The sequence below is a fragment of the Boleophthalmus pectinirostris genome, unplaced genomic scaffold, assembly GCF_026225935.1.
Source record: "Boleophthalmus pectinirostris isolate CB_2022bp ecotype Guang Dong unplaced genomic scaffold, ASM2622593v1 HiC_scaffold_20, whole genome shotgun sequence".
NCBI classification, from domain to species: domain Eukaryota; kingdom Metazoa; phylum Chordata; class Actinopteri; order Gobiiformes; family Gobiidae; genus Boleophthalmus; species Boleophthalmus pectinirostris.
Window position 1 is genome coordinate 18,744,175 of NW_026571153.1, and position 69,861 is coordinate 18,814,035.

At 40.3% G+C, this 69,861-nt stretch overlaps 7 protein-coding genes across 7 annotated transcripts; 6 read left to right on the plus strand and 1 right to left on the minus strand.

Moving 5' to 3' along the window:
• Window positions 1–829: 829 nt before the first annotated feature.
• Window positions 830–12,197, plus strand: LOC110160279 (serrate RNA effector molecule homolog). The gene is made up of 21 exons (XM_055156415.1): window positions 830–954; window positions 1,624–1,744; window positions 2,226–2,336; window positions 3,817–3,945; window positions 4,860–4,920; window positions 5,424–5,721; window positions 6,138–6,355; window positions 6,637–6,720; window positions 7,220–7,361; window positions 7,482–7,612; window positions 7,931–7,992; window positions 8,067–8,145; window positions 8,846–9,010; window positions 9,242–9,397; window positions 9,846–9,999; window positions 10,266–10,378; window positions 10,550–10,630; window positions 10,944–11,088; window positions 11,353–11,457; window positions 11,729–11,825; window positions 11,962–12,197. The coding sequence occupies exons 2-21, from the start codon at window positions 1,626–1,628 to the stop codon at window positions 12,035–12,037; spliced, it is 2,526 nt and encodes an 841-aa protein (XP_055012390.1). The 5' UTR covers window positions 830–954; window positions 1,624–1,625; the 3' UTR covers window positions 12,038–12,197.
• A 645-nt stretch (window positions 12,198–12,842) lies between these two features.
• On the plus strand, window positions 12,843–23,557 carry si:ch73-71d17.2 (RPA-related protein RADX). Its single transcript, XM_020924913.2, has 18 exons — window positions 12,843–12,944; window positions 14,063–14,162; window positions 14,583–14,787; window positions 15,244–15,341; window positions 15,822–15,965; window positions 16,256–16,410; window positions 16,817–16,976; window positions 17,516–17,624; window positions 17,871–17,962; window positions 18,064–18,192; window positions 18,594–18,692; window positions 18,979–19,152; window positions 19,430–19,554; window positions 19,674–19,855; window positions 19,967–20,014; window positions 20,401–20,444; window positions 21,499–21,747; window positions 22,229–23,557. The coding sequence occupies exons 1-18, from the start codon at window positions 12,849–12,851 to the stop codon at window positions 22,480–22,482; spliced, it is 2,463 nt and encodes an 820-aa protein (XP_020780572.2). The 5' UTR covers window positions 12,843–12,848; the 3' UTR covers window positions 22,483–23,557.
• A 1,931-nt stretch (window positions 23,558–25,488) lies between these two features.
• Window positions 25,489–31,340, minus strand: LOC110160257 (C-type lectin domain family 10 member A-like). The gene is made up of 8 exons (XM_020924893.2): window positions 31,113–31,340; window positions 30,554–30,661; window positions 30,128–30,217; window positions 29,490–29,555; window positions 28,084–28,176; window positions 27,521–27,675; window positions 26,998–27,104; window positions 25,489–25,728 (listed from the first exon to the last, which is right to left on the minus strand). The coding sequence occupies exons 1-8, from the start codon at window positions 31,174–31,176 to the stop codon at window positions 25,572–25,574; spliced, it is 840 nt and encodes a 279-aa protein (XP_020780552.2). The 5' UTR covers window positions 31,177–31,340; the 3' UTR covers window positions 25,489–25,571.
• A 1,852-nt stretch (window positions 31,341–33,192) lies between these two features.
• Window positions 33,193–46,025, plus strand: LOC110160277 (mucin-2-like). The gene is given in 6 exon segments (XM_020924911.2): window positions 33,193–33,359; window positions 34,507–35,100; window positions 36,215–36,376; window positions 36,896–37,115; window positions 39,081–40,969; window positions 40,971–46,025. Coding segments are annotated over 5 exon segments (2,847 nt in total). The 5' UTR covers window positions 33,193–33,359; window positions 34,507–34,955; the 3' UTR covers window positions 41,402–46,025.
• LOC110160276 (steroid 17-alpha-hydroxylase/17,20 lyase) lies at window positions 45,911–53,720 on the plus strand. Its single transcript, XM_055156179.1, is given in 11 exon segments — window positions 45,911–45,914; window positions 47,543–47,678; window positions 48,142–48,262; window positions 48,440–48,578; window positions 49,154–49,383; window positions 50,405–50,491; window positions 50,715–50,782; window positions 50,784–50,910; window positions 51,032–51,201; window positions 52,810–52,913; window positions 53,440–53,720. Coding segments are annotated over 11 exon segments (1,458 nt in total). The 3' UTR covers window positions 53,712–53,720.
• Window positions 53,721–55,780: 2,060 nt separating this feature from the next.
• Window positions 55,781–57,773, plus strand: LOC129409768 (E3 SUMO-protein ligase EGR2-like). The gene is made up of 2 exons (XM_055156444.1): window positions 55,781–55,983; window positions 56,152–57,773. Exons 1-2 carry the CDS (start codon window positions 55,863–55,865, stop codon window positions 57,096–57,098), a joined length of 1,068 nt encoding a protein of 355 aa, XP_055012419.1. The 5' UTR covers window positions 55,781–55,862; the 3' UTR covers window positions 57,099–57,773.
• Window positions 57,774–60,727: 2,954 nt separating this feature from the next.
• LOC129409687 (protein ZNF365-like) lies at window positions 60,728–65,534 on the plus strand. The gene is made up of 10 exons (XM_055156180.1): window positions 60,728–60,847; window positions 61,051–61,245; window positions 61,547–61,783; window positions 62,093–62,172; window positions 62,316–62,388; window positions 62,494–62,585; window positions 63,223–63,277; window positions 63,369–63,418; window positions 63,595–63,669; window positions 65,127–65,534. Exons 1-10 carry the CDS (start codon window positions 60,728–60,730, stop codon window positions 65,260–65,262), a joined length of 1,113 nt encoding a protein of 370 aa, XP_055012155.1. The 3' UTR covers window positions 65,263–65,534.
• The last annotated feature ends 4,327 nt before the right edge of the window (window positions 65,535–69,861 follow it).

The following is a 69,861-nucleotide window of genomic DNA, read 5'->3' on the forward strand; positions in this document are numbered from 1 at the left end:
TTGTCCTGTTTTTGATAAAGCATGTTACCCCCTGTCCCAAGACAAATTTCTCCCATGGGAGACAATAAAGGATTATCTTATCTTAAAACAAAACAAAACAAAACAAACAGAAAATTCTGAACCAACCATCGTTGGCCGCTGGAGGCGCTGTCTGATCTGTTCCAGCGGAAGTGTCCACTGCAGAGTTGCCAAGTCTGCTTCTTTATATCAACTTTGTGTTTTATTATTATTATTATTATTATTATTATTATTATTATTATTATTATTATTATTATTATTTATTATTATAATAATAATATATATATAAATATCTATTTTTCTTTTATAAAGAAGCATTTTATGGAGCTAAATTATTCCCTGATTGTGGGAAACATGGACTGGCGTGGGTAGTGTTGTGTTTTACTTTTTGTTTTTCCTCGAGTGAAGCAGAAAAGAGGGAGCCACTGTCTGTGTGAATGTTCATGTATTATTATTATTATTATTATTATTATTAATAATAATAATAATAATAATAATAATAATAATAATAATAATAATAATAATAATAATAATTATTTATTTTATTTTATTTTATTTTTTGGAAAGTCACTTGTAAATTTTGGAGGCTGCGCTTTTTGCGCTTACTCCTGAACGGCACTTTTCACGGCATAAACCTGGAGATTTGGGTATTTTTCAGTTCAGTAAAGGCAAAAATTTTGACTTTACCAGATAATTTATTATTTTATATATTTCAGTTTTTATATTACATATGCTATAAAAAATATGCACATCTCATTAGCACATTCAGAGGAGACAAACATCAGGGACTTGGGTTTGCTTTTGGGGGGGCTTTTTTTTTTCAGTATCTGGCAACCGTGGTTCCTGTGCGTGCGCTCCGCGGGTCATCTGCTCCTGTTTTAGCCTCTTCTCACCGCTCTTCTCTCTGTTTCCCTCCGTAAACCCCCAAAACCTCAGGTAAAACTCACAGATGTGTTCCTTTTACACCCAGTCTTTCATCCCAGATTGTAATAAACATAAATTCAAACGATTAAATTAGTACAGTGCATGTGAAGTGTTAGCGCCGTTAGCTGTTGTGCTAACCCACCACTTCTAGCTGCAAATCAACTCCCCAAATGTGCATCTTTTACTTTTTAAACGTTCAGATGAATTTATTTTACTGAAATTCACACATTTAAAACTAACACTGGTTTAATCTGTGTTTGTTTAGGGACCGCTACTGTGTCGATATCAGTGCATTTAAATGCTAAATGCTAAAGATGCTATTGTTTTGTAGCTGTTCATTCATTCATTAAAGTTAATTATTTTGTGAAGATGAGATTCGTTTTTTTTAACCGAGGCAAGGTCCACTTGCTATTAACATAGTTGAAGATCTTATTTCAAAGATATTTACCCCAAATTCAAGAGAAGACACAAATTTACCGCAGATATCTGAACCGTCGACCAGTCGATATAATCGACTATTAATGTCATAATTACTAGTTTTCTGATTATTAATCATTAGAAAGACTGCGCAGACTCTAACACACACGTCAAATTTCAACCATAGCCGTCCTCTCTTTGATTATCCCTGTCCTTTATTATCCTTTTTAGTTCATTGTGTGTAAATGTGTGTTCTCTGAGCAGAGATGGGCGACAGTGACGATGAGTTGGACCGTAGGCGTCGGGATAAATTCAGGAGGGAGAGAAGTGACATGGAAAGGTCCAGAGAGCGAGAGGAGAGGAGGCGAGACGACTGGCCCGAGAGGTATTACTAGTCTATTACCAATGCTGTAAATAAGGGTCAAACTGCACAGATGAAGAGGTAGCTGTGAAATCCCAGCTCCTACCTCTGTGTACTGTTTTTGGACACGTCATGTTACCCACCTGGTTTGTGTATGAAGTTTTTTTTGAGGGAGTGATTGGTGGTGACATTTTGACATTTCACAAAATAAGCTGTGAAAACAAAACTGCATTTTTGTTGCTTAGTTAAAGTAAACATAGCATAGTTGGTTATCGACATATATTGCCATATCAAGGTATCCCATCACGAGGGACCCTGTGATTTCCAATCCTGATAAAAGTATAAGTGACAGTTATTGTAGTTATTAAATATGAAGAATTCCTCAAATGTGCTGGAATGAAATGATTCACATCTCCAGATTTTCAATACTTTACTTCTCATTTGTGTTCATTCTTTTGCACTGTGGTGTGTTTACAGACTACTGTGTTTTCTGTGGTGTGTTCAGGGACTGGGATCGTGGCCGTGAGCGCAGGAGAGAGTATGACAGAGGACGGAGGGAGCGCTTCTCTCCACCCAGACACATGAGCCCACAGCACAAACGTATGAGGAGGGACTGGTCAGTATAATCCACTGTGTACAGTCAAATAAATGATTAGGCTACTAAAGTTATGTCATTCAAATGTTGGTGTAGCTTCAGAGTTTCGAAGTGATGTCATCTGTAGGTTTTTCTATGTCCTGTAATGGGGTGGGCGATATCTCGATATTTTAAATATATCGAGATAGTTTTAAAACTCGATATGAATTCTGACATATCGTATATATCGATATAATGCTTATATTTAATTTTGATTTCGCTGCTTCGCTTGTTTATCTTCTCTCTCATCGCCCGCGCGCCCCTGCCTCCCTGATTTTGTTCGTTCGTGTCTCGTTCACTCGTCACTATCGCCGTGAACGCCGAAAGTTGGTGCCAGTGAAAAGCTTCAAGCACCACGAACCTTTTCCACCATTTACAGACAAAACCATCAGCAGCACATCCTCATATTCCACCGAGTCGCGTCCTTTAGCCCGAAAGAAGCTAAACGAGCTGAGCTGCGTGAGAAGTGTGCTGTTTATGCAAATGAGCCATGCGCTTAAGTTTCGTTTCTGTAAAATGTAAACACACGCGCGCAAAACTGCATTAAACACATTATTATCTCAAACGGTCTTATGTGGCTCTATAGTCGTTATGCTTTATATCTTGTAAAGTTTAGCAATGTAAAGTTTATTTATGCAGAAGATTTTAATTAATAATCTGCTGCAGTGTCACTTGTACAATAGTGTTTGGAATTGTTGGGTTTGATCTGCAGTGGATTGTGGGAAACCTCACAGCTCCTTACTGCTGGATAAGAACATGGATTTATTAAAATAAGGAACATCCTAAGCTTCCTCTGCTAAAGGAGCTCACAGTTATGATTATAGTTTGGATAACAGAGTTAATGCAAAGATGAGCTTGTGTTGAGTTGTTTTATTTATGAATGAAAAGAAAGAAATATGTATTATTTCTTTTATTTTACAGTTAAATTATTATTTATGTAATTAGGGTTTTTTGTAATCTTAAATGTTCCTATATGAACTGCCGACCTCTTATACTTCAATTTTTTTTAAAAAAGACCTTGTGGAATTTGGCATATTTGTTTTTGCAGTTTTCAGTTTTAGGGGGTTATTTTTTCTTGAACGTATATCGAGATATATATCGTATATCGAGATATAGCAAAATATATCAAGATATATTTTTTGATCCATATCGCCCAGCCCTATCCTGTAATTTTCTACTTATTTTTCAACTTTACTCAGCAAATTGCTTTTTGATTGGTATAAAGCTATTATTTATGTGTACAATATCTATTATCCCACCAGAGTAAGACCAGAGGAAATCATAAAAAAAATGTCATATGCAGAGTAGAGAAGAGGCAAGTGACTGGAAGGTTAGGATCAGTCTCCAGGAAGTGAATATAAATTAATAATATAATGTCCCCAAAAAACTTGGAAACCTAGTATGTGTGTACTTATTTGTACGGGTAAAGCCACCCCGCTGACTGTATCTTTTGTGTTCTCAGGGATGACCACCGGGGGGAGCCATACAGATATGACATGCCATATGGAGGGCCTCCATTTCCTGGAGGCCCCCACTGGCCCCCTGAGTTGCCCCACCTGCCCCCTCCACATGGACACCCCCTGCAGGGAAGGTACGACAGCACCAGGGGGTAAATGGCACTGGGTGGTTCATGTTGAATTATTGATACTTTGCAGTGACATCACGATGGGGAGAGACTGCTTGTATCTCTGTGACAGAATATTCAGCAGGTACCATAGTGACACAATGCAAACATAGCCTGAGATATTTAGATGGTGTGAAAGCTCAAGAAAAATACAAAATCTGTTTAAATGACACATTTTCATGGGCCTGCATCCCCTAGTCCCCCAGAACTCACCTCCTGTTTATGTGTTTATGTGTGAGGTATGACTAACTGAAGAAATGTTAGCTAAAGGCCGCCACACACAACAGGGTTTTTTGGTCGACGATTTTTAAACGTGCGACAAAAAGTGCACCCCATAGATACAAGGAGAATCTTACGAGATTTTAAATTTCTGATCGCAAAGACTGCTGCAGGATATGGCTGCACACCGGAGGCTACAAAGTTGTGAGTGCACTTGCATCTGCTGTTCTTGTCTAGAGTAAAACAACTGATTTTGACTCTTGAGTGTTCAAAAGAACAGAGCACTGTACTTCGAGTTTAGATACAAGTCAAAACTGTGTTATTATTGTTTGTCACACTGTCACCCAATACAGGAGGAGCGCAGCAGCTTCAAAATCACATACAAGGACACAAAGTCAGGTCAAGCCTCCCCAAACTCTGGGAGAACCAAATCGCAGCCACAATCTGGCAAATTCTCCTGTAGTGTGTGGCGGCTTTAATGCTAGCTAGCTTGTGATTGTAATGTTGTTGTAGAGGGACTTGTTTAACAAAAATACAACAGGTGAGCTGATTTTGTGCTGATTCATCTGCAAAGTATCAATATACATACATACATATTTTTGGTTTAAAAGTGGGTAATGGTGTTGAAGGTCTATAATTACAGTGATATTAATTTGTGACAGGTTGGGTTTGATGGATCCAGACTTGCCCCCTCCAGGTCCTCCCACCATGAGGAGCTTCAAGGTACTGAACCAGATCTCAAAGCAAGGATTCTGGCTTGACTTGAAATGTGATAATTCAAAATGTGTTTTTTGTTGTTTATTCATTTTATTTGGTGGTTTCAAATTGTAGAATGTGAAGAAAAGTCTGTGGCTCCATGGCTTCATTTCAGAACGCAATTTTGACCTGGTTGTTTTAGTCTTTTCGTTGTTTTGTCCATTAAATGCTCTATGGTGTCCCCCCCCAAAAATGGATTAGTCAATTAATAATTTTATTTAGATTATAATGATTTGTCTGGGACAACAGCAGAAAGGAGAAGTTAGCAAATGAGTTAGCTGAAGATTTGATATTTTATGGTATTTACATGTTAAAAAAACCTCATGAACTCATGATTCAAAAGTTTAGTCTATATATTTCTTTGTTGTTTGTTTTTACAAAAATTCCTGTGCACTTAAGTGTAGTTTTGTGGGTGCACTTTGGACCAAGAGTTTTTTTCTTTGACTAAAGGCCTATTTGCTCTATTCTAGGACTTTCTGCTGAACCTGGAGGACAATGTGGATGAGACAGAGGCAGTGAAGCGTTACAATCAGTACAAACTGGACTTCAGGCGGCAGCAGCTGCAGGACTTTTTCCTCTCGCACAAACAGCATGAGTGGTTCAGGTCCAAATACCACCCAGATGACATCACAGCCAGGAGGGCAGAGACTCAAGCCGCGCTCAAGACTCGATTGGACGTTTTCCTCTTCCTTCTCGACAACCATTGGCTAGACGACATCAAGCTGGACATGGACCACGCCTCTAAGATCATCAAACTCATGGACGCAGGTAAGACAAAAACTTAACTTGGACTATAGCAGGACTTAACAATGACCAGAACAAGACCAAACTAGGGCTAAATCAGAACTGGCTTTTCGAATATCGGTCTGCAAATATATTTGATGAAAGCTAATCTGTGGGGTAACAACATTAAGAACAAGTGACAATTCAGTTTTTGATTCCTTTAATCTTTAGGCTGAACTCTGCTCCAAACTACATGATTGTACTGACATGGTACTGACTGTAGAGCTCTCCATTATATACCTAATTTGATCATATCAATAAAAATGACTATATCTCGCTTACCTACCTCTGTCCCCTTCTTTTTTGCACATTTTCTCAGCTGGCACTTGTTTTACAGTAACTTCCTGAACAGCATTGTGGGTAATGTAATCCTTGTTGTTTTTTTTGTTTTTTTTTTCCAGCTGTAATAAAGATGGAGGGGGGCACAGACCTGGACCTGCAGGTTTTGGAAACTCCTGTTGCCGCTGGAGATGCTGAGGGCGGGACCAGTGCAGCGATAGAGGGCGGGGCTACAACAGAACCAGGAAGTGAGAGCAAAGACTCAGAGCAGGCAGGAACCTCAAACGAAAAACCCAAAGCAGCAGACACCAGCCCCGAGACAAAGGACCAAGACAAAAAGGTGACAGAGGAGTGTACTAGACTAATATGCTTATACAAGAAATAACTACTACAACTTAAAAATATAGTAATATTTATACTTTCATTCATGTAGCATAAAATAAATAATGAATAACGTCATATGAGAATACTGTAACGATGCTAGTGAATCTGCGTTATGTAACTTTTCTGGCTCAATTTCCGCCACCTGTTCGTCTCCATGGAGATAGTATTGTGAAATGGGGAGGGGTTTGTATTTTTATTGTAATTTACTTGAATTCGTTATATTGTTTTTGCCTAAAGGAGGAAAATGAAGAGACTAAACAAAATGGAGAGGAGGAAAAGATGGAGGAAGAGAAGAAAGAAGAGGAGGACAAGAAGAAACGGGTGAGTTTTAATGTTCCATTATTATTGTCTGTTTTAGAGGAAAAGATACTCAACAAAGTAGTTCTTACTGGTACTGGTACTGAAAACATAAACACTGAAACTTGCTCAGGCCTATATATCCTTAACAATAATATTGCCCAATATTTTTCTGTAATTTTTCGCTATTTCTAACTAAGAGGTAGTTTATGTTTATACAGTCATTATATAATGAATAACAAATTAGATTATATCAGAGAAAATACATTGTCATTTATTTTTCACAGAAGTTAATTTTTGAACTTGAACATAACTCTACATTTGTGGGACCTTGCAATCAGTTTTAAATGGTGACTATGGTGATATAATACAACACAATATTAGATTAACTGTTTCTGCTGTAAAAAAAGACATCTTATCATTTACTGATTTCAGTTTTTTGTTTTTTTTTACTTTTCACACACATTTAGGCCCTGATCTAAGAACCTTTCACCTATCTACTCGTTTTGAATTTTTTTTTTAGGGCAGGAAAAGAAAACACAGCGTCTCAGCTGATTCTGGAGAGGGCAGCGCCTCTGAGTCAGACTCTGACCAATCAGAGAAGGAGCAGTCGGACAAGGACCAATCAGAACACGAGGAAGACGAGGAGGAGGAACCTGACAGCGGTGAGATCCCGGATTTAGTCCTGGCACTAACTGATTAAAATAATAGTTTAAAATATTAAATATTCATTTCGTGTGTCCCCAAGTAAATTTCATTTTGTAATTGTGGTTTTTTTTTAACAGAGCGACGAAAAAAGCGTAAAGAGAGAAGTAAGAAAGAGGAGGGGCCAGCGAAGCCACGCCCTCTTCACCTGACAACATCACTCTTTATTCGGACCATCCCACCTGAGGTTTCCAAGGAGGAGCTCACCAACGTACGCATCCAAGATTTTTAGTCTTCTATATACTATCTACATGTTTTTTTTGTCATTTCTAATATTTTGAAAGAAATACTGTATTTATGAATAAATAGTAATTTTCTGAGGGCTCAAGCCTTGAATACAGCACAATACAGGATTACATGATGCCTGAGTCAATCAAATACAAGTACAATTCAGAGTTTTGTATAATAGGTCTCCTTTTAAAATTCCTGAATAATCCAACTTATTGTACCTAAAAGTTAAAGAAAAAATGACAGAAAATGATTTAATTATGACAATTAAAATTATTTATTGTTTGTCTTGTCTTTACAGTTGTGTCGCAGGTATCCAGGATTCTTACGGGTGGCGCTGTCTGACCCTCAACCCGAGAGGAGGTCACTTTTCAAAAATGTTTAAAATGTTTGGTACTTTATTGTCAGCTGTAAGTAACTTTGATTATATGTTTCAGGTTTTTCCGCCGTTGCTGGGTGACATTCGATCGCAGTGTGAACATTAAAGAAACTTGCTGGAATCTGCAGAACATTCGGGTAAACAAAGGGGAGGTGGATTGTTTAAGGCTAAAAGATTAATGGCGGAATTCATAGGAGTTTGAGCTGAACAGTATTGGGATTGCATCTAATTGGGATCGCATTGTTTATTATTTTCTTTAAAAATTGCATTAGTGATGTATGTAATACGTCTTTAATAAGCGTTAAACTAAAAGAGGAATCAAGCATTTCAAGTTTTGTGCTAGTGTTCAATTGGTTTCAATAGTTTCATAGTGTTTTTCTTGAGTAATCATGACACTTTGGATGTCTTTATTGCACTGAAAAACCCTCAAAAATGTGTCCTTACTGTGAGTGGACTTGCGTCTCCATAAACATTATTCTTACTTCTTGTTTCCATGGAAATGTGGATCATTTGCCTAGAGCATTGCAGTTGTGTTTCTTTTTGGAGAATGTTCCCAAGTATGATTTCTATTTCCATGGAATGAGCACCAGGTGACGTGGCACTTCCAGAAAGCTGCAGTGTTTACTTGACTTGTACTAAATATTATTTTGAGTGGAAGCAAAAACAACACTGAAAATTTAGGAGAAAGATACATTTTTGGGCAAAGGATTTTCAAAAATGTAATAGTGCCAGCAGTAGACCTGGCTCAGAGCAGATTAAAACTGTGTACATGAGGACAGAGGAAGTCAGATAATTAAGACAACGTTTAAATATCTTTTATTTATTTCCCCTTTTCAGCTGAAGGATGTGGAGCTGGCCCCGGTGGTGAACAGAGACCTGTGCAGACGAGTGCGCAGCGTGAACGGACTCACTTACCACAAACCCATCATCAGAAACGACATCCGCCTTTCTGCCAAACTCATACATGCCCTCGACCAGAAAGGGGCGCTCTGGAGCTCTGAGGTACGAGTTGGCCCTGGGTTCGTCCTGGTTTAATTCTGGGCTTAGTCCTCGTCTTAGTCCTGGTTTGGTCCTAATTTAGTCTTAATTTAGTCCTAATTCAATCCTGATTTAGTCCTGATTTTTATGATTTAGTTCTTAATACTTAAAGTTGATGTAATTCTAGGTTGGTCTCACATTAGTCCAGGTTTAGTCCTGGTTTAGTCCTGTTCTGAGCCCCAGTCCCTGTTTCAGATGGAGTCCAACCCGGTTTTGAAAAACATCACGGACTACCTGATTGAGGAGGTGAGCGCGGAGGAGGAGGAGCTAACGGGGGTCGCTGCTAATGAAGCTAATGAAGCTAAAGACCCCTCAGAGGTTTCCCTGGAAACAGACGAGACACTGCTACAGGTGGGACCACAAACACAACATGCTTTCATTAGATTCAGTTTAGTTCTGGTTTGGTTTATTACTGAGCCATTTTAATCCAACCACATCACAGAATTTGCAGATTAAAGATGCTGTACTTAATTTTTACTGTCTAAAAGAGTGGAAACAGTATTTTAAAGGGTTTACAGTGGTTATTCCTTAAGTTATTTTTTACTAGCCAAATGATTATCTTAATCAGTCTCCGCGATGAGTTTATAAGTGCTTTTCATAACTTTCATGCTAACTCACATCAGTGGCAGTTTATACAGTATTTCAGTACTAGTGTAACACAAATTTTGCTCAAAGACACGTGGAAAAAAGTGAGGTACCAGACCTAAACAGGTATTATTATACAAAAAGAGGGCATCTTACACAGTAAATGACAGTGCATGAGCTCAAAAACCATAACCCTATTTTGTTGTTTCCTCAGGTGTTGGACAGGTTGCTCTTGTACCTGCGTCTTGTTCACTCTGTCGATTATTATAACTTCTGCGAGTATCCTGCAGAGGACGAGATGCCCCATCGCTGTGGCCTCATGCATGTGCGGGGCCCCCTGCCTGTGGGGAAGATCACTGCAGCTGAAGGTGAGACACAGCAATTAACCAATGTGTTTAACATGGATTATTTTAGAAACTTAAGAATTTAAAGACCTGGTTTTAGTCTAGGGTTTATGCAAATTATAAAGGTCTTCCAGGCAAACTGACATCTCCATGGAGAAAGTGTTTTGAATGTTCTCCAAAAACTTGTTTAAGCTCTTTTGTAGTTCATGTTAAGTACTAGTTTTGCTTTGGCCTCCTGATTGGTCAGTGAGTTATGATGTAATACTCCTCTCTACCCTGTGACTGGCCAGTGTCGGAGCACCTGAAGATGTGTGATCAGCGCATGGCTCCTCTTTTGTCTCTGTCTGAAACTGTGAGTGAAGAGGAGGCTGCGAGACTGGGGAAGAAGGACCCCGAACAGGAGGTACAATAAGCCATTATCTACTGCATAATATGTACCTATGGTACTGTATGATAAAAGGCAAGACTATTTAGGTCCATGTCATACGATGTCACTGTAGTTGTTTGGAACATGCAATATTGTTATTTGACCCAACTGACAACAGTAAACTTAACACGTGCTTTTCTGTTTCAGGTGGAGAAGTTCCTGACTGCTAACACTCAGGAGCTCAGCAAAGACAAGTGGCTCTGTCCCCTCAGCGGCAAGAAGTTCAAGGTCTGGACCAGGACTTGAACCGTAACCTGTCTAATGCCATGCTCATTTGATTTTAAGCACTTCAGCTTTGGCGCCACTTAAACCACAAAGCTGCTATATGATTCTCATGAATTTATGAATATCATGAGAATTCATCTCATTGCCCAAGGATAGAAAAACTGGAGACTAAATAAACAATATAAAAACTGGGATAGAACAAACGGGACAAACTCAAACTGTATCACTGTATCAAGAGTCCTATTCGAGGAGTAGGAACTGAACCTGGACTTGTTGAACCAGGACTTCTGTAACTTTGACCATTGTCTCTCTTCAGGCTCCAGAGTTTGTTCGTAAACACATCCTCAACAAACACGGAGAAAAAGTTTCCGCTGTCAGACAGGAAGTACAATTCTTCAACAATTTCCTTTTAGACCCCAAGAGACCCGCACTCCCTGAGAACAAGCCCCTCCCCCCACCAGGTGACAGCAGCTCATGTTATTGACAGTAGCAGATATGATATTGGTTAAAGGAGATATTTTATGCTAAACTGACTTTTATGAATTTTACTCACATTTGTAGTTACAGTGATTTATGGATTTTTGAGTAAAACGTCTTTACTGTACAAGAACTACTACTACAAAATAAAAATATGGAACAGCTAATTTACTGTTACCAAAGAGCCAGAGTGTCAACAATTACCAACTGATCTATCTTAAATATTTTATTTCTGTTTTTCTCTCTAGCTCCTCCTACAGCGATGCAGCCGTTCCCTGGTCAGTCGCCTCAGCAGCAGCAAAGCATTCTGGGATACCCTCCTGGAGTGAGACCGCCTATGCCCGGGTTCCCTGGTAATGACCCCTTCTCATTTACTTTACACATTAAAGGCTAACTTTTTTATAAATATTGTTGGTCACATTTTCATATAATCCACTGAAAACTCAACTCTGATTATGCTCCTTAAAGGTTATTGTGAACATGGTAAAAATGTATTTCAATATTATCATTTATCGTGATAATTTCAGAATCAATATATCATACTTCAGTATTTGACTACTTAACTATGGTTAAAAATGTCAGCTAAAATTCTCATTGAAGTTTTATATTTACTGTTTCTTGAAGGGGCAGGCCCATATCCAGCACAGTTTGGAGCAGGGAGAGGAAACTACGACTCTTTCAGGGGAAACCCAAGTTTTCAGAATAAACCCAGAGGCACCAGGTGAATCTTGTGCTCCTTCTGATCCTCTTCTCTGCATCCTCTGCTTCATCTGACCCTCTCCTCTCTATCCTCCTCATCTGGCCCTCTCATCCTTTTCTCTCACTCTCACTCACTTCATATATATTTGTTTTTTCAGAGGGATGAGAGGAGACCCACGCAGCATCATTGAATATAGAGACTTGGACGCTCCGGATGACCTAGATTTTTTTTAAGCCTGACTTTTCTAACCTCCTTTTTTAAATTCTTTTTATTGTAATATTCCCTCCATTTGTTTTGTTTTTGAGTGAATGATCAATTGGAAGAGTGATTTTTTGACCAACGTTCAAATCTACATGTGTCTCATAACAATAAACATCTTGTGGAGGACTCCAACTGTCTCTGTTCTGATATTTGTTTTAAGATTGCTGTGGTAATGGATGTTTCACTTGGTTTGTGTTATTATCCCTGTAATTACTGGGCCTATCCAGATTAAACAAACTAACACTAAGTAAATGCAATGTCTTCATCAGCAGCACAAATGGAAGTATTTTTTATTATTATTATTTTTTAAATAGCCACAAGAATCAGTTTCAATAGTTTTTAGTCTTGTCTGGTGTGTTGTTGTTAAGATGCTGTTACTCTTGAGCATACAATTTGCCTTGAATCTAAAATTTTTCCCCACAAATAATTAAAAAGAAAATTGTTTCAACCACAAACTAATAATCCATTATTTCTGCATACACATGATCTTAGTCATTACAAATATGCAAAATAAAAATGCAATAATTTCAACGGTGTGGGTATGGACAAAAGTTTATTTCAGATTAGACACTTTACCTGTACCCAAAAACCGTATGGGAGGGCATCTGATACAGTTATTTCACTTTCATTACTTCGCTCAGAAGAACACATTATGCTTTTATCTGGTACATTTTGTAAGAAACGATTTTTTCCCCTCATAATTTGAATGAACGCAAAATGTTAAGTCCATTTTTAAAGCCCGCTACTTCCCAGAGTGCATCGCGGTGTTTACAAGCAGCTGTCATGGCGGCGGGCTGCGTCTTCCACAGAACCCTGGTCCGATCCCAGTCCAGACCCGAGTCCAGACCCGAGTCCAGACCCGATTCAGGTCAAAACCAGGTCCGAAACCTTTCATTAAATCCCGATCATCTAATTTGCATGTGCAGAAGTCGAGCTAAGTTACGTTTTGTGCTCCGTACACAAAACTTCATTAAATTCTTTACGGTTTTAACGTAGGTTTCTTTTATTCTTTATCATACAACACATTGTTCTTATGCTGTCAATATTATATTACAGTTTACAATTATATTTTGATCTGTTATAGCACTTTTGCTTTTGTGTTGCATGTGCTTTATTTGTTCAATATTTCACCTGTAAATATGACGCAGTTGTGCAGAATTGTGTCTTCAATTTGATCATACAAATCGTATATTACTTAAAATTAACAAGCTTTATGTGAACAAATCTAACGCCGAATACACTGTCTAACCGTATGATTTAAGGTAACAACACATCAATTAAAGTCTATTTAAGTATTTATCAGAGAAATGGGATTAACGTATATCATAGTTTATCAAAACAGTTAAACATTTATCATAGTTTGACTGGAATCTTGGTAAAGGAACCACCACACTATGTAAAAGTTACATTTACATTCTAATGAAATCCAGGGCTAATAGTAATCAAGATAAATGACAATATTATATAGTATATGTTCAAAGAAATTTGTTAAAGGAGATGTATACAGGTATATGCAGCTCTTACTGTTTTTTTTGGGTTTTTTTGCTACAATCACAATTGAGCCTGAGATGCCAGTGCCTTAATAAACATACAACTTTTTCTCATTCTCAGTATATGGACAAGAACCCATAGACTGTAACCATAAACTTAGAAACATATAAAGCTCGTTATCTAAGCATACACACAGTGCACATCTAAATAAAACAAACATATCTTAAAACTGTAAAAGCTTTTTGATTTGAACACATTAACCTTGTATCTGGGGACAAAGATTTAAAATCTAAGTCTTACAAATGTTTCCTTCAATTGTTCTTAGTTGTAAGCATTAACTGCATCCAAGAAAAGAAAAAAGTCCTAGTAGAGTCACTGTAGTATTGCTGTAACGTTAGTAATAGTGTGGTCCGAGCCTTCTCAGGAAGTGAAATGAGAGTCCATTCATTTTCACAGTATCATCAATAGCTCATTATGAGTTAATTTTTCCTGTTATTTTTTGTCAGTCTCCTGTTGTGTGTCGGGAACAGCTGGTAGTTTTGGATGTGGAACGTTACACCAGAGACCAAAGTTCAACCCTGTGCTTCCCCCAAAACATCTTCCATAGTGAGTACAGTACATGCTTTTTTTTTTTTATTAAATAAAATGTACAAGACAGGACAGGGGGAGATAGACGTAACGACAGTGGAGTGTATCCAAAGGTCACACACAACCAAAAATCATGTTTAGATGTTAAAATGTATAAATTAAATTGTTTAAAAGTTTCCAGGGGTTTAACAACTTTGGAATTAGAGGATAACGGGATGGTTTTCTTATAATACTGAATTTCTGAAAGGAAAATGGGAAAAAAAATTAAAAAAAATACGATTAATTCATTTACTTTTATGGATATGAAATTTTGCTAAGATAATTAAAAGATTGGAGTACAGTACATGTTGCCAAATGTGCACACACACACACACACACACACACACGAGTACCACACACATATGGACAGGTGAACTGTCTCTAAATGTTTATTTTTAGGTCCAGATCTTTACGATTTGACTCTTTTTGATGGTGACTGTCTTCTGCGAGTCTCGTTGGATCCATCTCTCAACCGTTTGGTAGAAAAACACATTCTTTGTCATGGATCTGTTATAAAGAGCACAACCTTTAGGACCAGCTTGGCACTGCAGCTCCCAGAATGCTCCACTACCCAGGACACAGAACCCGTACCTCATACAGACAGGTGAGTGAGATTCTTCCATTAATCTGCAGCTTTAATGTCCCCATATTTACATGTACCTTTTGACTGACACATAGAGTAACCAATCAGTGCAATGGACATTGTGGAAGACTGTAGTTTTGATAGTAGTAGTATTAGCTGGACTTTTCAGAATAGTATTGTGATTACAAACTTGAGATAAAACTAAATCTTTTTTTATGGAGCACAATACACCCAGGACTAAACCAGGATTAAGCAAAGAATAAGAAAATGGGCCCAATTAAAGAAGACTAAGCCAAGACTAGACTAAGACTACACCAGAACTAAACTATTGCTAACCCAGGACTAAACCACAACTTAGCTCCTTAGGTCTGTTCATGTCTGTGTATGTTTTTTTTATGGAGCATTCTTTCATAGGCAGGAGAATGAATGAGCACAGCAGCATTTTAACTGGCTTTAACACTCTTGACACCTTTGCAGTTTCAGCCTGGTCTCTCTGGAGGTCTCTGGTCTTCATCAGGACCTGGATCCTGGTCCATTGTCCTGGTTTGGGTCTAGTCCTGGCTCAGATTCTCATGGTAAATACTATATCTTATGTTCGCTCACACCCCAAAGCCCAAGGTTCAGTTCCCGCTCAGTGGCCGGGGTCTGTCTGTGTGTAGTTTGCATGTTCTCCCCTTGTTCAGTAATGATTAAGGTGCACTATGCAACTTTTCTGGTTGAGGGTCCATCATCTGTTTGTCTCTATGATGATGGAATGAACAAACATTAACATACTGATCTCCCTGGAAACAAGCAAGTGACTAGTTTTACCAGGTCAGATCTGTGGAGAGGTGACCCCAGCTCACAGTAAGAATGCACATTTATCAAGGAATTTTTGAACAATGAAACACCTGTAATTGAATAAATGCAAGACCGGCCATGCTGTGGAACATTCCAGGCAGAGCACTTATTCATCTCCATAGAGACAAGCAATTATAAAAGCTACGTAGTACATACTTAAATAAAAACATATATTAAACTCCACTATCTTTATTATTTGTGTAACCATTTTAAAGTTGGTGATGCTGGAGTTTTGCCGCTCAGAGCCAAACGCAGTGTGTTTCTGTCACTATGGAACAACACCGATCCCCACGGCAACAACTGGAGACGGACCACACCCACTGAGCAAGAGGAGGAGTCAGATGAGGAAGAGCAAGAAAGTGAGTGTCAGATGCCCTCCCAGGGTCTTTATTGTTGGTTTGTCAGTAGACTGTGTTGATGTCTTTCTCTCAGATGGAGCAGGGCTTAGTATTCTTGTATTGGTTAAAGTTTATTTATAGAAGAAATATCCTAAACTAAAATAATTTCGCAAAATAACTAAACTAGGAGAAAACTCGGATAAAAGCATGACTGTACTAAATGAGACAAGGATTAAACCAAGACTGCCCCAGGACTAATCCAGGACTAAACCGGGTAAAAACTGGGACTAACCCAGGTCTTTGCTCCTCAGGTTTGGCTCCGTCTGTGTCTGTAGAGGATCTCAAACTCAGATTCTCAAGTTTTTCTGGTGGAACGTCCCAAAAGTTGCTCATCGTTCGAATCCTCCAGAAGTCTGCTCTGATGTACTATGGCCGAACGGAGCAAAACTGTGCATGTCCTTTCAAGGTAACCAATATAATCCTGTTTTAAAATGCATGGACACTAATACAATCCTTGCCCTTCAAATTCCATCAATATGTTACAAATAAGACTATATTTAATATAAATAACTAAAATGTCAAATAAATCACACAAAAGAAAAGCATTCCACAGTTTTTACATTTTTTTTCCCAAATGCTGAATTGGATGAGTTTGCATGTTCTTCCTGTGTCTGTGTAAGTTTCCTCTGGGTGCTCCAGTTTCCCCCCAAAATATAAAATACATAAATATATATATAATAGGCTCCTCCCCTCAGGAGCCAGGACTCCCCTGAAAATGAGATTCCAAATCTCAGTGGGACTTTGCTGGTTAAATAAAGGATAAATAAATGTTTTATTTATTATTTATTTGCCATTGTTGTCTCTGTTCCTAGGCCATTCTGGAAGTGTGTGATGGATCCGGCAGCGTGTGTGTGGTTCTGTGGAACAGTGTGTGTCTGGACTGGTACCTCTGTCTCACGCCCGGTGACATCATCAGCCTGCGACGCTTCAGAGTCAAACCACTGTACCAGGGACAGCGCCAGGACGAGATCGGTGTGAGCTCAAAGCAGTTTTACTTTACTGGACAAAAACTGGTCTAATACTGAGCTGAGACTGAAACGATTATTATTCCTAATAGATCTGCTATTCCTGTATTCAGTGGATTAAGGATGCATTCACACTTGCACACATTACCTCAAAATTGTTAGGAAACTGATAAAAAATGAAAGTTATGGATATAACTATGGTTCTATGAGTCCCCGGTGATCACCAGAGGGCAGTGTTGAAAGCAGTGAATGATCCCTGCACGTCAGTCAGTCCTTTCATTTGGGATAAGATAGAGCTATGCTTTAACCTGATCTGGATGAGAATTAAATCTGGACTAGAATGGGACTAAACAAAGAACTAAACCAGAACAGAACCAGACCTTAATCTGAACTAAAATAACCACACTTAATTCCTTTTTATCCAGGACCAAACCAGGAGTTAACAGGGTTTTAAAAAAGCAATAACGAGGCTTAAACCAGGGACTGAAACATGGACTGAACCAGGTCTAAACCAGCACTAAGGCAGGTTTTTCTGTGTGTCGTCAGAGATCAGTGTGAACAGCAGGAACCCCGCATCTCAGATCAGAAAACTCTCAGAATCCTTTGTGTCTCCAGAGCATCTTCCCCCAGAGCCCACCTACTCCTTCTGCTCCAGGTTGGACTCACCATTTTAACATTTATTTAATATTTGTTTTTTGTTTTTTTTGTTTTTTTGTTTTTTATATAGTCAGTAAAATTCAGGTACAGTCTTTATGAAAATTTTATGCAAACCATCAAGGACCTAACAGCTGTGGATTGAAGCTAAAAACATTGTCAGCTAAATCTAGAACAATTTAGCTGCTCCAGTTCAGCTCAGATCCACCTTAGACCTTTTACATGTTTTTCCCTGTTGTGTCCTCAGTGCGGAGCTGCGCCACAAGCCTCATGGGGAAATCTGTGATGTCATCGGTTTGGTGATGTTTTCAGGAAGAAGTGAACGGATTCGCTCCAAAGGTGAGAGTCACTACCCAATATGCGTCAGTCATGTTATTTATGGAGTGACTCAAATTGGGCCATGACATTTCCTTTTCCTCCCTCCTCTTGTGATTGTTCAGATTCTCAGGGTGCGGAGCTGTTCTCAGAGTACCGTTGGCTGCAGTTGGAGGATGGCAGCTGCAATCTGCCAATCACAGTGAAACTTTTTGCGACATCACAACCCGAAGTCCACAGACAACTGCTCCCAAGTAAGACTCATTGTTAAAATTAACGCCTGTACACCTCCACTGAACTCACATGGCCTGTGACATGACATGCTTTTATTTTAGTCAGTTTTTTGGCTAAAAAGTTGCATGCTGTGGCTTTAACATTCATTCTCATTTAAGCTGCTCCCTTCTGTATAAAATATTATTGGTACATAGAATTTTGTAATGTCATTTGAAACCCAGCAATATAGCTGGTGTATCAGTCTATTAAATGGAAATTAAATTAAATATTTCTTGTTTTTAATTTATGTCATTGTCAGTAATCATAAAGCAATCCTTGTTAGACAAATTGAAATTGGATATTTTTCGTTCAGCCCCACTTCAGTCAGTAATTGTAACAATCATCTAAATCATATTGATCTTGGTGATGTCTCTCTCTTCAGTGTCAGTCGTGGTCTGCACTCGGCTCAAACTAGTCCGGACTCTGGATCAGACCCAGTTCTACCTCACAAATACCAACTACACCCAAGTCTACTGCACAGGTAAGAAGGTAAAAAGTATGCTGTCAGTGGGACTGCATGTCCACATATCTGACCTGTAACTTGGCCTGGTGTTGTCACATGTGTAATAGCGTCTCCATGGACACAAGCAAGTGGCAGAGCGTCCACCAAAAGAGTTAGCTTGTGGTTCCTGGGTTCAGTTCTGGTTTACTCCTGGATTAGTCCTGTTTTAGTCCTGGTGTTCAATCCTGGTTCAGTCCTGGTTCAGTCCTGGTTCAATCCTGGTTCAGTCCTGGTTCAGTCCTGGTTCAGTACTGGTTCTGTGCAGGTTTTGGACACCACTCTCAGATGCCCTATCGCAGACTGAATCCAGTGAAGTGTTTCTTGAAGTGGCTTCGGACACAGGATGACGGACAGGTCCTCAGCCGCGCTCTGATTGGAGGATTCTTCGTGTTCCCACACCCTCCCATCACTATGGAGGCCTTCATGAAGTCACGCAGAGGTCAGAGGTCACAATCAAGACCTGGTCCATTTCTAGTTTAGTCCTATTTGAGACTTTATTTGGCCCCAGTTTGATCCTGGTTTAGTTTAGTAATGGGTGAAAAATTCTTTAGTGTCAATTTGATAAGGAATATTAATTTAGTCTTTGTTTTTGACTGAGATTGTTTTTAAAATAAAATAAAAAAAGAATAAAAGTACTGCTCCAGACCATTATAAGGATTTAGTTCTGGTTTAGATCTAGGTTAGTCCTATAATTCTTTATGCATTCCTGTGTCCAGTTGCACCTTCAGTCCTGCAGGGAGCCGAGCTGCGCAGGGAGCTGGACCGACTCTGTTACCGCGAACGACGTAGCTTCTGTTTCCAGGCAACGGTCTCCGCGGTGACGCACTGTCGCCGGGGGCAGGTAATGATACTATTTTTGCTGTGAAAATTATATGTTTCACTTGTTAGACATGATATTTTTGTACGAGGAAGATGTCATTCAGGATTAAAACTCATTTTTACTTTTATTTATTTTCCCAGGAGGATCAGTGCTTGTCCTGGTCTCTAACCCCACCCACTCCCTTGGCCACGCCTCTGTCCTCTCCTCTCATTGGCTCCACTCCTCGCCCTGACCAATCCCCTCGCTCCGTCAGAAGTCCCTCCTCTTGCTCGTCATCACCTGCCAATCAGCTCAGGCCCCGCCCCCTGGACCACACCCCCAGGTCAGAGCCTCCACAGCGCCTCACACTGGAGAAACTTGAGTCTTAGCTTAAGTCTGGACAAAGCATAATGCTGGACCTGTAACAGACCTAGTTAAATGTTTTGTTTTGCAGCCGTTCAGTGAAGAGGAAGTTGTTCCAGGCCCCGTCTCCAAACAAACGGTCAGTGTTTTCTCTGTTTCTGCCCAGATTATATATGCTTCTAGGATATAAGGATGTGACTGACAGGTCAATTAGAGACACACATGATCTGTTTGTGTGAAAACAAATATGGCATCTTACGAGTAAAAAAGAAAAAATTACATAGGTTTGAGAAACAAGCAAGCAAGAAGGAGATGTGTTCTGCATTTGAAAGCCACGTGCTACAGATTAGTGGCTGTGATTGAACTGTCTCAGGTTAGGACAGTTGTTTAACACCCTTGAAGTCTGCTTCCACTTACAGCCCCCTTTTCATTCGAAAAGAAAGTAAAAGTGACAGTTTTTTTTTTTTTTGCTGTATAGTCTGGTTTTGTTTAAACCTCTGAATGTTTCTGCTGCTCCTCTTGCAGGTCTCCGTTTGCTGCACTCCGACCAGAGCCCAACCATAACTCAGGTACTGCTTCTTTTTAGGCGTAGATCCAATCCAATCCAATCCACTTAAAGGTGCGCTGCATAACATTCCTAGTTGAGGGTTGACCTGAGTTGACCCGCTTGTCTCCATGGAAATGTTATTCCTGTGTCTAGAATGTTCCACAATAAAGATTAAACATATCTATCACAAGAGAGACAAGTAGGTAACAGTACTATGCTACATTATAATTCAGATCTGTGGAGAGTCGCCCCTATTCGCAAAAGGAATTATTGTATCCTTGAGCTATAGAAGCACCCGTAATGAGTAAATGCTAGATGGCCAAGGAGAAATTCAGTTTGTCAACTGGAAACAAGTTTATTTTGGTCAAATATGTTTTGCAGCTTATCCAAGCTGCTTCTTCAGTCCTGGTCAGAACGCTTTTGGACACTGCCTTATATCTGCCTGCAGGTAGGAGCTAACTACACTGAAACGACTCTGAAACTAACACATCTACTTGTTTACAGTTTCTGTTTGTTTTTTGTTTTTTTAGGTCTGAGGATGGAGTTATAAATAGGAGACAGATGATTTCAAAGGCCTCCATTTCTGTTCAAGGATGGATTGTCTTTCCTAACAAAAATGGAGGTCTTCGCCATCATCTGTCTCCCATTTACAACTCCTCAGACCTAAATCAAAACAAATAAAACAACATGGATATCCAGGTTAGGCACAGAGGTGTAAAAGCACCCGTCAGTGGCCTGAATGATTCTGCAAATAGTGTGGACTTCAATAGGCCTAGCTAACTTACCAAAACTGTAAACAAGTACGTGTGTTAGTTTTCAAAGTAGTTTCATTGTTGTTAGCTCCTCCCTTCAGGTAGATGGTTTAAAGTTCTGTCAACTGACCAGAACTTGTTCACAGATTTTGTTTCATGTGGATTGGTCCAGTAATTACAGAGATATTAACCATAAACCAGATAAACAAACGCAGTCTGATAGTTACATGAACAGAGCATATTCATAATTTAGTCATAGTTTGTGTGTGTGATTTTGATTTGGTTTCGATTAGCCCTGATGCCCTACCGTACGTGTGTTTTCAGTGGTCTTGTTCGAGGCCTCTCTGGAGTTTCTGCAGGAATCTGACGACCGAGAGGAAGACTCCACCTCTTCCTCTTACATCACCACATGTCCCACCCTCTCTCCCATCGCCATGGAGACGCTGCCCGTGCGCTTTGACCCCGCCCAAAAAGATGAACTGGCTGTTGCTGTGACGATGGGCGCAAATATGGCCAACACTGTGCACAATTTCCAGTTCGCTTTTGAGGATTACTACTCTCTCAGGCTGCAAGGTACTATTATTACTATTAACCTACTACAAATACTATACCACTACTCTTATTACTATTACAGTCTACCTCAAGAGTTATGGATATCTTTTCATGAACGATTTGTCTGCAACTTAAAGCTTAAAGGTTGCAGCACCTACTTGTCTCCAATGAGATGTTATTCCTTTGCCTGGAATGTTCCACAGTATAGCATTAAATGTATCTAGACTACATCAATTGTAGGTGTTTATATTGCTAAAAAAGTTACACAATCCCATAACCGCTTCTCCACGGATCTGACCTGTACTTTGGCCCTATAGCATTACCTGTTTTCTTCCCACAGAGATAGATGAGTTTAATGTTGTACTGAGGAACATTAAACAATAAAATGTCAATGGAGACAAGAAGGTACACAGCACTGTGCTTTTTTTATTGACTCCACAGCCTGTCAAAGAATAATAATAATTCATGTTTTAAGTAAAAATCCTCTGCTCTTCCTCCTCAGTCCTCTCTGGCCTGTCTCTGGACGTCCTCTTCCTCCCTGACTCCTCTCCGGCTCCACTGCGTCACTCAAACTCCTGGGCGGCCATTTTGTCACACGGCGCCTTCTCCCCCCACGGCCCACCCCCCTCCCCTGCCGACCTCATCGCCACGGCAGCACAGTTGTCCAATCAGAGGCTGCTGTGCGTGTTGGAGGCGTGTCATCTGGGCGGGGCCGCGGTGGAGCTGGTTCTGATCCGAGCGTTTATTTTGAACTGAGAGCGCCCCCTTTTCTTCAAACGGACAGAGACGGTACTACAACCACTTTAGAGTTCTACAACAAAATAATTATTAGTGGGTAGTGGAAGGAGTGATTGTTTAGGTAACACAAACTCACCTTAACAAGTGATTCTGTGAAGAAAAAAATAACAAAACTGTTGTTTTATAAAGGATAAAGGTGCACTATGTAACTTTTCTGGTGGTGAGTTTGCGACATGGTTGATATTGTTCCTTTGCTTGGAATGTTCCACAGTATGACATTAACCATGTAGATCTTCTATTTATTCAGTTAGTGTTAATTTGCTAAAAGATCTAACCTCAGACTTGGTCTGGTGGCATCGTCTCTATGAATACAGAAACGTTTAATGGTAAATGGTCATGATTTTTATAGCGCTTTTCCACCTTCAAGGTACTCAAAGCACATTACAAGTGCCATTCTGGGGAACATTCTAGGACAAACAATAACATCGCCATGGAGACAAGCAGGAACCAAAGCCTCCAGCAGAAAGTTAATGCACCTTTAACAAAAAAAATCATCTTTATTTGATATGAAAATGATTTAGGATTTTTTGCTTTTTTTATTAAGAAATAATAGGTTGTGACAAAACAATTCCGATGCACCTTTTTTTTCTTTATTTAGAATTTATTTATTACATCTTAAATATTGATGCACTTTTGTTTTTCATATTTATCAACACCACATGTCTTATTCAGAGTTTCCATTTTAATGTTTCGTATGAACACTGTGAAGTTTTGTACCTTTCATTTATTTATTACACATCTAAAATATTTTTGCACTTTTGGGTGATATAATTTAAACTTTTTCTTATTTTAATTGATTTGAAATCATCTTTTGCATTTGTACGTTTAGCGAGTTTGACTTGTTAAAAAAGAACACAATTTTATGTTGAACAAATTTTGCAATAAATTTGACATTGTTTGACCACTAATTACTGACTAGAGAGAGTTCAGGGTTCTTCCTGTGTCTGAGTGACTTTAATCTGACTTTCCCCATCAGACTAAACTTTACAATCACCCACACTACTCCTGACAGGTTCAAAGTATCTTACTCCACTCATTTCACAAACATTATTATTACCGGTAATTCATATATTTATATAAAATCTTTTACTAATTATTGTTACCAAGTTTTCACTAGATTGACAATTTTAGTGAGGTTTATAATTTTACCTCCTGGTACAGATTGAATTAGATATATTGATACTTTGCAGCTGATATCAACAATATTCTCTGGGTGTGTGATGATGCTGTCTGTAAGCACTGCTCTGTTTGAAGCTCTGTTACTCAAATTAGACTTTAATCAGAATTTTGTTTTAACACATTCTGACATAAATGGGACAACAACAGGTGAGATGATTAGTGCTGTTAAACAAGTCCCTCTCAAGTAACATTACAGTCAGAAGCTAGCATCAGCCAACAGTTTTTCAGCAGTCCATGCTCACGTAAACAGAACCAGGAAAGCTCGTATTTATCACAGGCTCCTGAAAATGTGTTTAAATCTATTTCCACTTCAGTGTTCAGATTTACTAATGTGCATTGTGTCCAGGGTGACAGACGTCCTTATTTACCTGGGACAGTTCCAGTTTTGAGCCCTGTGTCCATTGTCCCCACAGATTTATCCAAAACCAGTGATTTGTCCCAATTTTATAAAAGAAATGTCCCTGATGTTCCTATTTTGGATTTGATCCCTGCCAACAGTAAAGAGAGGCACTGATATCTGTCGAAGTAAAATTCAGAAAAGCTGCTTAAAAATGACTAAAACACAGAAAAAGTGACTATATTGACTCATGTTCGTCATAAATGGGCCGAGTGCAGAACAGTTTTCCTTAATTTTGCACTTGATTCACAATTTCATTATTACCACCTCTTAAACCTGTTGCCTTGTGGCAGACACTGCAAGTCCATACCAGCCAGAGCCGCTTCTGGCAGCTTCTTACCCAAAGCTGTCACCAGACTAAACTCAACTTTACACTGAGAACTGTTAATTTGTTTTTTTGCACTTACTTTCTATTCTATTCTATTCTATTACCAACCGCTACAAACTGGGGTGTCCTAGTTTTTGACTTTGAGAATCTGGTCACCCTAATTGTGTCACCATAGTAACTGCTGAACATTCTGGCATAGGCAAACAAGAAAAACACCCCCAGTGTGTTGTTATCAATTATCAACTGATGACATAGGCTACGTTTACATTGAAACGAATCACCGTATCAGAAACGATTTGCGTCCAGACACGTCGTTTCTGTGTCCGCAATCCGTTTCTATCCACACAGATTTGAGCATATTTGTTTACGTTTTACAGAAGCGAAACTTAAAACCTCATGGCTAAATTGCATAAACTGAGCACTCAGAAAACTGCTTGCTCCTTGTGCGCTGATGCAGTTCAGCTTCTGTCGGACTAAAGGACACGACTCAGTGGAATATGAGTGTTCTTTCTGTGACAGAGGGGAGTTCTGCTGATGGTGAGTCTGTTCTGTGCTTCTATCGCGTTGAAGATGGGTCATGTTAAACTTTTCAGAGATTATACATCTGCAGGTCACACGCATAGATCGTATATATGAATGGACATACTGTATATTCTAGTGTTTTGGCAGTAAATTAGCTACTTCGCGGCTCATAGACCTACATCAGCGTGTCAGTGTATCAGCGTTTTCAGGTGTCCACACAGTGCCGGATCAGATCTGTACTCAGATGAATTCGTGGGAGCTGGCGGCACCAGATTGTTCCGTCTCTGGAGCCGTTTTCAATCGGATTAGTGTCAACAAACAATGGATCCGCAACAAAAACAACTCAAATACATACTAAGTGTGGATGGGGCCATAGAAAGAGGAATTCCTTTTTAGAACTCTGTTACTTTCTGTAATTCTCAACTTTTTTTTTTTTTTTTTTTCAAAATAGGATAAATATTTAGCACAGGTATATCCCACCAAACCAAATGATAGATAAACATGAAAACTGTCACTTTAACTTCAGTGGCTAAGGAGAAGTGTACAGATACAGAAATAAGCCATGAGTGAATTTTATTACCATTACAATACAAGCCAGTACATTTAATTTAGCGTTTAGGTTTAGGTTTGGGTGCTGTGTCTGTGGCAGATGAATTTCAAGCGGGAGGAGCAGTGCAGGTCATTTAAGCGCCCGTCCCAGTGAAGGTGGGCGCAGTCCTCCGTCCCCTCCCCCAAACCATGACCAGTCCAGTTATCAGGCTGCCCAGGTTTCCACCGCCTGCAATAGAGGAGCAGACAGGTGCAGACAGGTGCAGACAGGTAGAGGAGAAGAGTCAGAGGAGAAGAGCCACAGGAGAAGAGCCACAGGAGAAGAGCCACAGGAAAAGAGTCAGAGGAGAAGAGCCAGAGGAGAAGAGCCAGAGGAGAAAAGCCAGAGGAGAAGAATCAGAGGAGAAGAGCCACAGGAGAAGAGCCACAGGAGAAGAGCCACAGGAGAAGAGCCACAGGAAAAGAGTCAGAGGAGAAGAGCCAGAGGAGAAGAGCCAGGAGAAGAGTCAGAGGAGAAGAGCCAGAGGAGAAGAGTCAGAGGAGAAGAGCCACAGGAGAAGAGCCAGAGGAGAAAGAGCAGAGGAGAAGAGTCAGAGGAGAAGAGCCACAGGAGAAGAGCCAGAGGAGAAGAGCCACAGGAAAAGAGTCAGAGGAGAACAGCCAGAGGAGAAGAGTCAGAGGAGAAAAGCCAGAGGAGAAGAGTCAGAGGAGAAGAGCCACAGGAGAAGAGCCAGAGGAGAAGAGCCACAGGAGAAGAGTCAGAGGAGAAGAGCCACAGGAAAAGAGTCAGAGGAGAAGAGCCACAGGAAAAGAGTCAGAGGAGAAGAGCCAGAGGAGAAGACTCAGAAGAGAAGAGCCACAGGAAAAGAGTCAGAGGAGAAGAGCCACAGGAAAAGAGTCAGAGGAGAAGAGTCAGAGGAGAAGAGTCAGAGGAGAAAAGCCAGAGGAGAAGAGCCACAGGAGAAGAGTCAGAGGAGAAGAGCCAGAGGAGAAAAGCCAGAGGAGAAGAGCCAGAGGAGAAGACTCAGAAGAGAAGAGCCACAGGAAAAGAGTCAGAGGAGAAGAGTCAGAGGAGAAGAATCAGAGGAGAAAAGCCAGAGGAGAAGAGCCACAGGAGAAGAGCCACAGGAGAAGAGTCAGAGGAGAAGAGCCAGAGGAGAAAAGCCACAGGAGAAGAGCCAGAGGAGAAGAGCCACAGGAGAACAGTCAGAGGAGAAGAGCCAGAGGAGAAAAGCCAGAGGAGAAAAGTCAGAGGAGAAGAGTCAGAGGAGAAGAGTCAGAGGAGAAGAGCCAGAGGAGAAAAGCCAGAGGAGAAGAGCCACAGGAGAAGAGCCAGAGGAGAAAAGCCACAGGAGAAGAGCCACAGGAGAACAGTCAGAGAAGAACAGTCAGTGGAGCAAAATTAGAGGAGCAGAGCCACAGGAGAAGAACCAGAGAAGAGCCAAAGCAGGAGAACCAGAGGAGCAGAGACAGGTGCAGACAGGTGCAGAGGCGTTACCTGCGGTCCATGGTGTATGGAGTTCCATTGGCCCATTCCCATTTGCCGTTCTCGTCTGTCAATCCGACCCAGTAAAAGGTCCCCGAAAGGTGATTGGTCAGATAGTCCTGAACCAAGGCAGAGAACAGACCAGTCAGACAGGAGCAGCCAGGGCTCAAGATGTAAATGTTATTAAGATCAAATGAAAAACTGGCCATGGTCAAACCAAAATTGGACTCATTCTTAATGGTAACTGATTTTCCATTAAAAATACACTGCCAGATAAAGTTTGGACACACCTTCTCATTTAATGTATTTTTTTCTTAATTTTTACCACTTTTATATACATAAAGAATTGATCACAGGATCCTGAAAATGTGTTTAAATCCATTTAGTATTTTTTACTTGAGTTTTCAGACGATCTTTTTGGTAGTCATTGCTAATGTGTGCATTGTGTCACCATGGTAACTGTTTAGTGCCGCCAATAAAGCATGTAGAACACCCCCAGCATGATGTCACTGTGAAGTATCAGCAGGAGCCTTACCCATTCCTTGTCAGTGCTGATGATGAGCAGCTGGCTCTGGTGAGCGTGGCACCAGTCTCGGGCATCGTGCCACGTCTTGGACTCTTTACTAAACAAATAACAGGAAGACTCAAACCGGTCCCACTCTAGCGGACAGCAGCCAGAGCCTATCGTGCCTACAACACAACAGTAAAACTACTATTACTACAACTACAGAGCCCACTTTGCCCACAACAATACAAAACATACAAAAACACTTACTACAACTGCCTAACTTTGATAACATTATTTAGTCTGTACCCACGGTTCACACCACATATAAGATTATTTGTCTCTTGAGTACTGCCAGATCTAAACCAGGTCTAAAACAGGACTATTCCAGGTCTAACTATTGATGCACCAGGACAACAAATCTACAATCTGACAGTTAAAGAGCACCATAGACTTCTGACCTGTCCTCCAGTTCAGTTTAAACTGTAGGGATTGCAACCTGTTTCTTGAGATTAAGTTCAAAGAGTGTCATAACTGAACTAACTGCAGGAGGAAATATCTTCACTATAATAAAAACTCTAAAAAATACTCACCATTGTTGAGTAATTGGTTCAATGTGCATTTGACCGAAGCCACTGTTTTGGTCAGCGAATCCAATGCTGAGAGCTGTTGTAATGACTCTGCCACTGAAAAAAAAAAAAAAACAAAACACCAGATTCAACTGGGATTCAAACCAGACTGAGGAAGGTCTCAGCAGATTATGTGCCAGATGCCATGCCTTCCTCCTCAAAATTATGTTTACCAGATGGAGTTAAATAAAATGTCTCTGAGTTTTACTGTCTTAAAAACCCGTTCATTTTAAGTGGTTTGTAGTGGTCATTCCTCATTTACCTTATGCATTCTGAGCATTTAAATTATTCACCACAATGAATTTATGAGCACTTTTCAAATTTTCAGAGACCAGAGCAGAGTTTTGTCATCATAGTGCTATATCTGCACTGGGACAAGACCAGTTTTGCTGAAATGCATGGGAAAAAATCGGATACAAGGCCTTTCATCTGCAAATATTGTGGTGTGGTTAGATAAATATAGAAGGATAATGGACCTTGTAAATAATCATGTTTAATATTTCTTTTTAGCATGTTTCTTATGAACGTATATTTTAATTAATACAAGAATTATTCCTGTCCTCATAATAAAATCATTCAGTAGTTTTCATATGTAGAGATGTGTAAGATACTGAAAAGCATGTGTTAGATATAACACCTAAATTATAGGTAAAATGTCAAATTAATTGGGCTTTTTCAAAGGTACATTATCTAACTTTTTTGGTGGAGGATCTGCCACCTGCTTGTCTCCATGGAAATGTTAATGCTTTGGTTAGAATGTTCCACCATAGGGCATTAAAGTCACAGATAAAGCTCACAGTAAGAATGCATGTTTTGTCACAGTATTTAATAATAGAAATTGCCTGTAATTGAAGGAATGCAAGAAAGATAAGTTAATGCCATACTGTGGGAATGTGTTAAGTGTTGGGATTCTTTCGCTCGATGGTAGGTGGGTACTTTTTAAAATTTAACCAATCTCTGCTATTTGGTCGTGATGTATGTAATGCCCCGTTAACGGAGCTAACAGGTATATTAAGCTTTTTCCCAAATCCCGTAGGAAGAAATTTTATCAAGAGCAATAATGTCTTTCCCCTTGATAAAATTCAATTAACATTCTCTTTGTTCCGGCTTAAATCCTAGATCTCAGGAATCATTGACAACACAGAATATATGGCTCTTCGCTGATTGGCTGGTGCCCGAACTCGGACTTCCGGGGTTCTTGCAAACCGTATAGTGTATTCTGATTCCTGACCTAGTCGCTGGAGAGAAATGAAATTGAACAGAGGCACTAGGTGGCGCCAGTCTGGCTAGGAAATTCCAGGCAAAGTAGGAAAATCTGAGTGGCAGACTCCCGATCAAAAATGTTCCACAATGCAGCTTTAAAGTGTAACCTGAGTTGAGGTTGTCCTTGTTGCTCTCCACATTAAATCTCAGCCTCTGCACGCTTTTGGCTGTATCTGTGACAAACACAACAAACACTTTCAAAATAAAGTTGGACATATGGTACATTTTTATTTTTATATGTTTTATAGCAAAAGCACAATAAAGATAAATAAAGTCATTTAAAAAATAAACATAAATATAAATAACATCAGATATAAATAAAGTCTTAATAGCAAAAAAATAAGACACGATTTTGAATTTCCAGGGTAGAAATGTCCCTTAGTTTGAATCTGTATACAAAGGATTTTCTCTAGCTTCAAAACTGTATTTGATTTTTGCAAAATTTAAGATTTGGTAGTGATGAACACATCTTTAGATTCATTTGAAAAACTATTGTTGTTTCAACACTTCTGTAAGGTATTTTCCAGTAAAACTTCATTGAAAAACTTCATTAAAAATGCTAAGTGTGCATAATTATCTCTACAAAATAATCTCTACAAAACAAAAAAACCTCTGTTATATACACTTTAACCATTGAAATTATGTTCCATTTTGTTTTGCCTCTAGCTGTCTCAAAGAAAACTTACACAAACTAATTTAAATTTAATACATAAGTTACGTTTTACAGTGCAGTTAGTGAAAATACCTTTGCTTTCTTTCTGTGAGCTGGTCAAAGAGACACTCAGGTTCGAAACGGTTTCCTCCATCAAACCCAGACGAGAGGCCAGTCCCGCATCTCAAACAAAAGTTCTATTTTAGTCCTGGTTTAATGTTAGTTTAATGCTGATTCAGTTCTGATTTAGTCCTGGTTTAGTTATTTGTTAGTCCTAGTTGGTACTCATTTTGGTTAGTCCTTGATTAAATGGTGCTGTTACTCCATATCACTTGGTTTAGTCCAATAGTTCTGGTTTAGTCTTAGACTAAGTCTGTGTTGGTTCTGACTGGTTTAGTCCTTGGTTAAATTTGGATTTAGTCCTGGCTTTGTCCTGGTTTAGTCTCAGTGAAGTCCAGGTTAAATCCTTAATTAAGTCCTTGTGAAGTCCTGGTTTAGTCTTTGTTAAGTTTAACTCACTGCTAACTCCAAAGGCAATGATGAGGATGAGGATGAAGACTGAAACTAAACCAGAGACCAGCCATTTACGATAAATGAAAAAGGCCGAGTACCGGATTGGACCTGGGTCTGAGGATCACAACCAGGATTTTAGATCAGACAGGAGCAGAGGGAGAGGAGCAGAGCCAAATTGAGGTTAGTAGTATTAGTAGTAGTGGCAGGAGTAATATTTGATGTAGAAATATACCAGCAAATCAGATCTCTGTAGCTTAAAACTTGCTTTTTCACTGATTTATGATTTATATCTCTGTAATTACTGGGCCTATCCACATGAAACAAAAACTGGCACATGACAAAAGACATGCTTGTTGTCAGCTGAAAGAACATTAAGTCATAAGATTAATATGGCAGGTTTGTAGACCTAATCCCAAACAAATAATGAAAAGGTTTAATATATGTGGATCATAAATTTCTTTCAAAAACAATGAATCTCCCATCGAGTTATTTAGGCCCCTGTCCTCCATCTGAAATTACAGTGTCATCAAACTCTACAACGAGACCAACTGTTCTTTTCAAATACCTTTGTTCCAGTAGGAGTTGCTGACATCGTCTTCGTCCGGCTCGTCGCGAAATTGAGTCGACATTTCTCCAGGTCCTAATTCTAGTCTGAGTCTGGTTCCTGGTCTGGGTCCTGGTCTGGTTCTTGGTCTGGATCGTGGTCTAGATTCAAAAAATGTTGGTGTTTTTTTTGGTCCAAAGTCTGTGTGTGTTTGTTCAACGATTGACCCGCTCAGAATGAATCAGGCCAAGAGCAAACAAGGACTAAATTAGGACTAAACCAGAACCAGACCATGGACTAGACCAGGACGAGACCATGGAGTAGACCAGGACTAGACCATGGACTAGACCAGGACTAGACCATGGGCTACAAGACCATGAACTAAAATGGGACTAGGGAATAGAGTAAACCAGGCCAAGAGCAAAAAAGGTCTAAATTAGGACTACAATCTGAACTACATCATGTCTGAACCAGGACCAGTGTGGACTAAACCAGGTCAAGAGCAAGCAAAGAGAAAATAGGACTAAATAAGGACAAAAGTCTGGATTAGAGAAATGGTCTGAATTAGAACAGGACAGTAAACTACTAAAACCACTGAATCAGTAAAAAAATTTATATGATATTCATTATTCATTAAAATATTTTTTATCCTACTTTTATCCTCTTTCTTGTCAAAAATATGTGCTGATTTTTATAAAGATTTATAGAGATTTGGTAACACTGAGGCTTTGTATACACTTTACCTGTTCTGTGCTGCAGCTCCACTTTTTCACAAATGGCGCCATCTGGTGGAGAACCTGTTACACACAACAGAAAGTTTTATAGTTTAATTAGTTTTATTTAATTAGGTTATAATATTTTTATGTAATATCTTGGTGGCATGCAAACCAGTTATAGTCTTTAAACAGAATCTCTGGCCACAGATTTGTTTTGCCTTTGGTACAGACAGTTATCACCCACTTTGCACCTATATGAATGTGATGTGTTAACGAAATTGGAGAGGCTGTTGGCGCAGATGAGCAGCACTCCATCTGTCAGCGTTGGGCACCTGTGGCTAAAACAGTAATTAACACTGAGTGTAGTAAGTGTCGTAAACAAAAATCCTGTTATAAAGGGCAATTGCATTCATAGTATTACCATAGATATGGTGCATGAAAAGAGTACAATATTCTTTACTATATATTTTCTTCAAATGGTTTTATGTTGTATTTGTCTAATTATATCCATAAAACTGATAAGATTTGAGAATAGCTACGTTCACCTTATAACTTACCTATTTAATTCGTTACTTTTTACTTGTACTCGAGTAATAATACTGAGTAAATATTTTGGCTCCTCTTCAACTCTGCTGAAAACTGATCTGTGACAAATAAAGAAATCTGTCCCTTGTTGCTGGGGCCGCGCGTGTCTCCCTCCGCCGCTTCAGCCAATCAGCGCTCAGTGCGTGCGCCATAAGAATCCATAATGTGCGTGCGTCTCTCTACTTTTACTACAAACGTCCACCATATCTCTCCGAAGCTGTTTAGCGACATTTATGTCATTCTGCAACTTTATAATGTGCACATGGCGCCCTAAAGTGGAGAGTATGGCAGGCGTGAGTGTGCGTGCGTGTGTGCAAACCGTGTGTTGTTGGTTTGAGTAGGATTTTAGCAGAATATGGGCGGTGAGGCTGTGCAGACATGGCTCTGAAATGGCGAAGGAATCAAGTTATAAAAAGGCACCCAGCTTGATTTCCGGTTTGGAAAAGTTTGGAGGCTACCACACAATAATGTCCGAGGAGAAGTGGTGCTTTTAGGAAGATAAATGATGTGTTCAACTTATAACATTAATGAAAATAATAATAACACAAAAAACGCCTAACATTAAAATCAGGGTGGACGCTTTGTTACACTTTGGACGGAAACTGGTGGACACTGTTAGCTGATTTAGTGTCATAGCTGTGGTGTATCCCACTTGTCTGTGTGGTGGCATCTGTATCACTGTGTTGTGTGGCAGGAGTGACATTGTAAATGTGTTTTTCCGTCACAGGTCGTTTAATTGTGAAATCCCTCCGCGTTCAGAGGAAGTGCACCCGCTGCTCGGTCGGAGTATTGACGTGCCGCTGGCGCTGCTGATGGCGGCGGAGGGAGCGCAGGGAGGAGGGCAGACGCTCCAGACCAGGCCCCGCAGTCACATACCGACCCGAGCCGCGCACCCAGGCCGACACACAGAGCACCAGAGCCCGCAGAGCTAAGGCGCACAGTCCGGCGCCATGGATAGGTGACGTAGGTGAGTATGTGCACGGGGAACGCTAAGCTTAGTTCTGGGTACACCACCAGGACGCGCGCACGGGGACACATGCATGCGCATTGAATCAAAATGGTGTCTATCTTCTTTAGTCTAGGTTTAGTACTGGTTTAGTAACGATTTAGTTCTGGCTTAATCCTGGTTATTATTTATTACAAGCATATTATCCCGTCTTAACTCGGACTTTACGCATTTGATTTATTAGCGTGCATCTGCTCTGAACCCTGTTTACTCCAGTGTGTAGACCTGCTGTAGACCCGGTTCAGCCTGGTCTAGAGCTGGTTTAGACCCGGTCCAGTTTAGGTCGCACCTGTCGTCTGGAGGGGCACAGCAGTGTCATGTTTTTGCTCTGGTTTTCTCTCTGCGCGCGCCGCAGTGAAATTCGCGCCACTCGAACTTGGCCCAAACGCTGTCGCATTCAACAAATTATAGGACAACAGGCGAGAATCCAAGTCTTTGTTATTTAGTCTTCTTGTTTGGTTTTATTTATGCATGTATTTTTTTGGTCTTGGTTTTATATCTGGTATATCCCCAGTAAGGTTGAATGATCTTCTCAAACTCTGTATTAAAGGTGCACTATGTAACTTTTCAGGTGGAGGATGTTATTGATTTCCCTGCAATGTTACACAGTATGGCATTCAACTTATACATTTTGCATTTGTTCAGTTACATGTCTTTTATTACAAAATATGAAGAAAAAAAAAAAATCCTACTGTGAGCGGGTTTGAATTTCCACAGATCCAACCTGTAACTTGGCCCGTTGGCATCACCTCCTTCTCACTATGGAAAGTTTACTGCCATACTGTGGGACATTCCAGGCAAAGCAATAACATCTCCATGGACACTTGCAGGTGCCTGTAGTCCAACCTGTAATGTTACCATTGTGCACCTTGAAGTTCTTATTGGCTTGATTGTTTTAGACTGTGTTTCTGTTTTCTGTGATCCTTGTGTAGTCCGGTTTTATTCCTAGTCAAGTCCTGGTTTAGTCTTAGTTAGTAAATAGCATTCTTTGTTTCATTCACTGCCCAAGTCTTTGCGGTTTGGGCTGAATCTCAATCAGGAGTCTGCTAAAGACTGTCATTGTGCGCCACTTTTATCAATAAAGCTTTGTGTTTTTTCTTTTTTTCAGTTGGCATACATCCTGCTTCTCGCCACCAGCTGCAGACGTCATCTGGCTGACAAACAAGCTGCCCGATTGGTCCTGGTTTAGTCCTGGTTTACTCCTGATTTAGTCCTGGTTTACTTCTGATTTAGTCCTGGTTAAGTCCTGGTTTACTCCTCGTTTAGTCTTAATATTGAACTGGTCTCAATTTGGACCTAGTTTTGACCTGCTTGATCTGTAGTAAGCAGTTTTTCTTTAACAACCCAGTTAACAAAATTTTCCTCACTAAAATTCTATAAACATAATAGAAGGTGAGGAGTCATATTTTTGGCAGTTTTAAGAAGGCTTAGTGGCATTTTAAGCTGCTTCAGCCTACAGCAGAGGCCTAGGGTAGGGCCTTTAGCGGTCCGTAAGTGGTCCGCGCAGGAGTAGCCGTAGCCGTGGCGTAGAGTAGCTGCAGGAGACGCGGGGGTGTGATGGAGTACCACTCCGGTGGTAGCCTGCCCCTGCTGGGGAGACCGCGCTACTGCCCCGGTGCTAACGCTAACGGGGGCTACCTGTGTGAGACCGGACACTGCTGCGGGGAGAGCGGCTGTTGCACCTACTACTACGAGCTCTGGTGTAAGTAATGAAATCCTACTACTACTACTACTACTACTACTACTACTACTACTACTAGAACAACTACTACTACTACGAGCTCTGGTGTAAGTAATGAAATACTACTACTACTACTACTACTCCTAGAACTACTACTACTATGGGCTCTGGTGTAAGTAATAATGAAGTAATAATCCAATCCACTTTATTTATATACTACATGTTATATATAAATAGTTATGTTCCAAAATGCTGCACACAAAACAAAACAAACAAAAAACATTAAAACAAACAAACGCTGTACCAGTGTGTTTTTGTAGTGCTATATAATGATATAATTTTATCTAGTGCTTTTCCAGATGCTCAAAGTCACTTTACAATTTCTTGCATTATTCTTTCACTTTCTGCCTGGTGATAAGCTGCTGTAAGTTATTATAGCCACATTTGCCCTAAACTGAACTGAGGCGAACAATAATCACTCACTCACGCATCATGTCTGTACTAGGCAAGATGAGTGAAATGCCTAAGGACACAACGGTAGAACTTGATCTGTCTACACCAGACAACAAGTAACAAAACTATTATTGAGCAAAATGTTGGGTATATTTTGCTTGTTTTTAATAATCATTTGGTAGTTTTGATTTAATTCCCACCTGTATGAGTAATCATGTACTTTGTGGTATGACTGGGTGTTATGGAGATTAAAATGCTTCCACATTATGCATTAAATGTATAAATCTGTTCTAGAATGTGTTAAAATATAGATGTTTTTATTGCAAAAAAAGGGAGGAAAAACTTTATTCTTGCAGGCTTGCCTCTCCACAAATCTGACCTGTAACGTAGCCTGGTTGACTCACTGGCTTTTCTCGATGAGATACTTAAAATGCCATACTGTGGATCATTCTAAGCAAAGCTGTCACGTCTATATAGAGACAAGCAAGTGGCAGACGTCCTTCAGAAATGTTGCATAGTGTTCGTTAAAGAGCTGAATAAGTATATATCTTCACTTTAAGATCAATATAGTTTTGCTCTTACCCTAAAAGCAACTTTAAAGCCTAAAAAAACAGATATATTGTTATAATTAATTCATTATCTTGTTTTTTCTTGTCTTAACCTTTGGGCCTGTGCTCTTCAGGGTTCTGGCTGCTCTGGACCGTCCTGATCCTGTTCAGTTGCTGTTGTGCTTATCGACATCGCCGAGCCAAACTGCGAGTCCAGCAGCAGCAGAGGCAAAGAGACATCAGCCTGCTCGCCTATCAGGGAGCCTCCTCTTTCCCCTCCTCCATGCTGGACCTCAGTAAGAGCCAGGACTGGACCAGGATTGGACCAGAACACAACCAAGACTGAAGCAAGGCTGAAGCACGACTGAACCAAGACTGGCCCAGAACTCAATCAGGATTGAACCTGGACTAATCAAGGACTGAACTATGTCTGGAGAAGGACTAAACAAAGACTGAACCAAGACTGAACAATTTCAAACATGGAATGGTTTTAATCTGAAACGGGAACTCAATTGGGACTGAACCAGGACTTGACTAGGACTGAATCAGGATTAAAACATGACTAAACCATTGGACCAGGACTAAACAAAGACTTAATAACAGAACAGTTTCAAACAGGCACTATTTCGATTTGAAACAAGAACTGAATCAGGACTGAAACAGGACTGAACCAATACTGAACCAGGATTAAACTATGTGTAACCAGGACCACACTGGGACTACTATAGAACTGACCCAGGACTACACCTGAACCAGACTGTACCAAAAGTAAACCAGAACTAAACCTAACCCTCTCTATCCCTCTTCCTCCTCAGGTTTCTTGGCATCCCTAAAGTTACCGTCTTATGAGGAGGTGGCCGCTCAACCCTCCACTCCTCCTCCTCCGTACAGCTCTGTGTTCACTGCTCCACGATACCCCCAGCCCCCCCGCACAGCCGACCCTCACCTCCTCACCCAGCAGCACCCAGGGACCCTGCTCCACCGGCCCCTGCAGCCTTTGAGCGACGGACCCTCCTCACTCAGCTCTGACAACAGGTAAGAGATGCACTGTGGAAAAAGAACTATGTACAGTATTACAGTGTAACACTATAGTGTAGTCAAAAGTAAACTCTGGTACTAATGTTGCGTGTTTTGTTGTCACCTGCTTGTTTCCAGGTTTAATGCCATACTGTGAACATAGTAAGCAAAGTAATCTCTATTTAGACCATACACTGCATATATAAATTGACATAGCTAACCCACCAGCCAAGAAGGAAGTGAGCATGGGGGCCCTTCCAGTTCCAGTGACTCCAATTGGTTCCAATTGACTTTGGTTCCAATTGAGTTGATTGTGGCCATAGCGGCTTGTCAAAGCCTGATCCCGTCACATCTCAGAAGCTAAGAAGGCTGGGCCTTGTTAGTACTTGTATGAGAGACCACTGAGAAAATCAGGTGCCACAGTGGAGCACCAGTCACAAAAAGTCATTGTGTCCTTAGGCAATGCACTTCACCCACATTGCCTAGTATGAAAGAGGTGTGTGCGTGAGTGTTGGTGGTGTTCGGAGGGGCGGATGGTGAAAATTGACAGCCTTGCTTCCATCAGTCTGCCCCAGGGCAGCTGTGGCTACAATAGTAGCTAACCCTTCTCTCTGCTGCTAACTGCTGCAGTTAGCCTCATCATCTTAGTCTTACAATGTTTGTATTAACCCACTCTTGATCCTGGTGTTTGTATTTTGCTATTTTGCCTAATATGGAACTCAGCTAGCTTTGTGAGCTTCATTTGACTGGAGCTAAACATGACGGGTGAAGTAAAACACTCCCTGAATCCACTTCTTTATGCAGTTAATGATTTAGACAAGCAAGTAGCTGACCATTTTCCAGGAAAGTTACATATTGTGCTTTGGGCTGGTTATTTGTCAATTAAATTAGAAAATAACAAGTCAACTTAAGTGTAGAAGAAAAAAAAAAGTCTTTGTTTGGATGTAGACAGTAATAACAAAGGATTACTCAAACATAACAAAAACACAGCTCCATGTACAGTATGTTTTTGATCAGGTAACAGCATTATAACATTGCTTAAAAGCTCACAAGAATCCATTTTGTGTAATTTAGGGCCTTTAAAGAAAAGCAAATATTGAAACCTTCCTGAAATGTGTTGAAAGAATCCCAAAATTCTAGACCTGCAAATTAAATAAGTCTGCATTTGTCCACTACTCTGTCTCCAATCACAATACATATTCAGTGTATCTCTAAATATCTACAGTTTTTGCTTTGCATGCACATTGGCAGTAAGGTCTTATGTGGTGACATATGACAGGAAGTCTGTTCCAGGAAGTTTATTATGGTTTCAAAATAACAAACCACCACTAACATTGTTCATTGTAATTCTTTGCAGAAGTATGGCAGTAATGCCCACATATCTAAACAGGTGATTACTAAAAATCTATCTGAAACGTCCATGTCCTGTAAATGGACTGTGAATGTGCACTGTAGATGAAGCGGAATTCAACTGTGATTTGGAAATGTGATTTTATTAATGAAAAAATTATGCAGTGAAATGTAATGAGGATTGCTATCAAAATAGTGAATGTATATTTGTAATTTGGAAATAGAGATTTGAGTTCAATAGACCCATAGCTGACTGCACTGGTAACACTGGCTTCAGGATTCAAATAACTAATAAACTACTCTGTGGTGGTGCTGGAAAATAATATTGGAACTCATGGAAAACTTTATTTAGTATTTTTGCTGTCATTATAGAACTGCTTTTTAGATCCTCAATTTTTTCTAAGGCTAATGTAAATAAATACCTGGACAAAAATTTCACAAGATAATTTTCCACATGTGTGCAATCTTGTGGCAATTTTATCTTGCAACATCTCGTGGCTCGAGACCTTGTCCCATCCCTAGAAGCTTGCAATGGTGTCTAAACATTGTGAAAAGTTGTGGTGAATAATTAGGCACAGCACCATTTAAGTTTTATCATATCGTGTGAAAACTTATTTTGCTTTCTGTCCTTAGCTCCAGCTGCTCCTGTGACTCCTGCTGCCCGTCCTCCCCCTGTAGCTCCTCCCTCTCCGCGCCCGTTACCTATGAGACGGACACAAGCCACACCTCCACGCCCAGCGAAGCCACGCCTCTCGCCCTGGACTCTGTCACCATGGAGACGATCAGCGCGGCCGCCACTCGCCTGGAGCTGCCCCAGGGCAAGACGGACGACTCTGCCACGGTCGCCATTTTAATCGAGGAAACCAATCCGGCAGCCACAACAGAAAGCGTCACTGTTGTTGCTACCAGATCGGCATCTCCACTGGAAACAATAGCCTCGTCCAACTCGGATGCTACGTTTCCAGTTGGGATTACGCCTCCAATAAAGCAACAACTGGACATCAAAACAGTTACAACGACTCCAACTTCTTGTCCTCAGAGCACAGAGAATTCTAAATCCAACTCGCCAATGACTAGCCCTCCAGCTAGCTTAAACGTAACAAGAACTTTTGATAGCACCACCAGCCACAAACAGCCAAGGACTCTTAACCTAATACTAGACTCTATGGGCGGGAATACAGACACAAACCCAAGTTTAGTCCCAATTTCGGTTTCTCCGCAAAATCCTAGCAGATCTATTTTATCTGATGAGACTTGCACCTCAAAATCAGATTCCAAAATTCAAAAATCAGATTCCAAAATTCAAAAATCAACTCCAGAAACGACTCCCTCCAACTTATCTCCTACGAGGACTTTACATTTGTTTGCTGATCCGGTTGCCACAAATTCCGACCAGTCTGTTATCTCTTCACCCTCAAGCCAAGGAATATCTAATTTTTCTACCAAACCAGCTGGAGAAACTTCAGAATTAGACACAAAAACATGTATTGTCACACAACAAAATGATAAAGTTACATATTTCGTCAAAGCGCCAAGCGAAACTGCGGAAATTAAAAGCCCAGCACCAACAGTTGAGGCTGACGTTACTAAGAACCATCAAGACATCTTTGGGTCTTGCAAACTGACCACAGAACTGGTGCAACCAACAGAAATGGTAGCTATGAATGTTGACCAAAAAAGTGAAAACATAGATACAAGCACTTTAAAAAATTCAGGTATTTTGCAAGCACCCAAATCATTGTTGGGACTTGCTCCTCCTCTCCCAGAAAGTACAGACTGTACCCCAAATTCTAAATCTAAAGTTACAACACAAGCTGTAACTCCGCCAATTTCTGAAATGCTAAATTTAACTCAAAAGCCAAGTTTAATCGATGTAAATTCAAAAATTCAGTCTCCAACAATTAGCCAAACTCAAGAAATTGCCACAACTTTGCCAGAACCTGTCAGTGAATGCATTTCAATATCCATACCAGATCATGCTAATTTGGTCTGTCCAGTTTTACCATTGTCCCAAGATGTTGCCTCGAAGGAATTGAGTTGCCAAGAAAACATAGCATCAAGTTTGCGTTTTTACAAAGAAGACCCAAGTTTTAGCTCAAAAGCTAAGTCGGACTTAACCTTAGCTTCTGATATTCTTTGGTCGACGTTTGATAGAAAAAACGCAAATTTGTCAGATGAGAAAACATTGTCAAAATCGCTCCCAACGGAATCCACATCTTGTTTAGGCGTACCCCAATCGCACAGTCTTAATTTGGAACATTCTTTCACAAATTTACCAGTCAAAAATGAAAATTCAAATTCTTTTTTCCCCGCGATCACAATTCAAGCAGATCCGCCATCATTCGCGACCTCGCCTTCTTCACCTTGCTCCATCCCTTCGCCTTCTCTTCCCTCTCCTCCGGTTTCCATGTTGCTGTTGGACCCTCTCGCCGCTCTCCACGCGTCCGAGAAAAGCGCAGCATCTTCGGGCCACGCTTCGTCCCTGTCCCCCTCTCCGCGGAACACACCAGTCCCCGCCTAAACAAACCCTTTTCTCGCCCTGCGTAGACATTTTCGAACCGGTAAATCCCAACTGGGACGACGAAGAGTCCGAGGAGCAAGCTGACGAAGAATATTGCGAGGATAGCGACGTAGCAGCGGACGAAAGCCAGTACCGTCACAGAAGGTTAACGGGAGATTCTGGTATCGAAGTTTGCCGTTGCCGAGTTGAAGACGAAGATGACGACGACGATGATGACGACGACGACGATGATGCTGAAGAGAAAGAGAAGCTAAAACAAGATGGCGGCAAAGACGGAGGAGAAAAGAAGTTGTTCGTAGGCAATTCCGAGCTTCACGACAGCGTGGATTGTCCAGTGAGGAGCCAGAAGAGCGGAGACGACATTAATTTGTGTAACACCGAAACGATGCAGAGTTCAGATGAGAAAGTGGTGATTTCTGTTGAAACAGTGTAATTTGGCAAAACATACAAAGACACGTTATGATTGTAAATGAGGGATGTTTCATTATCAGATTCATGGGAAAGGGAAAAACAACACTCTTAAATAAGTTTAATTAGCGATTTAATTTTGATTGGAATAGATTTTGACTGGTCTATAAATAATATTTGCAATTGGAGTAGCTATTATTAGTCACTTAAAATGGCAGGGAAGAAATATAATACCACCACCACCACCACCACTACTACTACTACTACTACGATTATTTTTGGCAAGTAACAAGACAAAATCCACCCAAACCAAGAGTCTTAAAAAGTTTTCCAGTATAATGGATTTACTATATATTTGCAACAATAAATAAATTCTTATTTTAGTCAAATTGAACCAAGATTAGTTCAAGCTATTTTTTTATTTAATATTGTTGTTTTTCCCATAATTCAAGTGTGTTCATTTGCTCCACTATTATATTTGCACCTATAATTTTCTTTTTGATTGAGCAATATTTAAAAGTCAACCAAACAGTAACGTTAAAAACTCTTTTACAAACTGACTGACCTAAACGAACATTATAGAAGTAGCGTTATAAGAGTATTCTGGAGTTCTGGTTTCCTCAAAAGGTGTAACGAGATGCAAATACAAGATGACACATAGAAAATTGTGATGGATAATTTTAAGAAATCTCTCAAAGCAGGGAAACTTTGACTCTCAAATGTTAAGAGTTCCAATCATCGACGTTTAAACCAAGTCTGAACCAGGACTAATCCCAGGTTTCTTCATTATAGAGCCTAAAGCATAACAGGTCTAAAACAGTTCTAAACCAGGACTAAATCTGGTCTAAATTTAAACCACTAACACTGGATAACTACTGAGCAATCACATTTTTCAAGTTGCAATGACAAAATGTTAAGAAATTTTTAAAATATGTTTACCTGGACTAGATTTGAATAAACTGGTGAAATTTGTTTGGATATAATCAACTTCACTTTTGGAATGTTAAAATGCCATTATAGTTACAACTTCAGTACCTTTTTATCAATTATTTATCAAATTAATTCCTATTCATATGTTTCAATGGTATCTACAGTTAACTTACTTATACCTTTGTGTCAGATGCCCTACCATAAATAGTTTTATTGATATTAGGACAGGTAAAGGTAAATCAGATGTTGCGTTCGTTGGAAAATTATTGCAGGATTCCAAACCTAATTTAAAGAAACTGATTCATTTGTGCATTTTCGTTTTTGGATATAATTAAAATTTCCAAACACAAGGATACTAGCCATGTTATTATTACTATTATTAACACCAAGGGGATGTGTACCACAGTTTGAGAACCGATGGTGTTTGTGACGCACAGAATTAGTCAAAAATAGTGAATGCTTTTGTTGGTATTTTGCAGAATGACGAGCGCGTAGGAGCAGTTAGACATTGGGTTATTATTGTTCTCAATGAAACCAAACTAAACAAAGGATTTCTGACGTGAAAATCTGATGAAAAGGCGACATTTAAACAACTTTTCCCCTATTTTTAGACATCCCTTTTGGATAATCTTGCAACGTCAAGACCCATTAAAGGTCATACAATTGAAGACGAAGGCAGAATGAGCTGCTAAAGATTAGAAATGGCAGATGTTTAGAGATGGTTTATGGTTAATATCTCTGTAATTACTCGGCCTGTCCACTTGAAGCAAATGAATCAGTACAAATGAACTAAGGTGAGACAGGGAGATGATTAAAGGTGATCTATGTAACTTTTCTGGTAAAGGGTCTGCCACTTGCTTGTTTCCATGGAGATGTGATTGCTTTGTCTGGAATGTTTCATTGTATGGCATTAAATATGTTCAATTATAGGTGTTTTTATCACTCATAAATGCCTTAAAAACATGGATTCTTATTGTGAGTTTAATGCCATATTATGGAACATATCACTCCATGCAGATGAGCAAGTGGTGGGCCCTTCGCATGTTACGTATTGCACCTTTAAGCCACAAGAATGTTATTGTAGAATCAAGACAATAACCTGGGAGATTTGCATATTTTTCTGTTCTGAAAATGCTTTAAACAGTGGCTCCTGTCCTCTCTATGTAATGTTAAATTCATAGTAAATCCAACAAATACAAATGTTGTTGAAATATGATTAAATAGATTTTTTGTGGGTATTTTCCAACAAATTATATATTTTGTGAAGTGATTTGAAAGTGAAGAGCAATATTTTTCATCAGCAATTGTGTAAATACAGAGAAAGGTTCTTGTGGAGTGACAGAAGATATCGAAAATGTTTTGTGGTATAAAATATACAATGCCGTCCACTACGCTGGTACATTTGAAGTTCTAGTTCTGAGTTCAAGTTCCCGTTAAGTTTCTGCTTTAGTGATTTTAGACCTTGGTTTAGTCCTGGTTTAGTCCCTGGTTTAGTCCTTGGTTTGGATCCGGAATTTAATCATGTTTGTTTTTTTTAGTTCCTCACTAACACTCTTATTTAGTCACAAATCATAGCTGTAAAACAGTACAAAATAATGAATTAAGACTTAAAGATGCCCCCAAATCACCACAATAGATTTATTACCCATGCCAATCGTAGTGGATGGCACCGTATGTTTAAAATGAGACCTCATTTCCAATACTCATGCTATATTGACAAGGTTTTAACGATTCATTTGCTTGGATCTAGTTTACCGCATTTGAAAGAACTATCTGTGATCTCACTGGTTGATATCGACCAATGGGAACATCTTATTTTAAACCCTGTTTTCATGCTGCATTACTACAACTTCAACTCATTCTTGTTGGAGGCTTTCGACGGACTAAAAACGAACTGAAAAATCGGCAAATTTCTGACTTGAATTCGCTCAGAATTTTACAGAATTCTGCTTGAATTGGGGCACAATTCAACGGATTGTCAGAATTCACCAACAACAACAACCGGATTTTTTTGTAACATGTTTGTCACATTTGAGCTGAACTTAGAGAGAATCCGAGCTCAAAAAAACATACAAAATCTGGAAAATTGTTGTTGAAAAGAACTTGGGAACTTTGGTAGTTTTGAGCAAACTGAGCAGTCGATGTCGTGCTTCTCTTGTCGTGGTTTTGATGATATTACGTGCCATTTTTACGCGATACTGTTAAACTCTTAGCGTTTAGATTCGAGTGAAGTTTAATGAGTGAATGGAGAAACTGTGTGTGGAAATTAAAGCTCAAGAATCCACAACTTTACCAGCTCTGCACCTAAAATAATGAGATAAAATGTTAAAAGGACACAATTTTTTACTATTAATGTTCAATTTATTAGTTTCAACTAGTTTTGATTTATCTCAGGCTACTTACTTACATATCTACAACTTAATTAATGATAGTTCTGTCTTAAAGCTAAACATGTATTATGTAACTTTACTGTGTATGCCATGGAGATGCAATTGCTTTGCCTGAATCATGTTGAACATTTTGGTATTAAGACTTTTATATTTCGCTTTTTTAAGTTACAGGTGTTTTTGTTGCTCAGAAATACCTTGATTACATGCATTCTTACTGTGAGCTGGATTGCCTCTCCACAGATCTGACCTGTGACTGGTCTAAAAAGTGAAAAAATCTAGACAAGTATCACAAGTACATAAACTCTTCAGATTACTATAGATAATGTAAATAGAATTAAGTCATATGTTTTCAAAACACCAAAACCACAGGGGTATTGGGTAAAAGGTGTTCAATTAAATAAAAATTATTAAGTTGACTTGATTGTAACTAACTAGAAAACATTAAGTAAATCTAACTCGATTCAGTGCGGTTGGAGAGCTGTTAAATTTGGGGATTTTTGAATAAATTTTTTATTTTATTTTTGAAATTATTTCTTACTTTTGAATGGGCGAATGACACCAACAAAATCTTCATCTTGTCCCATTTGAAAACTACATTTGTGTGATTTTTTTTACCGATATACTGTAAAAATCTGTGGAATTTATCCTAAAATCTGAATTCTGTTGATTTGAGGTGCACTTTAGATTAGCAATGGTGTGTTTTGAAAAGCCACTAATTATCGAGCTTGTGTTTATCTAAACTAGACAAAGCACTGTAAAAAATAAAAAAAATTGAGAAAACTACACTGCAAAAAATAATATTAATCTGGATGTGGGTGTTGAAGAATTTGGGTGTTCTTGTAGAAAAAATGAGCAGATTTTTCCATGTATTTGAGCAAAATACAGTACAGTACAGATAAATTGTATAAGCAGCTTTTTAGGTCAAAATAAGTCTCCATCTAATTTTAAAGCGTCTAATAATCAGAAAGTTGGTGCAGTAATAATAATTTGAAATGAAGTCGTTGTTTTTCAAAATTTCACGACATTAAAAAACACATACAGCGCCTTTAAACTGAGATGGAGGAAGGAAAATGTTCACGTTAAGACTTTAGATATTATGGAGCTTATTGTTTTTTGCAGTGTATGTTTACCTTCTTGATTTGTGAATGACTAAACCCAATCATATGACAGTTTGGAATTTCTTGTGTAAAATGCAGTTCATAATAATAGTAATTATGGGTATGGGCCCCTGGTTCTGGTGCGCTTCTGTTGGGTCTAAATGAGAGTGTGTGATACTCAACCAGCCTGTTGTAACGTGTGACAATATACAAATAAAACTGGGAAAAAACAGCCTCTTTTTCAGTGCTTTTACTACTACTGCTACTACTACTACTACTGCTACTACTACTACTACTACTACTACTACTACTAGGAGGAAATGGCAACCCAAAGTGACTCAGTCTGCACTCTGTTTAGCTAACTGCCTTGAAAAAACAAAGAAAATATGAAAAGAACAATTTAACAAACTAAATTTACTGTCACAAGTCGAAATTACAATTCTTAGTAAAATATATCATTTGAAAAGGTTACATTCAAACACTAAATGAAAATAATTACATTTTTTGTGTTAAACTAAAGCAGGTATTAGGATTTTAAGTTAATAATTTTTATATTTGAGAAGTATTTAACAAGGACTTGAACCACAACTAAACCAAAGATAACTTAAAAAAGGATGGAACAGGACTAAACAAAAGGATGGAACCGGATCCAAACCAGGCCAAAACCAGAAATAAACTAGAATTTAACCAGGACTGAACCAGGTCTTGGCCATTGCAGATATAACACTTTGTTGTCCTTGGTTTGAGGCCATTTAGTCCAAAATCTCTGATAAGACGAAGGCCACAACAACACCGACCCTGAGACAGAGTCCAAACAAAACGATTTTACTTTAAGGTTAAGTTTTTACTTTTTCTCTGTTACTACCTGTTAGCAGTCAACGTGGACTAGAGGACCTAACATACAGAGACTGAATCAGGTCTAAAAGTGGACTAAACCTGGATTCAAATGCAAGATAAGGTTTTTATCTTTAAGCATTTACATTTTTTCACCCATTGTCTTGAATTGTTTTGCCCCAGCAGAGATCTATAGCATAAGCAGCTTTTGAGGTCGAAATATGCCCACCGTGTGCTCTCTGCATCTGATTATAGTGTTTTCATTTTGTCCAAGAATCAGGAAGTGCACTGTAAACATGCTAGTTGTTGTTAATCACATTTTAAAGACGATAAAAATCTGTTTATACTCTGAAAAATATTACTTAAAATGCCATCAATTCAATATACTGATCATGATTGCATAGTTAAAGTTGCACTATGTAATTTTTCTGGTTTTGTCACCTGCATGTTTCACAGTATGGATTTTTCAATTACAGATGTTTATATTACTCAAAATCACCTTCAAAAACATGCTTTACCTGTAACTTTGGCCTGATACAGTAGCAGGCTTCTATGGATATAGATTCATTTGATTATTGCCATACTGGGGAAAATTCTAGGCACAGCAATAACATTTCCATGGAGCCAAACAGGTTGCGGACCCTACACCAGAAAAGTTACACATTGTCCCATTTTCTTACTCCACTGTGATTGTTTGAAAATCTGAAGACCTACAAAATAAATCTAAAGAAGAATTTTTAAGCATGCATTTTTACAGTGTACCTCCCCCGGCCCTGACCTCTCTCTCCTCCTGTCAGGTTTATATCCTCGCTCGCCCCTGTCTCTTCACTTTCACCATGTTCCCTCTCTTCCTCCTCTCCTCCTCCGGTGTGGTTCTTCCGCTCTCTCTTGCAGCTTTGGTATTTTTCATTGTAGTTTTGGCTTCGTTTCGCCGGACTTCCAGAGCCGAGGGGGTGCCGTGTCTGCCGAGTGTCCCCGTTTTGGGCAGCCTTCCCTGGGTTGCTGCCTCAGGACTGTCCCCTCACCTGCTCTTCACACGGATCTCTAAAAGGTACTGCTTATGAAATGATGCACAAACGACAAATGCATTCATGTAAACATTTAAATTAGAATATTAATGTTAAAGGTGCATTATTTAACTTTTCTGGTGGAGGCTCTACCACCATGTCAAGATGATTTTGCTTTATGGCATTGTCCATCTCCATAGATACAGATGCATGCTATACTGTGGAACATTCCAGACCAAGCAATATTATCTCCCTAGAGAACAACTTTAGATTTACTCAGATTATTCGATTTATTTCAGTTTTCTGTCTCTCTCCTCTCATGTGTCATATATTTTGACGGAGCATGCAAGCGTCATGCAGGATGTCTGTTACCATAGGTGTTACCATGGTGATGATCTCTATGGTTTTATTATACCTCAGTGCTGGGCCCCCTCTTCTTTTACATGAGCCCTCTCTCTTCTTCTTCTGCTTTGTTATTTGTTCATACATATCTCTTCTTCTCTTCAGACTGGGCCCCCTCTTCTCTCTGTACCTGGGCCCACACTACACGCTGGTGGTGAACAGTTATGATTTGGCCCGAGAGGTTCTTCTGACTAGAGGAAGGGACTTTGGTGGACGCCCAAATATGGTCAGAATAAAGTGGCATAATTTCACTTAACATCTTTCATATCATATTTAGTGCTTTATCATTTCACTCATGATTCACATTATTACTTTTTTTTTCAATTTCACTCTGCAGCTGTGCGTGAATTATTTAAAAGTCCAATTATGTTGCTAAATATCATCCAAATATCTTTAAAAACAGGTGACCACAGATCTTCTGACACGAGGAGGGAAAGACATTGCGTTCTGTGACTATTCTCCCCTGTGGAAATCTCACCGTCGCCTTGTTCACAGCTCCTTCGCTCTGTTTGGGGAGGGGAGCGGACGCCTGCAAGAGATCGGTATCTTCTGTTCCTTCTGATCCTCTCCTCTGCATCCTCTGTTCCATTTGATCCTCTCATCTGCATCTTCTTCTTCATCTAACCCTCTCCTCTGCATCCTCTGCTTCATCTGATCCTCTCATCTGCATCTTCTGCTTCATCTGACCCTCTCCTCTGCATCCTCTGTTCCATTTGATCCTCTCATCTGCATCTTCTTCTTCATCTGACCCTCTCTTCTGCATCTTCTGTTCCATCTAACCCTCTCCTCTGCATCCCTTTTTATTTATATTCGTTTGCTTTTGTATTTGTTTATTCTCTAGGGTGACCTTAAGTGTCCACAAAGGAGCCTAATAAATGAACTGTATTATTATCCTCTGCTCCATCAGATCAACTGCTTTAGTCTTGATGTAGTCCAAATTTAAATTGGGGTTACTCAATTACTTTACTAGGCTATATGGTAAGAGACCTCCTAATCACTCTGCCACAGTAACACAGGGAGGGCATGCACACTCCACACAGATAGATCAGGAGTCTAACCCAAAACCTCCCTGCTGAGAGGAGTAGACAGTATAACCACTCTCTCACTCTGTTATCAGTCCTTTCAGCAGTGGATGACCTGGTGGAGGAGCTCTTGACCAGCAGGGGGCGCTCTTTTGACCCCTCTGCCGCTGTCACTCGGGCAGTCACCAACGTGGTGTGCACTCTGGTCTTTAGCGCCACCTACAGACCGAAGGATGAGGAGCTCCAGGAGGTGATTCGGTACAACAACGGCATCGTCCAAACTATTGCCACTGGAGCTCTGGTGGACATCTACCCCTGGCTAAAGGTGAGGACTAGGGCTGTTGTCAAAGTGTCCAAAATCAGATACTAATTAATATTAAAACTAATATCAAGGCTAGAGCGTCATGTGAGCAAGTACTGATACTAAAAAAGTCACAGGGCAGAAATGAACTTTTTCTGAATAGATTTAGAATGATCTTGAGCTGTATCAGAACAAGTATAAAACCACATAGACTAGAAAATGCCTATGGACCATTATGGAACCTACCTAGACAACTGACGGATTACACAGAGATAAGACTACCTGGTAATATAAAAGAAAAAATAAATAGGAATACATTTAGAAAAGGTGGGAAATGGAAGGTAATCTGAACATTTTAAACAGAAGTTGGGAAAGAATCTGTCAATTACAGTGGAAGACAACATTATCTAATACATGGTGAGTGTTTGGATGGAAGAATATTGTAAAAAAAAACAACAAAAAAAACAAGGTAATGGGGACTCATATTGGAGGCTCTGGGGCTCATCTGGGGCGAAACACTATCACATTTTTTGGGACTGTACTATTCTGAAATCTCACTGGTCACAGATTTGGAGTCATATAAACCATGTTTTGGGGCCTAAAGTGATGTTTACCTTTGAGTGTTTATACTTGGAAGATTTTAATGTCCAGAATTGGAGAAATGATGATAAAAAGCTAAAAGTTATTAGCAGCCCTACTACATTACAAAAAAATGGCTGAGGGCGCATTATCCATCAACAAAGGAGTGGATAGAAATAGTCTATGAAACGTATGTGATGGAAAAGCTGTGTTTCACCCTGCGGAACCAAAGGGACTCATTTTATGAAACATGGACAAAATGGACTGAGTATGTGAAACCTATTAGATTGGACTTTATCTGAAAATGAATACTGTAAACACATCTTGACTGATATTTCAATGAACGATTGTAACGGCACTCTTCTCCTCTGTGTTTTTTGTTTTGTTTTGTTTTGTATAATAAAAAAAAATACAAATAAATAAATAATACATATTAATAACACATTTATGTATATGTTTCTGTCAGTATTTTCCAAACAGTACTCTGGATAAACTGAAGGAGTGCATCAGAGTCAGAGACAAACTGCTGCAGAGGAAACTGGACCAACACAAGGTACATGTCAAGAATAACAACACAGGAACAGGCTACAAAGAGTCACTGTTCTAAGATTTACTTTCAATACTCCTGAATGAGTTGGAAACATATGTGTACTATAGCGTTAGTACATGCGTGTAGATTTCTCTTGATCAAAATAACAGGGTTTTGTAATGTTTATATTGAACAGGATTAAACTAATATAAATAAATATGAATGAATACATATTTGTTGTTTCCAGGCCTTAATGAGCGACAGTGAGCCCGGCGACCCCCGTGACCTCCTAGACGCCCTGCTCAGAGGTCAGAAAGGGGAAAGGTCAAATGTCATCGGACGACCATGTTTTAATGACTGTGGCTGAGGCGTTTGGGGCCGGAGTCGAAACTACATCAACTACATTACTGTGGATCATCGCATACCTGTTGCACTACCCAGAGGTCAGGACTAGACCAGGACGGAACCAGGACTAGACCAGGATTGAACCAGGACTAGACCAGGATTAAACCAGGATTGTATCAAGACTAAACCAGGACTGAACTAGTATGTGTCTTTGCTCAGGTCCAGACGCGGGCGCAGAGGGAGTTGGAGGAGCAGGTGGGACTGGATAGACCGGTTATGATCTCGGACCGGACTGGGCTGCCCTTTGTTGAGGCAGTTATCCAGGAGGGACTGAGGATCCGCCCCGTGAGTCCAATCCTGATCCCCCACACCGCCATGAACCAGACCAGGTCAGAACAAAGCCAAAGAAGCCAAGAACTATTCTATGTAACTTCTGGTGAAGGGTCCACCACCTTATTGAAACGCTATTGCTTTGCCTGGAATGTTCCACAGTGTGACATTAAACATATCTATCTTGGATTTACTGAATTACAGGCGTATTTACTGCAATAAAATAAAACATGTATTTTTACTGGCTTAACTTTGCCAGTATAGTTTTACTTTTTGATTTATTTTGAATTCTCTGGTGTTGAAAACCCTTCTTTTTTTTTTTTTTGTCTTAGTGTCTGTTTGAATTTTTTATATTTTTGTTTTTACTGTGTATCTTCCATTACAAGGTTATATCAATAGAAAGACACTTGTACATATTAGTTCACACTGAAGGCCAGAGACATAGATATTTGAGGTTCAAATGATATGGGTGTGTTGTAGAGGAGTGACTGAATGTGTTTGTTTGTGAATTTGTGTGAGTTTGTGTGTGCCTGTGTGTGCAGATTTTCAGGTGTATGTATCTGTCACTGTTAACACCTCTTTTGATAAATGCTGAACATGTATTTTTAAAAAGCAGACTAATTCCAATTTTTTTTCAACTGATACTTGTTTTTTTTCCTGTCAGTGTGTTCAAATGGCTTAAAATTTTTACTTTTGACTGTTTTGGGGGGATTTGGAGATTTCTTTCTATGATTTTTAGGTCCACCATTTCAAGCATGATCATAATATTTACATTTTCAGTCATTTTTTACACAATGCGAATTTAACCCCCCTTCACGCCCCACACAGACCCATGTACAGTATGTGAACATACACGCATATATCCCCCAACACCCCCCTGTACCCCACCCAGGGAAGTATATTCCCCCAGAACCCTCCTAAATACACATAGGCACAATCCCTGTAAATCCCATAAAAGTCCATTGGAAAGCATAGGAAAACTATAACTGTGTTTGCATACCGGCCTACACAAGGTGGAATAGAATGAATTGGGGTTGAATCATTTACCTTTTCATAACAGGAGAAACTTAAAAATACACAATTGATTATTTCCTAGTGTTACACAAAAATGTGTGGTTATAATGGAAGTCAATGGGGCTTTAGGGGAAAACAGCATTTTGTGCAAAAACAAACAACAACAACAACAAAGTCAAAATCAGTGTTGGCACTATTTTATGACATCCCCAGCCTCTGATAACCCCAACACAAACACTTTTAAATTACTTGAAAGATATAGAAATAAAAATGTTCATGTACATAATTTGAGACTTTCACATACAAAAATGGCATTTACAGGGTTAAAATGTCAAAATATTATATATTATTTGGTATGTATGATTCAGGCAGGAGTAAATGAAGACATAAAAAAAGTTGAACACCAATCTGTATTGCATAAAAATAATATGGTATTCTTTTCTGTCCACGGATGTGATTATTTTACAGGATGCACAAGTTAAAGCTACAGTGTGCTTTGAAATCTACATTTATACTCTTAGCAGTAGTAGTACAAGTAGTAGCAATAGTAATAGTTTTATATATATATTTTGTAATTTTCTATATTCTGCTTTTTTTTCCATGTTTAAAATACATGTACGGTACATATATTTCCTATATTGTTTTTTGTGCAGTTTGGGGGGACACCCGGTCCAGCCTGGGACCCGTGTCCTGGTCAACATGTGGGCCATTCACCACCATCCACAACACTGGGACAAACCGGACCTCTTTAAACCAGGTACTGGACTAGAACTAACTCTAACCCTAAAAACTGGGCTAAAGTAGGACTGAACAACGACTGAGCCAGGACTAGAAAAGTACTGAACTAAACCAACACTAAATCAGGAACTACACTATGAGAAAAGAAGAACTAAACCAGAACACGACAAGAAGAGAATCAGGACTAGAAATAAAAAAGAGCTTATCTACTGAACTAGGACCAGGACTAAACAAAAACTAAACCAAGACTGTTAGCGAATTGGATTTCTGTTCTGTACTGAGGACACAGTACAGAATCTTGGTCTGCATCATCTGAGGTATAATACTCCTTACAACAGAAGCATATCCAGACTGAATCATACTAGACTAGAATGGATAGAATTCAACTTGTGTACTACTTCAGTTTATTCTGCAACAAAGACTAAACTCTGACTTAATTAACCAAGCCTAAACCAGAAGGCAACAAGATTTGAACTAGGACTAAACCTGCACTAAACCATAATCACACATCACAATCATTTTATTCTTTTCTTTTCTTTTCTCAGAGCGTTTCCTGAATGAGCATGGTGAACGGTACTCTCCGTCTGGTTTCTTGCCGTTTGGGGCGGGGCCTCGGGTTTGCGTTGGCGAATCATTGGCCCGTTTGGAGCTCTTCCTCTTCCTGTCGTCTCTGCTGCAGAGAATTAGCTTCAGCCGCCCATCCTCTGAGCCCGCCCCCAACCTGCAGGGGGCGCTGGGTGTGGTCCTGCAGCCTCTGCCCTATCAGGTCATAGTAACTCCCCGGCCAGGCTGGGGAGGTGGCGATAAGCACATATAACTGTGTCAGATGCCCTCCCATCCTCCTGTGTTCCTGTATTAGAGAAGACAGGTAAAAAGTTTCTTGTTAATATGCAGATTTGGAGATACTAGAGATTGTAATAGTAGCTTCTTCCCACATAGAGGCAGACAAGTACATTTGACTCAAGTTGGTTTTATTTTATTCTTTTTTTTCTTTCAATAAATAATTTTAAACAGACTGGACCCTATTTGTCATTTATAAAGCTGATGATCTATATCCAGTTTTGTTAAGTAACTAATTGAATGTACCAAAAATACAAGAAACAGGAATTGAACAAGAGTTAACCAGGTCTTAAATATGCTGAACCAGAACTAAACCAGGACTAAACCAGGACTGAGAACCAGGACTGAACCAGGACTGAACCAGGACTTAAACAGGACTAAACCAGGCCTAATATCTAAACATCTAAATGCCTCTTTATGAGCAGCCGCTGGACTTTACATAAGGAGTGTGGGAATGTCGGGCGTTTCCATGGAGACAGCAGCAAGTCACATGGTGCTGTGGGAGGGTCATGTGACTCAAGTGAGACCAGTTTAGATCCATCTTTTTAACACTGACTTATGTAATGTGGACTATCACAGCAGGAGAGAGCCAGGTCAAAACTAGTCCTGGTTTGGTCCTGGTTTAGTCCTGTTCTTGGTTTAGTCCTGGTTTGGTCCTGTTAAGTCCTGGTTCTGATTCACGTTTTTTGTCTACCTGAAAAAGTGATCAGTGCATTTGACCCATCCATCAGTGTCCTGGGTTGGTTCTGGTCTTGGTTTGGTCCGGGTTTAGTCTTGGTTCATTTTCTTGGATTGGTCCTGATTTGCTTCTGGTTTAGTTCTGGTTCAGTACTGGATTTGTCCTGGTTTAGTCCTTGTTCAGGTGTCATCCGTTGCATGCATTATTGAGTATGTTCAGACCAGATTCTCTCTCTCTCCCTTTCTACACCTGCTCAGTGTGCACACTCCCTCCATCCTGCAACATTGTCACACATGCACAGAACTGCTCAAGACCTATTTTAATCCTGTCCTGCTTTAGACCTTCTTTAGAGCTGCTTTAGACCTGATTTAGTCTTGCTTTAGACCTGTTTTAGACCATGGTTTTGACCTGGTTTAGTCTTGCATTAAACCATGGCTTTGACCTGGTTTAGTCCTGCTTTAGACCTGCTTTACACCTGTTTTAGACCTACGTTAGACCAGTTTTAGACCTACCTTAGACCAGTTTTAGACCTATGTCAGACCAGTTTTAGACCTGTTTTAGACCTAGTTTAAAGTCACTGATCTGATGGGTTATTATTCTCATCCGCACACACATAGGTGATGGATGTTCTCTGTTATAGGGACCACCTGTCCCTCTTGTGGTTACCCTGCAGCCATCTGCTCCTGTCCCTCGTCCAACTTCAGATTTAGAGCATGTCACACTTTTTCACTGCTGCTACATAAATTATAAAAAGTGAGGCTTACATATGTTTTTACTCACAAAGAAATCAAGACTTTTTGGCTGTACTGGCTCTCGGGCTGTAATATGTCAGCAGCTATTGCTTTCCAATCTTTGCATGTGCATTAAGATGGATAAAACCTGAAAAGCATTTGGTGTTATTGCAGTTATTCTCTATGAGCTATTTCCCGACTCCGTCCCTCCATGTCTCACCACATGCCCCTCTGTTCACTGCAGACCCTCTCCTCCTCGTGCATTTGACTCCATGCTGTTGCCAATATAAGCGCATGCCAAAACAATGTTTTGACTTTATTTTGCATGTTTAGTATGTCCCGTGCGTGTCCCGTGCACGCGCAGAGCCGCTGCGGAGCCGGGTCCTCCCGCTGCTGTTGTGTAACTCAGTGCCGCAGTGCTGGAGGAAACCCTCGCGCCTTTTATGGTTCGGGGATACCGCCGCGCGTCAACACCGGAAACGGGACATATTTGGGCAGCTACGACACGCACGCGGAGGGGGGAATCCCTGGCTCCGGAGCAGCCAATCAGAGCCCGAGGAGGGAAGTGAGGAGACGGAGGATATAAAAGCCGCGAGGAGAGGACCAGCATCATTCGCATCTTTGGAGACAGAGAAACAAGTGCCGAAGAATCACGGCTCTGACCGAGGACTTACCTACGATTATCGGACTTACTGAGCTCTAACCGGACTAACGAAACATGCTGCTGGAGCGAGAGGACAGCTTTATGTCAGAATTTGAGGACGCTTGCAGCGCGTGGGTGGACAGCGTGGGCTCGAGCCTCAGCGAAGACTCGGACGTGGGCTCCCCGTTCAGCCAAGGTGCGTGTGCGCAAATGTGTATAAACAAGCCGATGGTCTGTGAGTGTGATGCAAATGTTAAAATGAAAGCATGTTTAGAGTGCGCGTGAGAGCGTGCATGTGACAACAGGTGCACCAGAAGACACCTGCGTGGATCTGGTCTAACCCTCTCTCCTCTCTCTCTCGCAGTGTTCTCTCCCGGGACCGACGCCTCGGACTCGGACTTCTTCTCGGACTTTAGTGACTGCTCTTCGGACTCCCAGTCCCCGGGGCTGGACGGTGCCTTCTTCCAGGAGCAGAACGCGGCTCCGGGTCTAAGCAGCGCCGCTGACGCCATCCTCAACATGATCACGGAGATCGTGGGCATCTGCAGCGACGTACAGCCAGAGCCGCAGCCCGCTGCCCCCGCTCCAAGCCCCCCATCTGCGCCGGTGCTTCCCTCGGTGTCTGTGAAGACCGAGCCCGTGCTGGTGAAGACGGAGTTCAGCCCGAGCTGCGGCGGAACCTGCCTCACCACCAGCGCAGATTGTGAGCCGCTGCCGCTGGAGCTGGATGCCCTGGATGTGGCGGAGCTGCTGGACACTCTGCTGCTGCCCGAAGCCGCTCAGAGCGCACCGAGGTCCGGCCTGGAGCTGAAGCAGGAGCCGCGGGACTGGCTCTGTACCGGGCTCCCTGGAGCAGAGGGGGATCCCGCCACCTACGTCATCAGCGGGAATCCAGTCGTGGACGCGCACGTGCTTTCCTCCCTGCTGCAGGGCGTGCACGTCCCCGCTCCAAAGGCTGCAGCCCGCGGGAGGCGGCAGAAGAGCGTCAAAGCCAAACCGTTCCCTTGCGTGGTGCAAGGATGCGAGCGCCGCTTTTCGCGCTCAGATGAACTGAACCGCCATGTGCGCATCCACACGGGACAGAAGCCTTTTCAGTGCACAATCTGTGCGCGCGCCTTCAGCCGCAGCGACCACCTGACCACACACACGCGCACGCACACGGGGGAGAAGCCCTTCTCCTGTGACGTCTGCGGGAAGAAGTTTGCGCGCAGCGACGAGAGGAAAAGGCACGGGCGCGTGCACATCAAGCAGCAGCTTCGTGCACAGATGATGGCCGCGTATGCACTGGCCGTGAACGCGCCAGGAGTGTAATGTGCGGTCACGTGAGAAGCTTTAATTATTGTCACTGAGTTTGTGGCACTTTCAAATGTTTAAGCCGCGGCACAAGGTGTGCGTAATGGCGTAAAAGCCCGCAGTACATGGCACGTGGCCTGGAATTAAAGGGTCTGGACTTGATCTGGACTTGGTCTGGGTTTAGTCAGATCTGGACAAGGGAACTTGGTCTGAACTGAGCAGGAGCAGAGTCACTGACTGCAGCAGAGGATCATGGGAATCCTGTATTTGTTTGTGTTTTTGCTGTTACAGCGTGACGTCATAGTGTGACAGACTGTCAGTGTTGTGGACCAATCAGAGGAGACTTTCAGGGCGGGCGTAAGCACTGGAGGGTTTTCATTAGACACCCGAATGAACTGAAGCAAAGCACTTTGTCTTAAAAATTGGTGGATATTTTTGTGGCAGATGTTTGTGCCGCCGATGCATGACCTGTGGATCTATTTTGTCTAAACAGTTCTATATTTGTATCATATTTGACACAGTTATATTTTTGTACCATGTAAATGACACAGTAAACCTCTGGATGATGTCATTCAGACCCAGGGCACCTCTGGAGACAGGTGCATCATGGGAGCTGTAGTGCTCAGAGCATCTGAGCGGAGAGTAGCACAAATGTTGTGCACGTTACTGTCCTGTGCATGAGACGCTGTCAATAAACAACAACAACAAACAAAGAGTACTGCCTCTCTCCTTCTGTGCATTGACAGTTACCAGTCACTTTAATGCAGCTGTTACTGTGAGTTATATTATTCAGATAGAAATGATGGGACAAAAAAAGGACTCAACTGTTCACGAGTAAAACCAGTGTCCAAACTTGTTTTTCACAGAGGGCTGCATATATTTGGGGTGGAGAGCCGCAGACTGGTGGTCAATACAGCAAGACTTTTAGAAAGATATATTTTACACAGAGCCACCACACTGGTAAAAAGTCTTGTTTCACCTCAATATCAAAGTTACAGTAATTTGCAGTAAAACTTTTTGTAAATATGATCATTTGGGGCAATACAGCAGTATCCCTGAGGGCCAACAACAACAACAATTGGTATTGGTCCCGGGAGTATTTGGCCCGGGGACCATAGTTTGGACATCCCTGAGTTAAAACATGATAAAATATACAACATAGAACATAAAGCACATCTAACCCAGGACTAGATTTGGAAGACAAGATGTTTCATAATTATTCAGGAAAATCAAGGATATTAAAAAGTAAGCAACCCAAAACAGAAAGACTGTGTGTCAACTGTATACAACCTGTGTATTGTGTCCACAGACCCAGAACTCAGTAATTTTAAAGCTATGTGACGTTTCTGCATTAGTGTCTCTATGAGGATGTTACTGGTGTTAGGCAGTGTGGCATTTAACAATACTGATGGTGTCAAACAGATGGTGTTGACCCCCTTCATAGTAACAATGCATGTTGCATACATGTCAATGTATCTTGGGTCATAAAAACCTATGTTGTTAATGCCATACTGTGGCACATTCCAGACAATGCACTAACATCTGGAAACAATTAACAGACCCTCCACCAGAAAAATTACATAGTGCACCTTTAAATTCAATCTTTATTTAAAATAGGAGCACACGAATATAATGGTTTCAAAATGAACTTGAGCTATTGTATATCAGGCATAACCGAAACTAAACCAGAACTAAACTAGGACTAAACCAGTACTAAGCACCGTGTAACCCCATTCAGCTGAAAATGTAGAATTATGCCGGTTTCTTTCTCATTTGTGGCAGGGTTACATAAAATAAAACACCCTTTATACTAAAAGCAATGGCGCCCTCTGCTGGTCAGTTTCCACCACTGCCTTTCATTAAACAAACTACGCGCAACTCTGACGCACGGGAGCAAATGAAATGATAGAAATAATTAGTTTCAATAAGTTCATATCCAGAGTAGTTTAGACTGATTAGATATGAAGTGATTTAGCCCTGGTTTTGACAGAGTTATACTTTAGCCTATAGCCAGGGTTTCCAACTGTTCCTATATTTTGGTTATTCCGTTATCATAGGATGAATTATTAAAAAGAAAATCACAATATGTTTTATTTTATTTCACGCAAAAAATAAATATTTTTTAGATGCACTGGCTTTCACGTTTGTAATATGTTACTACCTATATTTCAATCTATGTAGGCTCGACTGATTAAAACTAAAAATGATTTGGTGTTATTTTACCTAAACTAGCACACACTTCCAAAGTTTGTCCCTCCGCATTCCACCACATTCAACAACTGCAGCTTGGCCATCTCATATTTTTCTACTTATCTGGTCTGTTTTGTTTGGTCTGGATTAGTTTAGTCCTGGTTTAGTCCTGGTTTAATCCTGGTTTAGTCCTTCCAATCACATGGTCTCTCTGACGTAAGACGCAGCGGCAGTCAGCTCAGACGCGGGAGGAGCAGGGAGAAGAAGAGGCCGTGTTGGTGGAGGAGCTACGCCGCTGATCGAGCCTCTTTCCCGGGTATAACGGCTCCGTATCGACCGCATCGAGCTCCGGAGTGTGGAGCGGAGAGCGGGAACGATGCTCCAGACGCGCACGCGCTTCTGACACACGGACGCGCACAGGTGAGCTGCCGGGAGCGCGCATCTCCCTGTCAAGTGTCAACATCAGGTGAAATAGGTCAGATCCGAATTAGTCCACATTTTGACTTAAGGGTTTGTTTTATTTGGTTTGGTCCTGTTGATCCCGGTTTAGTCCTGATGTAGACCCGGTTTGGTCCTGTTCCAGTTATAGTTTAGTTCTGGTCTAGTCCAGGTTTGGGCGCATTAACATTCATTAATTCATTCACCACATAAAAATTCATTCAGACGGGGCTAATCTGAAACTAAACCTAGATTAAACCAGGATTTAACCAGGAACAGAACAAGACTAAACCAAGTCTACATCTGGACTAAACTGGGCTCAACCAGGACTATGGCCGTACCTTAGTTGCGCATTTAATCCTAAAGTAGTCCGTCTTTACTCGTGTTTTAGTCTAATTTGGTCTATTTATAATTCCTTTTACGATTGAATTTGGAGTCCTAACCAATAAACCAATTCTGTAATAAACTTTGGTAAATGTTCTTCATTTTTACACTGTTATTTGATTTGTTTGTGAGTGAATGCTCGTGCACTCTGTATGGTCCGTGGTGCGGTGCTCTGTTCCGCGGTGATCGGAGTTGACAGGTCAGAGCGGAGTAATCAGCGCGCGCCTCAATGAACAAGAAGAAAGAGGTCAAGGCGTGGCGCGCGTTAAATGTGGTGACATACAGTATATAATGTAGCTAAAGACAGTTCTAACAGTGTTTTTGGTCGTTAAACAGTAACTTCTCTCTCTGGCATAAAAATATTATCATGCAGTTATTGTCCATTTGTACTTTATTATGCCCATTTTATACTTGTTATTGCTTGTCTTGTGTTTTATGGTTAAAGATGCGCTATGTCACTTTACTGGTGAAGCGTCATCCGCCTCTGTTTCTCCATGGAGAAAATCGGGGTTACGTTCATCTGACTCACATTCATTTGAACCAAGACAAAACCAGTTCTGAACCAGGACTACAGTCTAAAGCTGTGATGCTCCCCTTACTGAACCTTGTTTTGTGCTCTGAACCAGGTCTGAACCATGTCGGGACTTCTCATGTGTCCTCGCTGTGGGGATGCATTCAAGTTCAGCACAATTTCAGAGCTCAGAGTTCACCTCATCACACAACATACCTATGAGACCTTACTACTGCTGTCACAGGTACTAGACCAGGACTGAACCAGAACTGAACCAGGACTTGACCAAGACTAAACCAGAATTTAACCAAGACAAAATTAGGACTGAACCAAGACTAAATCAAGACTTACCATAAATAGGACTGAACAAGGAGGGAACCAGGCCTGAGCAAAGACTAAACCAGGACTAAACAAGGACTAACCTTCAGATCCTGTTGAATGTTCCAGGCTCGTGTGCGGACCTCCAGACCTCGCTCCCTGCTCCCACTTCCCGAGCTGATGTCAGCCCAGGCTCAGAGCTCACCACTGGGAACAGAGCTCCAAGAACGCACCCTCCCTCTGGAGAGTTTGGATCTGGCTTCGTCAACCTCCTCAGTCCATCTGCTCCAGTCTCTGGTCCTGCCCAGAAGAAGACTCACAGAGGTAGGTATAAACCAGGTCCAAAACAAGTCAGAAAAAGGGGACTAATCAAGGACTATAGTAGAAGTATACTAACACAAATCTAAACCAGGTATAAACTTGGACTAAACCCGGTCAGAACTGGTTCCAAACTAGAGCTAATATACAGCTGTAAATCGGCCTTTAACTAGTTCTGAACTCTAAACCAAGATTAAACTAGGACTAAACCAGGCTTAGACCAGGAATAAAGCTGGACTAAAGCTACACTAAAGCTGGACTATATCAGGTCAAAACCAGCTCTAAAACATGGTTCTTTCTCGATTAGGCTTTTGTGACGGTGGACATCGGTCTGGAGGAGAGATTGGGTCTTGGTTTGGATCTTGGGTCCAGGATCGCCCGGACTTTGGCGGAGGTGGAGGAGAGGGTGAACCGGAAAGTGGACCGGCTCAAATCCCGACTGGACCAGAAGGAGGCGGAGCTTAAGAAACAGAAGGACCTGGAGGAAAAGCTGAGGGCTGAGAAACAAGAACTGAACACACGTGTGGTCTACCTTACAGGACAGGTGTGAATGTTTTTGATGAGGAAACAACATTATAACATAAATCAGAAATGCAGTATGGACCCTTTAAATGCTTTCCTCACATTTACATGACTAGTAAAAATCAGAAAACCTAATAATTAGATCTGATTTTGGTTTGTGTTTAGTGCACAAGAGAAATCATCATCAAAATTATTGGTAATTGGTGTACTTTTAGAGCAACTTTTGTATTTGGAAGACAGAATACAATGAATAACTTTTTCAAACATTTTCTCTTTCATTTTTGTCTCAGCTATATTAGTTGCTTTTGTGTGATCGTTCCTTTGTTCGCAGGTGTCTGCTGCTGAGGAGCTCATGAGCAAATTGCTTAAGGATCTGGAGGACAGAGAGACAGAGCTCAGCCAGAAGCACCAGTGAGATATTTAAGCAATATTTGGTTTAGTTTTGTCCTATTTCAGTTCTGGTTTAGTCTGAATTTAGTCCTGGTTTAGTAGTATTGTAATGTGGCTTAGTCCTGGTTTAGTCCTGGTTTAGTCCTGTTTTTTGTCTGTTTCAGGGAGATGGTGGAGATCGAGTGTTTTCTCAGTGGTTTGGCCCAGAGAGAAGCCGAAGCTAAAGTCAAACTCCAGGTATTGACGATATGTGTGGACTAATGTATTATAGATTTTTTGTCTTTATTTATCATTTCTCAGGTAAAACTATTTCAATTAATGTATTTATTTATCTCTTTTTAGGTTTTCATTGAGTCGTTGTTGGAGAGAGCTGACCGCGCTGAGAGACACTTGCTCCTCCTCGCCTCACACAAGCCCCACCCACTCTCACACAGGTACTACTCCAGAACCAGACCAGATCCAGGACCTGGTCTGGAGAAAGTCCTGAACATGAGAGTCTACACTGCAAAAAAAAATCTTTATATGTATACTTTAAATGAAGTATTTACTTGGTATGTGTTATTTTTTCTTACGTAGGTAGACTTTATTGATCCACAAGGGAAATTATTTGGACACAGTAGGTCACACATCGCAATATATAATAACAAAGAGCAAAAATATAAATGGTAATAATCTATTCAAAATAAGTAGGAAAAAATAGCAGAGACTGGTGTCCAATAAGGTACAGTTATACAGTTGTACATGTGCAAAAGTACAAGTAAAAAGATGGAAAATAAGAAATATATCTAGGCTATATACAAGAGGTGGGGTAAGGAGAAACAGTGCAAAGATGAACTAGTGACTGACATAACATAGGGTTATCTGTTACATAAGGGTGACTAGTACAGTTGTATGGAATATGGTATGAATGTAGTATGAGCGGAGCTGTAGGAGCCTGTTGGAGAATGAGTCTGGTGCAGTGGGTGAGCAGGAGTGTCCATGATGTAGAGCAGTTTGTCCAGTGTCCTCCTGTCCCTCAAATGATTAAATATTCAATAAAAATAAATTTGAAGGTTTCTCTCTCTCTTCCAGGGGCAGTTTGGACCAGATTATCACCAGTCGACTACAGGAGTCCATTGGAAACAGGGTAAGTTTCCTTCTTCTCTCTAAATTTCGAAAAATAAAATTATACTTCATTACAGTATTTATATTTGGGTTTTTTTGTTTTTTTTATTTAGAGAAGTTTCAGTCTCTCAGACTCATATGGACTTGGACTTCAGACAATCAGGTGACAGCTACAATGCTTTAATTCTTCTTTGGATGTTGAGTTTGTATAAAACTCAAAGGAGGAAGAAATATTTGTCTCTTCTTATCATTTTATTCAGTCTTTATTTGTTAGGTTTAGATTATTCAGCTTATTCCATAAATTATAATGCCATGGCTCCTCTCTTGTCCTGGCTGCAGCAGTTGGGAGTGTGGCCCAACTCGAGCTCTCTCTCTGGACTGTGCAGATGAAGACACTCCCCCGGACACTACCAGGTAATTATAGTACATTTGTCTTCCCCATTACAAGCTGGACAAGCCTCTTTGAGTGCTACACTGTAGTCATGATTAATTCAGACTATAGCCGAACTGATATGGATGTTTTTGGATCCAATATGATACCAATAAAATGGACTTTGGAGGTGCCAATAGCTGATATCAAAGCCAATATATTTAGTGATGCAAAAATTCACTGTAAGTCTTGGCTCTATTGGATTTTAAGTAGGGTTTATTTAGAATACATTTACTCTTATTTTGTCTCTTTGCCTTTGCCAGTGGCATTTTTGTATGACATTGTAGCGTGTAAACAAAGTAAAGTAAGCTACTGCTATTAGCCTTTAGCAGTAAATGTACTGTGGTAATTAATTACTGCTGCGTAAATATCAGTCATTCATGCCTCTATTCACAGCTCATCTACTTATCAGTGCATGTCCAGTAACATGTGTACAGCCAGTATAGTCACTTTACAGTAGGCCAGTGTAAGAGAAAACAGGCTGTTTTATGTGTGGGAGCTACAGCAGCTAAGCTCCAACCAATGAGAAAGAACCAAAAATAGCTCCAAAACCGACACATTTTCAACACTCACTGCTCACGCAGGCACTTCTCAGATCACAAGTCTTCACAAATAAGTGTCCTTTTCATCCTGACTCAAAACGATCGTCCGTAAAAAGAATATAATCCAGCTTGTTGACGGCAGCTGCCTGTGTCCTCTGTCTGTGGGACAGTCCTCTCTGCTCCGCACTTGCATTTACGTTCATTTTTATTTATAGTCAGTATCTTTGCTCAAACACCTGAGCCTCAGTGCAGCCTCAGAGCAGACTGGCATAAACAAGAGAACCTGAGTCACATAACTCATTCAGGGGTAGTAGTATTGCTGTAATATAGAGAATGTAAGCTTTATAATATAGGTATAACATGCCCACTTGAACTGTCAGTCCATATCGGCTAGATTTAGGCCGATAGCTGATATGTCTCCAAGTGTCCATATCAGCCAGTGATATCGGCCGGGCCCTGATTCACACCAACAGCACATGGTCAAAGCTGGGATTTGAACTGCTTATCTTCATGTTGGTGAGCAAACCACTGATCCACATGTCCAAAGCTCATTTGTCTTGATTTATTGTTAAAGGGTTGCTACACATTTTTGCTACTAAAATGTGTACATGGTGGAAGCATTGTCAGCTGTTCCTAATCTTTTCTTTTCCTTTAGTCCTCCAGACCATAAAGGGTATTGTGTTTCCCTTTGGTTTACTTATGCGGACACAGAATACGCTGAACTTTGTACCAGTTTTTGTTTCATGTGAATAGTCTCAGTAATGACAGAAATATTAACCATAAACGAAGCGAACAAATCTGCAATCTGGCATTTAAACGGCAAATTCCACCATAGACACATCGGGACACAACCGATAATTTTCATAGTATTATAAGTTTGTATACCTTCTGCGTTTCAGGTTTGTAGAAGGAGGATGGGGCCAAACTTGGAGCAAATCAGCTCGTCATTACAGCACAGAGGAGGAAGGAGAGGAAGAGGAGAGAGACGAAGAGGAGGAAGAGGAAGAGGAAAGAGGAGAAGAAAGCCTGTGCTGAGGAGACCAAATCAATCAATACACTCCAAAATGCCAGTTCCAAGGACCAATCAGACCAGGACCAAACCAGGACTAGACCAAGAATAAAGCAGGACTAAACCAGAGCTAAAGCAGGACTAAACCAGGACTAAAGCAGGATTAAACCAGAGCCAAATCCAGGACTAGACCAAGATTAAGCAGGAATAAACCAGGACTAAAACAGGATTAAGCCAAGAGTAGACCAAGACAAAAGCAGGATCAAACCAGGACTAGACCAAGAATAAAGCAGGATTAAACCAGGACTAAATCAAGACTAAACCAAAGCCAAAAACAGGACTAGACCAAGACTAAACCAGGACTAAACCAGGATTAAGACAGGGCTAGACTAAAACAAAAGTAGGACTAAACCAGGGCTAAACCAGGATTAGACCAGGATTAAACCAGGACTAAATTAGAATTAAAAGAGGACCAAACCAGAGTTAAACCAGGAATAATCCAGGAGTAAATCAGGACTGAACAAGTATGACGCCTAACCTAATCCAGGAATAAATTCAATTTTACCCAGGACTAGACTAGGACTAAACCAGGTTTAACCAGGATTAAACTGGGACAAAAACATGTCTTCTCCCGCAGGTCTGACAGTGAGCCTTCACATAATCAGTGTCAGCCTTTTTATGCCAAATGTTTTTTCTATTTTACTATCTTTATCTTCCCCAGAAGTAAACCAGGACAAAACCAAATCCACTTTCAGGCTGCATTCACACTTGTACATAACACATCAAAACTGGGACTAAACTGGGACAAAACTAGGATGTTAACCAAGACAAAACCAGAACTAAAACTGGACTAGAACTGGGCCAGTCTACATCAGGAAACCAGGACCAAACCAGGGCAAGTGTGAAAGCAGCCTAAATCTGGTCAAAACCCAAAGAATATCATCTAACTGTTTACTGTATATAGCCTTGATCTGAACTGTGCCAAACCAAACTGTGCTAGACTTAGAATTTACAGACTTCCAAAACCACTGAGACCTTATTGCTTCATATTGACATCATTTAAAGTGCTATAGTCCTACTGTTTTTAGTTTATTATACTATTTGTTATTTCTGAAAGGGTTGTACAGCTGAATTGTGCCACATAGAGTTCATTTTGACTTTCCAATTTTAATTCAGTATTTTGTTTAGTAGAGAAAAAACTGTGCTTTTCTTCAAAAATTTTAATCAAAATTCAAATTTTATCACAATTCACTTATTCACACTCACTCAGAGATGAAGGCTGGCCTGTACACCCTTTAGGGCGCACTCACACTAGGACTTTTGAACCATGCCATGCTCAAGCACAATTGCCTAAAGTTCTATGGCCCGCACTCACACCTGCACAAGCGCACCGAGCCACGGCCCGACAATATCATCCCACGACACTGTTTGTTTACATGTTGCGCAGCAGAACTGTCTCTTTTAGTTGAAAATGTAAGTCCAGGTGCATGAAATATCTATTAAATAGTGAAGCAGATATGAGTTCTGCGGCGATACATGCTCCTCTGTGAGTTTATAAATGTGATAACAGCACAGAGGGGTGAGGACAGCTGGAGACGAGGCTGCAAAACTTCTCTCGCTGTCCACAGTCCTTATTGAAAGTAAGCGCGGATTTGCCATACGTTTTGGAGTGGACTTTATTTTGTGTTTTCCTTGTATGAGTAACACAATCTGTGACGTGCCTGGGCACGGTTCGATTGCGCTCACACTTTAGGGACCATCTGTGCTTGGGCACAGTTCTAAAATCCTAGTGCTCCGTAAAAATGTGTAACTGGAGGCAAAAGTGAATTAAACATAATGTGATTTCAGTGTGGAAATTGGGATTAACCTCAGAATATCATAATGTCACTTGTAAGTGATATCAGAGCACCGTTTAAAAACATCTCTTCATTTAAAATAAATTATTTGCTTCTTAGCAGAGGAGCAAATTAACTAATATTTGTACTTTTGGATTTATTTTTATATAAGATCATAAAACCATTAGCATTTAGATCTGTTGTTCTGTTAATCATTAAAATTGTATTATGTCTGCTTCATTGTGCCTCCAGTTTCCTCCATTCTGTAATTTTGAACATTCTGATGACATAGGATTTAAAGGTTTTTTTTGACTGGTTTCTGCATTCGGTTATAGGTGACATGTGAGTACTTTTCTCCACTCACAAAATACAACATTTAATTTTAAATTGTCAATTGCTATAACAACAATCTTAATGGTTCATCTTTTGAAAACCCGTGGATTGAGTGTGTGAGCACAAATTCTTTGTTACACCCTTAATTATTAACACGTTTACATAGAAATATTCATTTTCTTGTCTGTGTATTGATACTTTGCATATAGATACTTTGTACCTGATGTCATCAAAATTCCCTGGGGGTGTGATGCTAACTGGAAGCACTACTCTGTAAGAAGCTCTGTTGCACAAGTTAAACTTAATCTGATCTTTATTTTAACACAATCTGATCAGAAAGAGCTGACTTGGTTGGAACTACAACAATTGAGCACAGTTACAGTTTTCAGTGAGTCTCTGACTCTCACCTTTTTTACTGAAAATCAATCTCCTGAAAATGTGTTGTTTAAATCAATTTTGTATTTTTCAGACTATCTTTAAACTGTTGTCTTTGTTTGCTAATGCGTGCATTGTGTCACCATGGTAACTGCTGAACATTCTGCCAATAGAGATACATGTAGAACACCCCTAGCGTGACGTCACTGCACCGTATCAATTGACAACCTGAGAGAAATATTTAAACTTTATCGCCTATGATTTGTTAAGTTAATTTTATAAGGCCGCCACACACTACAGGAGAAGTTGCCCGATTTATGCTGCTTCCTGCTTCTCCTCGTGTTTGGGGGAGGCATGACCCAACTTTTTGTCTTTGTGCACGATTTTGTAGCTGCTGCGCTCCTGTGTGTGTGGTGTCAGTGTGACTCTGAGCTGCTCTGTCAGATCATAACCACCAAACATCAGCAACGCTACAGTAACAGCCAATAAAACAGAGCGTCAGACGGAGTGACGGACACAGAGATAAAAAACAGATACAAACTCAGGAAATAGCGAAAATAATTATTCCTCAACTCTTGTAAAGTTATAAATATAAACTACAGCATCTCATCCACATTCTCCATAGAAATTCTCCTCCGCAAATAATGACACCCAGTCCACAACACAGCTCTGTTAATCCAGTTTGAAGTTAAAGTAAAAAGGCCAGAGTAATTCCTCACGTGTGTTTGTTTACATCCTCAGATCAAGGTGAAGCTGCAGATTAGCGATCAAGACTCTACTTCATGTGTACTTTATCGCTAATCTTCTGTGTATTAAAAATCATGTATGTGAAGTATTGCACCACATTTAGCAAATAATAATAACACAGTTTTAACTAAATTGAGTATCTAAACTAGAAGTGCAGTGCTCTGATCTTTTCAACACTCGAGAGTCTCAAAGTGAGTGGTTTTAATCTACAGTAAACAGCTGACGTGAGTGCACTCACAACTTTGTAGCCTGTTTTATGCAGACATATCCTGCAGCAGTCTTAGTGATCAGAGATTTCAAATCTCATGAGATTCTCCTCGTGTCTGCGGTGTGCACTTTTTGTTGCATGTTTAAAACTACCGAAAAATCCTGTAATGTGTGGGGGCCTTTAGTTGATCTATGCATGACTCTAAATGCCTATTTGATTGTTTCTTTCTTACCTTTTCTCTTTCTTACCTCAATAAATCCTATTTTTAGTATTTGAGAAAATCTCCTTTCTTCCCTCTAAAATAACGAATTTACTGATTTTATAAACCTATTTCTGTAGCAGGTAGAAGTCTCTGGTAAAAGCCATAAATTGTGTGAAATGTTTGTTGAAATTTTAAAAGTTGTGAGCACAATTCCAAATGCACTGTTTACATGTTGCTTCCTGTGTATTCGAAATAAAATGAAAGAAATTACAGTTTTTGAATTGTTTTTCCCTGTAAACTTTTGAGGATTGAAGAGGTTTAAGACTTTGAACAATATTTGGTGACATTACAGGTGCACAATGTAACTTCTCGTTTCCATGGTGATATTATTTGCTGAAATATTTTTATCTGGCATTTATTCAATTACAAGTGCTCTGTTTGCTAGCTGAAATTATAAACGAGACTGCAAGTGGCTCCACTAGGCCGTGGTCTACATTTTGAGCAACAGAATACAAGAACATCCATAATTAAATAATGCTACACAGGTAAACTTAATGCCAAACTGTAGGCCTATTAAACCAATAAGTACCAGAGGTGGGGTCTCCAAGTCTTGACTTGGACACTATTTTTGGGACTTGAGACTTGACTTGATAAAATAGACTAAAACTTGGGACTTGACTTGGACTTGAGGCCTGTGACTTGAGAAGACTTGAGAAGCACTTTTAAATCAGAATTTAATTTCTCTTCTGACTGTAATGATTCACTCTAAGATCTTGACATTTAAAAAGGAAAAAATTACATTTCTACAACTACTATATATTCTATAAATACTCATGTATAAATATACTTTGCCTCTATAAGTACAATTTATCTTAAAAGTCAAATAAATAAAGTCAAAATAAATTTAAAGACTTAAAATGACTTG

Bases quoted from the DNA above. Each gene is read 5' to 3' on its own strand.
- si:ch73-71d17.2 (XM_020924913.2), top strand. From the start codon at position 12,849: ATGGCGGCGGGCTGCGTCTTCCACAGAACCCTGGTCCGATCCCAGTCC. The intron at 15,342-15,821 runs GTAAATACTATA...ACCATTTTAAAG, and splicing joins TCCTGGCTCAGATTCTCATG to TTGGTGATGCTGGAGTTTTG. The intron at 19,856-19,966 runs GTCAGAGCCTCC...TTTGTTTTGCAG, and splicing joins CCCCTGGACCACACCCCCAG to CCGTTCAGTGAAGAGGAAGT.
- LOC129409768 (XM_055156444.1), top strand. From the start codon at position 55,863: ATGCTGCTGGAGCGAGAGGACAGCTTTATGTCAGAATTTGAGGACGCT. The intron at 55,984-56,151 runs GTGCGTGTGCGC...TCTCTCTCGCAG, and splicing joins GGGCTCCCCGTTCAGCCAAG to TGTTCTCTCCCGGGACCGAC.
- LOC129409687 (XM_055156180.1), top strand. From the start codon at position 60,728: ATGTCGGGACTTCTCATGTGTCCTCGCTGTGGGGATGCATTCAAGTTC. The intron at 62,586-63,222 runs GTACTACTCCAG...TCTCTCTTCCAG, and splicing joins CCCCACCCACTCTCACACAG to GGGCAGTTTGGACCAGATTA. The intron at 63,670-65,126 runs GTAATTATAGTA...TCTGCGTTTCAG, and splicing joins ACTCCCCCGGACACTACCAG to GTTTGTAGAAGGAGGATGGG.
- LOC110160257 (XM_020924893.2), bottom strand. From the start codon at position 31,176: ATGTCGACTCAATTTCGCGACGAGCCGGACGAAGACGATGTCAGCAAC. The intron at 27,676-28,083 runs GTGAGTATTTTT...GTTGTGTTGTAG, and splicing joins GAACCAATTACTCAACAATG to GCACGATAGGCTCTGGCTGC. The intron at 27,105-27,520 runs GTAAGGCTCCTG...GCCTTGGTTCAG, and splicing joins TCAGCACTGACAAGGAATGG to GACTATCTGACCAATCACCT.
- LOC110160279 (XM_055156415.1), top strand. From the start codon at position 1,626: ATGGGCGACAGTGACGATGAGTTGGACCGTAGGCGTCGGGATAAATTC. The intron at 2,337-3,816 runs GTCAGTATAATC...TTGTGTTCTCAG, and splicing joins AAACGTATGAGGAGGGACTG to GGATGACCACCGGGGGGAGC. The intron at 4,921-5,423 runs GTACTGAACCAG...GCTCTATTCTAG, and splicing joins CCACCATGAGGAGCTTCAAG to GACTTTCTGCTGAACCTGGA.